General features: G+C 49.0%; 1 protein-coding gene and 2 non-coding genes across 3 annotated transcripts; 2 read left to right on the forward strand and 1 right to left on the reverse strand.

Annotated features, from left to right (window-relative positions):
- Positions 1-26,654: 26,654 nt before the first annotated feature.
- LOC142559403 (uncharacterized) lies at positions 26,655-42,856 on the reverse strand. Its single transcript, XM_075671003.1, has 3 exons — positions 42,481-42,856; positions 42,117-42,366; positions 26,655-26,688 (listed from the first exon to the last, which is right to left on the reverse strand). Exons 1-3 carry the CDS (start codon positions 42,854-42,856, stop codon positions 26,655-26,657), a joined length of 660 nt encoding a protein of 219 aa, XP_075527118.1.
- Positions 42,857-53,073: 10,217 nt separating this feature from the next.
- TRNAS-GGA (transfer RNA serine (anticodon GGA)) lies at positions 53,074-53,148 on the forward strand. The gene has a single exon. It is a non-coding gene; the product is annotated as a tRNA-Ser (tRNA).
- Positions 53,149-53,916: 768 nt separating this feature from the next.
- On the forward strand, positions 53,917-53,991 carry TRNAS-GGA (transfer RNA serine (anticodon GGA)). The gene has a single exon. It is a non-coding gene; the product is annotated as a tRNA-Ser (tRNA).
- Positions 53,992-72,089: the final 18,098 nt, after the last annotated feature.

The following is a 72,089-nucleotide window of genomic DNA, read 5'->3' on the forward strand; positions in this document are numbered from 1 at the left end:
TAGACACGGGAGCAGCAATATCAGTCATTTCGGGCCAGCTTCGTCTTACCCTTAGAAAAGTCGCGACGACTTATTCAGCCATTTCATTACGTACAGCAAGCGCAGCGCCGACTGAACCCTTAGGGAAGTGTACCGTGCGTGTTGTTATAAGCGGCGCTTTATACCATATTGAGTTCGTTGTTCTGCCTCGCTGCTCCCATGCCAAGATTTTAGGATGGGACTTTCTGTCGTCTCATCATGCCGTTATAGATTGTGCCCGTGCTGAACTCGCGCTGTCGCCATTCGGCACCAACGTTCTTGAAGATACTCATGACACTTCCGGTCGTGTCTTCGTCACCGCCGACACCGAAATTCCTCCATACTCTGCGGCACTTGTACCCGTTTCCTGCTTTCCGACTCCACATTTCTTATCACGCCGTCTAAGCTTGTTGCTCGCCGCCATCCTTTCTTGCTTCATTTTGTCATTCTTGCCATTCTACAAGGTTCGAGCGCACTTTATGTATCAAACCTGTTTCCTTGCCCTGCTAGGCTGCTCCACAATGAGTGCCTTGGTTATGCCGACGAAATCGAACCAAGCTTCCTTTACCATGTGCCTGACGACCCGGCTTCTCCTCCGGTTGACGCTCTGGCCCTTCAAGTTTCTCCTCCCACGCCGCCGTGTGACCCGACATTTTACCAGAGTATTGATCCCAACCTCACTCCAGCGCACCACGCCCAGATCGTCCATCTTCTAGACCGCTTTCGCACGTCATTCGACCTACACCAATCTCGCTTAGGCCTTACTTCAACTGTTGTCCATCACATCGACACCGGCAACCATGCGCCTTTACGCCACAGGTCGTATCGTGTATCCGCCACGGAGCGTAGCGTTATCGCTGAGCAAGTTGCAGACATGCTCCAACGCGGTGTCATACAACCTTCGCACAGTGCCTGGGCTTCTCCTGTAGTGCTGGTAAAAAAGAAAGATGGCACAATTCGCTTTTGCGTGGACTACCGGCGACTTAATAAGATCACACGCAAGGACGTTTATCCACTACCCCGTATTGACGACTCGCTAGACTGCCTCCAAGGCGCTGAATTCTATTCATCCTTAGACTTACGATACGGGTACTGGCAAGTGCCAGTGGCTGAGTCAGACCGTCCGAAAACAGCCTTCATTACACCTGACGGTTTACTTGAATTCACCGTGATGCCATTTCGCCTGTGTAATGCACCTGCCACATTTGAAAGAATGATGGACAACATCTTGCGCGGCCTTAAATGGCAGATATGCCTGTGTTATCTGGACGACATCGTTATCTTTTCACCGGACTTTCCTTCCCACTTACTTCGACTTGAACGCGTCCTAAGTGCATCGCCGATGCTCGCCTCCAGCTTAACTTGAAGACGTGTCACTTCGCTGCCGGGCAGCTGGTGATCCTCGGCCATGTCGTGTCGAAAGAAGGTGTACTCCCTGATCCGGCGAAACTACAAGCTGTTGCCCAGTTTCCCCGACCAACGACTTTGAAAGAACTGCGCAGCTTCATTGGATTAGCGTCATACTTTCGCCGTTTCATCCGCAATTTTGCCACTATAATAGCACCTTTAACGCAGCTTCTTCATCGTGGCCACAACCTTTCAACCTGGTCACCGGATTGCGATGCCGCCTTCACAAAGCTGCGTCGTTCTTGACGTCACCACCAATCCTGCGCCATTTCGACCCCAGTGCTCCAACTGAAATAAACACGGATGCCAGTGGCGTTGGCCTTGGAGCCGTTCTTGCTCACAGAAAGGTTGGCTTCGATGAGTACGTCGTTGCTTTCGCCAGTCGTGCACTCACTAAACCTGAATCGAACTATTCTGTCACAGAAAAAGAATGCCTGGCTATAATTTGGGCCATAACCAAATTCCGTCCGTATCTTTATGGCCGCCCGTTTGACGTCATAACTGATCACCATTCACTGTGCTGGCTGTCGTCCTTAAAGGAACCGTCCGGTCGTCTTGCTCTATGGGCCCTTAAACTGCAGGAGTACGACATTCGCGTGCTGTATCGTTCTGGCCGAAAACATTCGGATGCGGATGCCTTGTCTCGTTTGCCACTAACAGACGAGGCTAGCTTCCCAAATGCCTCATTGTCCGAGTCTTCCCTTGCTGTCACGGACATTCTTCTGGAGCAGAAGAAAGACCCATGGATTGTGTCCATGCTGCGTTTTTTGTCCAGCCCATTGACACCCACTAACAATCGCGAATTACGTCGCCAAGCACATCACTTCTCCATTCGCGACGGGCTCCTGTACCGTCGCAACTACCTCCCGCACGGCCGCAAATGGTTGCTTGTCATCCCGCGACACCTGCGTTCAGATATTTGCGCAGCGTTCCATGACGATCCCCAGTGCGCACATGCAGGGGTACTGAAGACATACGCGCGTCTGCGCCTTCGTTACTACTGGCGGGGGATGTATCGATTCATCCATCATTATGTCCACTCCTGTCTGGTTTGCCAACGCCGTAAAGATCCCCCTCGTCGTTCAACCGCCCCATTGCAGCCTTTGCCATGCCCAGCACCTGCTTTTGACCGAGTAGGCATCGACATTTATGGACCTCTCCCAACCACATCAGATGGCAATCGCTGGGTGATCGTGGCCATCGACCATCTTACGCGCTATGCGGAAACTTCCCGTTTGTCCAGCGCTTCTGCACGTGACATCGCCTGGTTTCTCCTGCGCCACATCATCCTTCGCCACGGAGCTCCCAGGGAATTACTTAGTGACAGAGGCCGCGTTTTCCTCTCCGACGTCATCGAGGCTCTCCTCAAAGAATGCCGCATCATTCATCGCACCACTACTGCGTATCATCCGCAGACTAATGGCATGACCGAGCGCTTTAATCGCGCTCTTGGTGACATGCTGGCCATGTACGTTGCATCCGACCAAACCAAATGGGACCATGTTCTACCTTTTCGGACCTACGCTTACAACACCGCCACGCAGACTACCGCGGGATTTTCGCCCTTCTTTCTCCTGTACGGACGCGAACCTTTTTCCACAATGGATACTATCCTTCCGTACCGCCCTGTCTCCACGGAAACAACTACCCTATCCGAAGCTGCTGCACACGCAGAAGGGCCTCGCAAGCTTTCCCGTATATTTACGTCAGAAGACCAGCAACGCCAGAAGCACCATTGAGAAAGTTCCAATGCTGCTGTATCCTATGCTCATGGCTCGCTAGTGTGGCTTTGGGTTCCAGCCTCTACCACTGGACTGTGACCGAAACTCGCGTCGAAGTACGAAGGCCCGTACCGCGTGATCAAAGAAACGTCTCCAGTCAACTATATTGTGGAAACCCTCGAGCTACCTTTGGATCATCGCCGTCGTGGACGCGAAATTGTGCATGCCCAGCGTCTCAAGCCCTACTACGATCCGCCTGTGGTGTTCTACCCGTAGGTCGCCGGGACGGCTTCGTTTTCCGCGGGGGAGGTAACTGTACTGTAAAATAGGGAGCAGTGGGGCTGTGGCTAGGAGAGAGACAACGACGACGAGAAAGAACAGCCTTGTTTCGGTGCTCGGTCGGCTACACTAGCTCTCGCTGCTCCAACGTTCGTTCTAGACGCGAACGCTTACTGCCCAAAGTGCTTCGCGCGACAATATATATATATATATATATATATATATATATATATATATATATATATATATATATATATGGCTTTCATGCGCCATTCATGCTATATATACATGAATGGCGAGACCTAATACCCTTTTGGGAGTCGGTGAAGAACTTATTGCTTTCGAGGGCTTTCATCGCGGAACTTTAAATGATGTGCTCCATTAATTTACAACAAATACAGGTAAGGGACACAGGCCACTAATTAACGACACTATTCTTTGAGCCAGCTTTGTAAACAGGGGCTATATTAGCCACTTTCCACTCGTCAGGAAGAGAGCTTGTGTTAAGCGATTTTTGAACACAATCACTAGGTAGTGAGCAATCGCATAAGAGCAGGCTCGCAGGACATACGATAGACGACGGTCCGGCCTACCTGCAGAAGCAGGTTTAATAACTTGGAGTAGTTTTGCGACACCATTTTGCGCAATAACCAGTTCAGGAGTATCACTGATTAGGGCCTCAGACACTGGAGGGAGATTTCCAGAATAACGCTGCGTGTAAACAGATTGGAAGTAAGAGGTAAATAAACAGGCCTTGTTATAATCGCCATCCACAACTGTACCCTTACAATCTACGAAATTTGAGATTCCAACAGGTTCTTTTCCATTCGATTTAAAGAGCTTCCAAATTTCATTAGACTTAGTTGCAACTTTGCGCCCAAAGCATAAAAATAATTATGCCTGTATACCTTGCTCTTAATTTTTATTTCATTGCCGAGACGTTTTAAGGAGTCATAGACAGTGCGACCATTGCTTCTTCTGTAGCTGCATAGGAGGCGTTCTCTTTTTTTGGTAGGCAGACGAGTCTCACGAGTCACCCAATGTTTATTAGCTTGCTTATTTACTAGTTATATACTGTTCAATTATTGTTTCAAGTATATGTTGAAACATTAGCCTTAGCCCATTACAACCTGATGTTTCGCTGGCAGCAGTGAATTCGGGTAAGAAAGAGCTAAGCTGAGTGCAGAGAGAACTATAAGCACCCTTTTCATAGAAATAAACCTTCCTGGTTCTCGCATGTGCTATTCTAGAGCTAACAGGCATGAAGTGTGTAACAAAACAGTCACTTATTCCCGGAGTGCCCATAACTTCACTAATGATGGATGATCTGTTAGTAAAAACCAAATCAAGCATAGAAGCATTATTCCTTCCTTGTCTTGTTCGTTTCGCAACGAATTGACACAGGTCATTAGCTAACATAAACTCAGAATAGCCTACCAAAAAGGCACTTGAGACTGTCACATTGCATTTATTATTTTCCCACTGAACATCGGGCATAATAAAATTGCCACCTATACAAAATCTTGATTGAGCGAAGATGTAAAATTTGACAGAATTTAAAAAAATCTCACTGTCCTTCCACTCTGTGAAGAAGGATGACCAGCGAAGCTGTCTGTGTGGGCCCCTTAATGGCGAACTGCACCTCCGCCGCGGGTCGGCTCGGCATTGCACTATTACACTAGTCAGGAGCCAACAGATAAATGACATCCTTTATCTAACTGCACATTACACCAAACTGATTCGCCGCACTCCAGAGGTGAGGACAAGACAGCAGATCGCAGGCCAGCATCGATAAGCAGGAACAAACGCTCTCCCTGGGAATTCCTGTCACGAGGATACATTTCTAAGCGAACTGGGAAAACTTCACTATCCAGAAATCAATAATGAAGTCAAGATAATGTGCCTATAACAATGTTTTTCTGAACGGCAGAGACTAGAGCTGCAAAGTGACCTACTTTAGTTTTCTTGCTTCGGCAGTTTAGAGAAGCCCGCCAGGGGGCCGAGGAGCACAGTCGTACCTCACATGGATTCCTGCTTTCCTCACTATTTTGTATGGAACATTGCTAGGAAACTCAGTGAATTTGGTAGCCTCGGATTCGTGAATTTGGAAGGCATCGTTTGACACCAGCCACGTCGCAGTGACTGGATCTTTACTCGAATAATTGAACCCTGAACAGTCTGGGACCGTGCGCTCCAAGATAACCCCAATGCTGGGCACCCGTGGTACGTGCGGGAGACGAGCGGCTCACGCCTGCAGGCCCGTGCTGCACGTGCACGGCGCTCTCGCAGTAGAAGTGAATCACGCAGTACCAGAATCTGAGGGGAAGCGTGCACGCTTTTCTGGAAACACGGATCGCGAACGCTTTACAAGAAGAGCCGAAAACGGCGGGAATGGAGGTGACCAGGGCTAACTCTGATGCCATACCACAGTGGACATACGACGTGAATAGCGGCAAAATGATGGGTAAAGTCCACATCGAGTGGCCACAATGTGGTCGTAAAGGCAGATCAGCAAAATAAGACCATAAATTTACCGCGGAACAAGCCATAAAAGTCCTGAAACCAGACCCCAAGCCTCAAGCACAACCACTGCCACAGCGTCAGCGTGAGCGCATTCTGAGGATGCGACCCTTGCCTACTGACGACTTCAAGATCGCCTTCCGCCCTCAAGCAGCACTTGACCTCTCGAAGCACACACTCATCGCAGTGACACATGACATTGGAAGATCCAGTCGTTTGGTCCAGCAAGACTTTCACGATAATGTCCGAGTACAAGTGCAGAAACTAGATAATTTCAGCATCGCGAGCACGGCAAGAATGAAACGAGCTTCCTAACTGCAGCATATCAACACCAACTCGGCGGAACCATCTATCAAGTAAATCCCCGCATTCGACACCCAGACGAAGTGTGCTACGGAGTAACATACGGCCTCAAACCGGGTATAAGTCCCGCGCAGAGTGCTGCCGGCCTTCGCGTGGACTCAATATACACGGTTCTCGGCGAGCGCATGCTAGGGCCTTCAACAGCCGCGGTTACCACAACGGACAGCTCGCAGGGGTCCTCGCCTCGACAGAAACCTGGCCGGAGACGCTCTTCCTCTATTCTAAGATCGCGCTCTACATCCCGCTCTCGGTGACGGTCTCGCTCCGTTAGGCGAATCGCTTACGTCGCCGCGGTGAACGAAAGTAGTGCCTCGAATCCCTCAAGCAACCCGGAGCAGTTCGGGCGAGACAGTGACAATACAGACTCTTGAACAAAAAGTACAGGATCTACAGAGTACGATACAACAACCGGTAGCTGAGTGCAACGCGCCAGAACTCGAGGAAATAGTGGTGACGAGAGTAGAAGAAACCATACTAAACCAGGTAGAAGCAAGAATATGGAAGCGTGCAGACGAACGGCTGCAACCACATGAAGCGAAGGTTTTCGACCTTGTTAAACGACGCCCTCAAGTTTTCGAGGAAACCCTCCCTACAAAGCTTCCTGCATCAGCAGACAAAACCACACACAGTGATAATTGAAATCGTGGAAAAGGTAGAGCCACTAACCCCTACGGTCACCACATTCGACACCAAACTGGTGGCTCCATGGCACAACACAACTCCATGACCTATGCTTAAGAGAAGTTCGTGACTAAGGAACATTTGGCAAAGCAGTTAGGAACCAAACGCAAAGGACGAAAGACAGTACGAGTGGAATCCGCGGAGGATTCTAGCTCGACAACACCAAACCACCGACTCCAGGGGGAGGACAACCACCAACATGGCTTCTCCCGAACGTTGACAAACCGAGCCGCCTCCCACACTCCGTATTTGTCACTGGAATTGCAGATCCTATAGACCCCGCTCGGCCAACCTGCAAGCATATCTCAAAGCAAACAATCCTTATATAATCGCGTTACAGGAAACCGACACCAAGAAAACAAAGCTCCCCTGCTGCAAGACTATGGCACACACTGCTCGCACCGCAATTCTTGTCAAGAAGACACTAACCGCACAGCCTCACTAAATTCAAGAAACTTTAATCTAACACACAATAGTGGAGGTGTTACCAACTCGCAAGAATCAACAGAGCCTATACCTGGCCAATCTTTGCAGCCCGCCGCGTGAGCAGCTACTCTACTACGACCACTTCGTCCGGGACCTTCGCAGGAACGTTAACGGCAACCGGCTTGTTGTATAAGGGGACTTTAACGCCGCACACGTGGCCTGGGGCTACCCAAATATCACCAAGAAAGGGGCACGGGTTCGCGACGCCGCACAGCAGCACTATCTTACGTTATGGAATGACCTGCTCCAAAGCACCCGAGTGGGCAACAGCGTGTCGAGCGACACCAATCCTGATCTCGCGTTGACTCGAGACGCGCGAAAGGCCACGTGGACCCAACTCCCGGACACGCTAGGGAGCGATCACCACATGATTTAAATCGAGGTTGAACAATCTCAACGCGCGGCCAAGACAGGAAAGGCGCGACTCACTGACTGGAACGCGTATAGGAATGAGCTTGACAACGTTTGGGACATCAAACACATTGCAGCTTGGCTAAACGGTATTGTAGGTGCGGCTGACGGCCACATCAGGACGATTCAACAAGACGAGGACAATCCGGTGTTCGATAATGACCTACTGCACTTATGTGAGGCTCGGCAATCGCTCCTCAAACGATGGCGACGCGAAAAGCTCAAGCACAAGCTTCAGCGGCGAATTGCCCTATTAAGCATGCAGGCACAGGAGTACGCTGAACAGCTAGCGTGTCAAAACTGGCGATCATTCTGCGACCAACTTCAAGCAACCCTCAGCACAAAGAACACTTGGCATATACTTCGAGCCCTGGTCGACGATACCCAGACCAAAACTCAACAAAGACATACAATTTACCGACTAAGCCACAACTATGTCGGCACAGAGGATCAGATACTCGAAGAACTTTAGACGATGCTACACGACTCAGCTATCCCGCAAACCACTCGCAAACCCGCAAGCATTTCCACCTCCAGGGAGCAATAAGGAGCGCCGAACGGAGAGCTAGATCGGCCTTTCACACAGGCAGAGTTACAGGCGACCCTCTCTGGGCTAACAAGCAATACGAGCCCGGGCAAAGACAGAGTCACAAAGAAGCACCTTCGAGAGCTACCCCCTCGGGCGTTGACGGCTTTCCTTCGGTATTATAATGACTGCTAGATTAAGGGCGAGCGGCCAACAGCCTGGAAACACTCGGAGGTAACCACAGTACCCAAGCCAAACAAACCCATCTCTATCGCAAATCTCCGCCTCATCACCCTTACGTCTTGCGCCGGGAAACTGTTTGAACACATGGTCAACGAGCAGCTCACCACACATCTCGAGGAAAATGATCGTTATCCGCACATCATGTTCGGCTTCCTCCAGATGCTCTCCATGCCCAACGTCCTCTTCCAGCGAAAGGAAGATATTCTTGACCGTTTCAGCAAACACAGCAAGTCTTCCATTCTAGCTCTAGACGCCTTTTTTAACGTGAGCCATGAAGCCATTCTCAGTAACCTTGAAGATATCGGCTGTGGTGCCAAAACATACGCCTACATGCGCGCTTTCCTCACCAACCGTACGGCCACGGTGGGGATAGCCAACCTCCGGAGCAAGGCATTTCGCCTACATATCAGGGCTACACCACTAGGTTTGGCAGCCTCGCCACTCCTTTTGAACGTGCCCCTCCTCAAACTTCAGCGCCTCCTAGACACCGTCCCAGGGATATTCCAGGCTCTGTATGCAGATGATATCACACTGTGGACGAGAGGCGCGAGCACGGGCGAACAGGAGGCCCGTCTTCAAGAAGCGGTGAACATCGGCCTCCACTGTGCCCTGGGCAGGTGTTAGCACTCGGGGCACGCACCCGGGGCCGGCACCCAAGCCACGACGCTCCGGAGCCACAAGTCCTTTTTCAGGGATTCCCGATACCGAAGGTCGACTTACTTCGTATCCTCGGAGTCCATATACACAAGGCCGAGTCCAGATCCGCCACACTCCACAAGCTACGCAACACCTTGGCACAGCTTACTCATCTGATACGACGGTTGGCCAATCGCAGCAATGCCCTCAAAAGCACGATGCCTTGCGAATGGTACGAGCCCTCCTTTACAGCCGCATTACATACGGAACTCCTTCCCTCAATCTGAAGACAGCCGAGAAACAAAAGCTAAACCTCCTAATACGAAAGGCCACGAAGCTCGCCTTAGGACTACCGACAAGAGCCTCCTCTGACCGATTGTCTTGCATGGGAGTTCACAACTACTGGTAAGAACTCGCGGAAGCGCACCTAATCAACCAGATCGAGAGACTCAAGCTCACAACTACAGGCCGAGCAGTCCTCCAACGCACAGGATACGTAACCAACCTAGAACTCGATGATGAACGTAAGGAAAAAGCTCAAGTCGACGCTCCGAGAATGTCTAAAAGTTTATCAGATCCCTCGGAACATGCATCCCGAACACAATCGAGACAGACGGCTCGCCAGGGTAAACGCCATCAGACACAAGCACCGTAACGACCCGCATGTGCGCTACGTGGACGCAGCCAAGTATCCGGGCCGAAACGCCTTCGCCAGCAGCGTCACAGACTATAGGGGGACGACACTGGCGTTCGCGTCTATTCTCCCCAAACACTCGGACACAGCTGAGGAGGCCACTATAGCACTCGCCACCCATACAAGCGAGGATGCCATAGTGGTCTTCACAGACTCTCGAACAGCGGAACGCAAGTACATGAAGGACAGGATCTCCATCAAAGCGATCAACATACTTAAACGTGGCGACATTCCTCCCCCTTGCACAAGCATCATATGGATTCCGGGACACGAGGGACTCAAAGGGAATCAAGCGGCACGCACCGCGGCCCGCGCAAGCGTCAACCAGGCCTCCTCGCACGAGATTCTAGACATGTTCCACCCACCCAAATCAGCGGAGGAAACGGAAACAATACCGCTAACTTAACAAGCACTACTGCAGCACTGTCGGCTTGGACGCAGGGTATACCCTCCACAGCATCGAAAACTAACGAGAAACGAAGGCATCGACTACAGGCGACTGCAGAGCAATACCTTTACCCACGGAAGCTTTCTGCATCATTTCCACCCGATGCTATACAGCTACACCTGTCCATACTGGAACGTGCCAGACCCTGGCGCACCTCCTACTACAATGCAAGAACACCCGAGCAAGCATCACAGCGACACTACTAGTAGCAGCAGACGCAGACCCAAACCTCCTCACTGAAACGTGAGAGGCTGCGATCTCTAAGCCGCACCGGGTCGACCAGCGCGAACTCGCCTGGGCCCGGAGGGCGATCCAAGCCCGAGGGTTCCTGGAATAACGAACCCTCCCACCTCCACTGACCTCGACTGACTAGTCACTGTTTAAAATGAAGGTTTCATTCATTCATTCATTCATTCATTCATTCATTCATTCATTCATTCATTCATTCATTCATTCATTCATTCATTCATTCATTCATTCATTCAGCAGTTTACAACGAGAATGGTCAATGACTGCAGTATAGATATAGAACTGCCATGCCGGTGTCTAGGAGAAAGGCTTCGGCTAGTTCTGTATCTTGTTTCTCGCTATCTTTTAGTGTCAAAAACTTCGTTGTACTTGTGGTTATAACAGAAACATTTGACAGCTACTATCAGTTCGTCACACCTAGATTAAAACGCTTTTGCAAGACATGGGCATACATCGAAAGCTTTGAGTGTGCATGTCTTACTATAAAAGTGAAGTCCCCGCGAATAGCGAGAAGTGTTCCCTTTAGCCTTGGGCTGGACGAAAGTACTCGCTCCTTATCTTTGTAGGCATAAAATTCAACCACAATTCCGTGGTTCCTATCACTTTTGTACTCTCCTAACCGGCGTGCGAACTCAATGCTGTCGAAGCAAACAAGCTACCCAATGCTTGACTCGAAAAAAGACCGCGCCGTTTCCTTCAATTCAACCCAGCTCTCATCAGGTGAGTCAGGTAACTCAAACAGTACCACAGTAATCCTGCGTGATTGTTTAGCGGCATCATGTAATGATGACCTCAGCTGTAGAACCTCGCGGGTAAGACAATGAATTGTACTAGATTCGAAAAGGTGAATAGGGTCATTTTGAATCACTCAGTGTTCAAGAACAGCAACTCTGCCAGCCAGCTCATTCATTGAAGCCGTCAACACACTATGCTGTTCCCGCATATCCTTTACTTCGCGTAAGAATTGTGCCTGCACGTTTTCTAACCGTGTCACAATTTCGTAAGAACCATCGATTCTTGTATGGGGTGCAGCCCAGCTATCCGGACCGGCGTTTTGCTTAATATCGCCGCAAAGCAACAGTCACAACTGGGAAGCACATTTGCTAGAAAAGCGAGTTGAATGGCTTAAACGCTGCTTAACGGATAGAATACACTCAAGCACAGCGTCAGGGCATGACACCAAAATAAGTAACGAATTACAAGTGCGATATGCTTCAGCGAAGAACGTCGAAATAACGCTTCTTCGAAATAATGCTTTCATTAAGAAATAATCATATTCGACGTAAAAGTTATTAAAATATATCAATATATTTCTGCAGGGTCTGATTAGTTTCAAGAATCATCGAGGGTGCGTCCGCAGAATGACTGGAAGGAGGTTCGAGGAGGAAATGATCGCAAAAGCGGGAATGTTGCTACAATGAAATCTTGGTTTGCGCTAAGCCACATGCGCGCATTCAGGAAGGAAAAAAATTCTGGCGGGGAGCATGACGTCACTCAGCTAACCTCGGCAAGCCAACCTCCTCCTACGTGCCGCTCCTTCTCTCCGGGGCTAATTTGTGTGGTGGCTTGCATAAAATGTTTGGACCACCATGGTTGCCGGGCCATTAAAGTGCTTGTTTGGTTTGTGGTAACTTTGAGTAACGCCTGGCATCGCAGCGGCAGGCATGGAGGAAGGAACGTGAACTTTTCTGCCGCCGTGCGTCTCGAACTGCGCTTCAAGTGGGCTGCCTTGAAGCATCGTGGAGGGTGGCTGCATGGCGCACGACCACAGATTTTCGAAAGCGTCATTCGTGCATTCCGCCATGCTTAGTGCAGTCATCGTTGCTCTCGCCTCCAAGCGCGTGCAGAACACCCGAGCCTAGTCGAACTTTCCCACACACTTCTTGAGGTTCACCATATCAGCCGGCGCGGATTATTAACCATTTACGCTATAAGATATACACATATATCTTGGCCTAAAATGCTGTAATGTTTTATTTCTTCATAGTGCACAAAAACATAAGAAATTAAAATCTTCCTCTAAGAGCTAAGCGAGATGCAGCAGGTCTACAATATCGTCACTTGCAGTGACGGTGAAGAAGCAGACAGTATTGAAAACTTTCAGCATTGAAACCTAACCACTTACTGGGCGAATCTGTGCCCGAAAAGACAAGTAGTACTCAACGCACGACAATATGGGCGAGCACTGTCAGCCATCGTCGCAAATGTGATCAGCGGGTCAAGCGCGTCGGCTTTTCCACGTGACTCGTCGAAGGTTCCAGCGTAATCACTGGTGCCTGAGTGCCTTCCGTAAAGTGCGACACAATTTGTGTCAAGCATAGAATTAGGTGGCACAAGGTTCGGTAACAACTTACAACGGATAGAACCATCGATACATGCGACAAACTCCCGGTGTCTGGTGTCTTGTATATTTTCAAGTTTTGTTGACGGTGAAGAAAATACTGGCAAAACTGAATCACGAAACTAACATTTTATTTCGCCAACCTCTGCCCACGAAATCAAGTGACACTTGAAACACAACAAAAGCGGTGAGCACAGTCGGCGATAATCAAAATCTGTCCAGCGGATCAAGCGCGTCCGCTTTTATACATGACTTGCCGAATGTTTACGCGCAACCTGTGGTGCCTGTGTGCCTTCCAGAAAGTAGTATGCAATTCGCGTCGCGCATATATTCAGGTTACACAAGGTTAGGTAAAAACAAACAACTGACAGAAGCAGCGATAACAGTCGGCAAACTCCCGACACATGGAGGAAAGTCCTGCGCCAAGCAATAACATTTCTTAGCTGGTGAAAAGCGGCCAGCGAGAAAAATAAGTCCGTGTCAAAGCAGCAATCTCAAAAAGCATCGTCCAGACTCTGCAAGGACAAAACTGAAAAACAAAAGCACCCGTAGTAAAGAAACAAAATAACAATAAATCAGCAAAGGCACAAAGTTACGATGTTCGTCAGCTGGCGTAGAAAGGTTTAAGACGCACCAGGTGGACGACTTCAGGTCGTGAGTGGTGCCAGTGTGATTGTGAAATTCCCTCTGGCATGGCCGCCTAGCCCAGTGCCCCACTAGGTCGGATGATTTTATAGGGTCCAAAATAGCGTCTCGAAAGCTTCTCAATAAGGCCTCGTCGGCGTATCTAAGTCCAAATCCATCCACTGTCAGCGGAGTGGTGTTCCACCTAGCGTGGTTGAAGATTGTAGAGTCGGCTGTCCATCCTTAGCTCCTTCTTGATGCGCAGGGGGGTGAGCTGCTGGGCTTCTTCGGAGCCTTGCACATAAGCGACGACATCGAGATTCTCTCCCTCGGTTACGTGCGGCAGCATGGCGTCGGCTTTCTTTCTTAAAACAACTTGAATGGTGTGACCGGCGTTGTATCCTGCACCGCCGTGTTGTAAGTGAAGGTTACGCCGGGAAGAATCGCACCCCATGTCTTTCTTTGAATTCTACGTATATGGATAACATGTCAGCGAGGGCAACAACGTGTCCCAGAATGGGAGGCTCATCGTAAGCGAAGCGACATTTTACTTGCTTCAGGGCGAGCCCTGATGACTGGACTGGCTCTGGTTCTGTCCCAAACCACCTAAGGTGATCCTGAAAATTCGCAGAGAAGACAACGACGCCATCCAGACAGACATGATAGCTATGCCACTTCAACCGCGCTTACACTGTGTCCATCACGTGCTGGAACATTGCATGGGCTGAGCACAGTCCCCATGGCTTTACCTTGAACTCATAGAGGCCGTCCTGCGTACTGAACTCGGTCTTCTAACGATCCCTCTTATCGTGTTCTATTATCCAGTAGCCAGTCTTGATATTCATCGATGATAAATACTTAGCGTTGCTGAGCCGGTCGAATGCGTCGTCTATCCACGAAAGGGGGTATACGCCCTTTTTCGTCACCTTGTTCAGCCGACGACAATCCACGCATGAACGACACGTCTGTTGTCTTCACGCGGACTACAAGGGGCGCCCACAGTCTCTTCGAAGGCTGGATGATTTGTTCGCGCAGCATTTCATCGACTTCTGGCTTTATGGGTTCTAGTTGACGCGTCAAAACTCGGTACGTGTTCTGATGAAGAGTCTGAACGTCGTCTTCGCGTATTATGCGATGCTTAGCAATTGGTGTTTGTCGAATACTCGACGACATCGAAAATATTTCTTTTTGTCGTCGGAGAAGACTTCTCAGCTGTTACCACTTACTCATGACGACAATCAGGTTGACGTCGAAGGCTGGTTCGGTAACTATGGTCGTCGACGAAGATGCAGCAGAATGGCACAGGACCAACGAGCATTGATGATTTCCAGAGTTCCCTCAATGTATGCGATCATAGTGCTCTTGCTGAGATGTTCTTACTATTCGCTGCATTCTGTGAGTATTACTTTCGCTTTTCCTCCATTCAGTTGAGCGATTCCTCCTGCTACACAATTTTCGCTGTCTAGGAGTGCATGTTGGTTGCTTTTATACGTCTCGAAATGGCGATGAACATTCCTTGAATGTTTCCCATGCGACAGCCCGCTCATTAGTACCCGTGCAGACGACGACGAGGCCTGACATAAATTGTGACGCTCAAACAAAGGAGATCACTTCCAGGCGACAACCACGGCCCTCCATAGAAGCGGTTACTTCCGCGAAGACCGCTCTACGGTTCCCTGACCCTAACAGGCTGACCGCCACGGTGAGCCCACTAATTGTTGAAAGGGGCCAGCGCCGAGGACTACCGTCGGACCTGCGTCGACTTCGGTTTCGCTGATTGCAACGCGATAACGACGTATGCAGGGGCGATGGGGCAGCATAGGAGACGAAGTCCGGCGGGACTGTGCGACGCCACGGGTGGGATTTTGCGAGCTATCCTACGATTGTCTGGCCGAAACACAGTCATCAGGCTCCCTAGTTCAGTCACCTAGGTAAATCAATTGAATTACTGATCAACTGGTGCGTCCTGATGTGTTCCCATCTATGTAGTTAGCTCAGATATTTAAAGCTTTCCTACATGGAGTGGGCTTGTTATGTAGGGCCAGTATAAATAATGTAAAATAAACCTTTTTCTTTTGTTCCTACTCCCGTACGCACTTATCCTTGTGCCTGGAGGATTCCTGACCTAAACGCTAACCCGAGCAGCAACACTCTCGATTACGCCTTCTACGTCTGGCGGCGTATTCGTGCCGACGGAAGTGATGATATTAGAGCGAGGCGGGACACTGACTTGATCTTCAAGCACACGCAAGGCACGGTTAATTCAGAGAGCGCTCCGGCGATATCACATAGTTTTCTGATAGGGTTATTGACTTGATTTCCGTTGGATGATTGCACTGTGTTGGCTATGACAGTTCATACTGAGCATTACGTCTCGCGAGCACTGTTGGAGGACAACGCACGTCGTAGGTTAGGTCCGGTCACGAATTGAAATTCTTGCCGTGCGGGTTCCACTCGGCGTTATCAGTTGTTCTTTAGCTGTCCGAGGTCGAGGGCAGTCCCATGCAGTCTTGACTTTGTTAAAGTGGGTGGATTATGATGAATTATGACTCCACGGTTGCGTCGGCATGTCGCGGTGATATGAGGTCGCGTCGTCCAGCTTTCCTGAAGCGGCGCCTGCTTGGCTTCTAGGCGTGGTCTAGATGGCGGCGTTTCGTTGCGGCAAATCCGAGGTGGTTCTTGCAACGTCTCCGTCGGTGGCAGAGGATCTGCAGCATTTCGACGGACAGCAACCGCAGCTCCATCAGTTACTACGTTTAGTTTTCCGGATATGAGCTAACAGACCGGCCCCGTGTTGGGACAGTGTATGGTTGACGCTGCGACGAGAGGTAGCGGCCAGGCAACGGCGAACGGAAAGGCCATCGGGGTCTTCACTGCCTTGTGGCGAGGTTGTCGGCGACATCTCAAGGCGGTTCACCTTCCTAGGGGTGTGGCGCGTTGACGGCGAACCCTCGTATTCCTATGCCGCGGTATGGGCATCGGGCGTAGACGTGGCCCGCTCCTCCGCAGTGATAGCAGAGTGGGCGATGGTCAGTAGCGCTCCACTGGTCTTTCTCGCGGCATAGCATGGGCTGACAGTCAGACGTACTGGCGGGGGCGGGGATGACTGGCGACGGAACGGCGGCGTTACCGGGCCTTGGTGCGGGCGTGGAGGAAATACTTGACGGCGAGCGACGGCTGCGTAGCTCCTTGTTTCAGGCTGAGGCAGCCACGAGTCTGGGGCTCCTAGCGATTGCTAACTTTTTTCGCGAAGAACATGACAAATAGATGCAACTTGAGGCTGCGACACTGGAACCAGTCTTCGTAGTTCTATTATTCTCCCGCAGGTTGTTGAAGCAGAGTGCGTGAAGTTCGGTGCAGTCCGACATCGAGTAGCGATGGTAATGTGTGGCTCGCATTTCTAGCGTCTTCTTAATTGTCGTGGCCCCCGTTAGAACTACTGCTACGGTGTTCGGCCTGTTGCGCTTAAGTCCAGCGAAGCGCTCTTGTTTTGCACCACGCAAAAGCAAACTTTCGTTTCTTCGTGCATGTCGGCGTCGGTGTGCCGGAACATGCAAATCATCTCCTCAGTAAAGATCCCTATGTTCTCACTGGACACCTGCATGCGACTCTGTAACAGAGCTTGGGCTCGCTCTTTGCGCAGGACGCTAGCGAAGATCCGTAGAAAGCCGCTGCGGAGCAGATTTCACGTTGTTAAGGTGCGTCCTCAATTTTCGGACCACATCCTTTTGGCGTCTTCTAATGAGAAAAAGACATGGCACAGTTTGTCGTCGCTGTTCCAGTTGTGAAACGTTGCGGTCCTCTCCTTTCATACGCCTCCAGACAACCTTCCGGGTCCGCAGATGTTGATCCGCGGAATGGCGGTGGTTCCCTTGGTTGCTGCAACCCGTTAGGCGTTGGCGGCACTGGGGAGGACATTGTTACTATTGTCGTAGCCATGCACTTCCTTGTCTTCGCGGGAAGAAGTCCGTTCTCCGGGGGTGAGTTTCGTGGTTTGAGGCAAGCTTGATGATCTTGGATGACTATGGTGCTGTTTTCGCGGTTTCGGCTTGCTTCGCGGTTTTGCGGAGGCATCCGGTACAGGAATGCAAAGCACCTCCACCAGATCTGACGTTGTAGTGACAGTGAAAAACACAGAAGAAAAACCGTGATTCCCGAAACCAATCTTTTAACGGGCGAACCTGTGCCAACAAAAGCAAGTGACACTCGAACCATAGCGATAGCGGCGATCACAGGCGGCAATAATCGAACTCTGATCAGCTGCTCAAGCCTGTCAGCTCTCAGACATGACTCGTCGAAGGTTCCTATGTAATCGCTTGTGCCCGCGCGTTCACACAGTACCACACAATTGGCGTTGCGCATGTAGTCATATTACACATTTGCTACACAACATTACACAACCGATCGCGGGTAAACATCGAAAACATTCGCGACAGTTCCGACAGATGAAGGCGATAACGACAGATGAAGGCGACATATATATATATATATATATATATATATATATATATATATATATATATATATATATATATATATATATATATATATATATACATACACGGCAGTTGGTCCTCGCGCACCTAAAGAAATCGGCCTTCAACCGGCCTTTGAATATTGCGCCATTTGAATTCTAGCCTAGCTTGGACTTTACATGGTGAACAAAACACCTGATAATTATCAAGCCCCGATAGCGCTTAAATTATGACGCCGTTTCGTTTGCTTTCGCTCTGAATCATATTTTTGTATCCAATCATTTATCTCTCTAGTAAATGCTGCTATGTATTTATATTCTTCATCCATGGATATGAGGCAGGTGTATGGCATGCCCAAAGCACCCAACAAGGAAGCGGAACGCAAGCGTGAGGCATCCAGTGACTGGTTTGTATTTGACTCGTGGTCTCCAAACGCTCCGTTGGAAGCAACACTCCTCCATCTCACTTTACGCTGGGGAAATAATCGAAGCAAAATATTTACGTTTATTGTGGCGCAACTATTGTACACGGACAGCGACGAACAGGGCTGTGCATTTGTCCTGATTTTGCTTGAACACATTCCTGATGACACAGCAAGAACCCCCAAATACAACTTGGTCAAAAGATTGACTGGACTAAGCAGCGATTATTACAAGGTTTTTGCGCATATGACATGACTCATCACATAGCCGCCGGAATTATGGCGTGCAGCAAATTTCTGTCGGCATAAGGAAACTTTATCTCCAAGAAACTACTGAGAGTTCGGTGTTTTGGTAACATAAAGAGCAATCAAAGCGCTGCCATTTCTAGCAGTGGACTCACATCCATGTTCGCACGGGAACAAAATGTACGGCATGCGGGGCTAGAGCGATTACTCAAATGAGCTCCACGTGTTTCTCAATTTACCGCGCCAACAAAGCGGCATAAACGCGAAAAGGTTTCGCGTTTGCGTGCCCAGTGAAATAAGATGGCACAATGAAAGACCAACAGGAAAATTAGAAAGCGGACGCAGAAAGCTCAGGGAATAGGAAACTGAGGACGCTAAACCTCTCCAGCGTGGTGCGGTACTTTTCCTCGCACCTCAAATATTTCCTCTTCGACCATTTCTGCAGCCGCTAAACTGAAATCCCGAGGCATTTCCTTGCCACGCGATTGCACTCCACTCGGGAAAATCGTTCCATCGAAGCGATTTTCTCCTTTACTGTCGCGCCACGTTTTCATAAATGTTCAGGATCTGCTGTTTCTTTTCCTAACAAATGTGTCTTTATTTGCCCTTCGGTCTTCCTAGAGTAATTTTTCATTGCTGTTTCGCTGGCTGATGCAATTCACTGACAATGCCATTCATTTGCGAGATGAACATGATGGTTAAGCGGAATGGAATAAAGCGGCGAACTTAGACACTAAAGCGAAACACTATTCAGTGCATACCGAGGATGTATTCTTTGAAAACTATATCTTTTGTTAGTTTCAACATAATAAGTTAATCAGTTCAAGAGAAAATGAGGACGAGAGTTCATGAACACTTTGTTTGCTGAACCAGAGTTTGATTGCTTGAATTTTGTACCGTAACCTTACCGCTGGTATGTCTGGGTAACGTCACAGGTTTCAAAGTATTTTTCACATTTACATGCCCTCCTGGCACAGCTCGCGAAGGCGTTGTGCTGCTGGCCTTGAGGAACAGGTGGACATGGTTTGAACTTCGCTCAGAACGGGAGAAGTTTTAAAGGTTTTTCTTTCAAAGCGAAGCTTACTTCCGCATTTCTTTGTAGGTATATACATGCCTGTATGTACCATACATCCGCCGATGTAGGAACTCACTCATAGCTGGCACTCGCCGCAGTAGCCATGCCGTCAAACTCAGGAAGTACAGGCAAAGAAGGCTTCGCGTTAAATGCATAAGCTAAAAAGCAGCAGTGCTACTAGCTCGTCATTGACAGGCATGATGTTGTACGTACACCGACGTCCCAGAAAACGTTACCGCAAGGAAAAGCACAAAGACACTAAAGACACCCATACAAAGCAATGTGTCTTACGTCGATGCTAAGCATTTTGCTTTACGGTAATAGACTCTCATGGGGAGGCTTTTCATGTGAGCGCACGCTAACGCAACCCAGAATGTGAATCAATCTGCTTTAGATTCTTGAACCGACAAAACCCAGAAGATGTTCTTCTGACAACGAACAAAACTGTGGCTATCCTTTTTTCCCGTTCTTAGGATGCCAGACAATTGATTGCAGGCTTTTGCGCAGGAACGACTCGCCCAGCAAAGGGACGGGAAATCGCCACCATCAAAAAGGCTACTGGCTGGATAAAACCTGTCGCAAAAGCAATTTTCGAGCCGCATGCCTGTTTTTCAGGTCCCGAAATTATTTATATTACGTCCATCACACACGTGCCAAAAGCAACTCTCCCAAAGAATGCTTCCACGTTGCTGTGAAGCTTTTCTGGGCAAAGAAGTGAGTTTTCTACAAAAAAAATGCAAGCAAGGTATAAATGAGAGTGAGACCACAGCGCCAAGCATGCGCTGAGTTCTACAAACAAGCCACGTTGTCCAAGAACAGCGCTACAAAAATTTAACAGAGGCCAAACGTGCACCACAAGTTATCTCTCGGGAGGCAAAGTTTGCCTAGTGCAAATCGCGCCCCCTCGTGCCAGAAAGCAGAGCCGTGCGCTTCGCTCCCTTTCTGTTTTTCCCTGCGTGGCAGCCTTTCATTCAAGAGCGGGAGAGGCTGATAGGCGTGTGTGGGTGAAGCACATGAAAAGGATTTCGCTTCGCCGCCGACGAAAGCTTTTCCAAGTAGTCGAAGATGTAGGCACACACGGGTGGCGGCGAGGAGCGAAAGCACGTTGTTGCGGGGCCAGGTAAAGATATTTTTTAGGTGTTACCACAAGGAATGAAAAGTTTATGAAGAAAGGTTGAAAAGCGGCAGCGCCAAGGAGACCTGTGAGCGATGTCGGTCTCAGCGGTGTAATACCCTGGTGGCGCAAACCGCCAGAGCGAGACGACGAAAACGGGCCCCGAAGATGGAAAGAGAAGTGCTAAGCTTGAGGACGGGCGCGTGTTTATGAAAGCCCGCGTTGCTTCGACCAGAGACTATATCGACCCGTGCGCATTCACACGGGTGTTTTTTTATTTCTTCCTCCCACCTGAAGCATTCGTGTTCACTTCCTTTCTTGAAATTTTACACAGACGTCTTTGCTACCAAAGCTTCGAAACCATGGCGCTATGAAAGAAACGATATAGGAGCTGCGAGCTAAGCTAAGGCGAAATATGCAAGTTTAAAGAATAGTTGGATGGAACGTCTTTATTTTGCTCACATCTGCAGTAAAAGTGAGCGACATAGTCACGTGTAGTTTGCGCCACGCAGGTAGTCAGGTGAAGGAAAGCAAATTTCGGTAGTGAAAGCTCTTTAGTAAGGTGTAATTTTTTTCCTTCAAAAGTCAGCTAGTCAGCGGCTTCACGTCGAGTCTTTCTAGCCTCCGTCAACGTTAGTTGTGCTGTTTTATTCCTATTCTGAGTTCAATATCCCAGCATCACACCCTTTGGAAATTGAAATTGCAATTTATTTCGCAACAAAGAAATGTTGCGAGGAGGACTGGTAAAGAGCTGTAAAAACAGCTTGAGGATTCCTCACCTCCCGACATTCGGAGCAACACAGTGGCGTGCGGCGAAGGCGATACACATTTATACAGAAGTTGGCTCATCTTCCATCAAACAGCTAGACAGCCAAAGTAAGAGAAAAAAAAAGAGTACATTATTATACAAACATGGCACGCAATCGATTGATGAAATTGTGGATATGTCGTTATTTGTTTCCATAAGAACGTGATTTAAAACCGTCAACAATGAATATTTCAACAGTTGTTTACCGTAGTTCATTCTGCATTTGGCAATTTGGTAATAGAAGGCTGACTCACGCAGGCTTTCAATTACTTGACATAAGGAAAAAAGTAAGTGCCTTAACAGTTATCTCTCACGTAGACCGGCATATGTACCCGACTGACACGTGGTGATACCGTTCCTGAGCTTGCGCAGATGAGTTTTGTGTCTTCCTTCTTTTTTCGCCTCAGTGCTCCCTCCAGTTGATAGTCGGCGTTCGTGTTGCCCACTTCTCTACTCTTGTGTCCTGTCTGCACGCGTCACCTCTTTTTTTTCATAATGAATCCTTACCAACTAGCTCAGCTTTCTGCTGTTCTACGCTGTGATTAAGTCTGGTGCTATCCCCTTAATGCCATAGTGTTCAAGTTTCTGAATGAGAATTCTTTGATTTATAAAAGTAAATGCTTCTCAAAAGTCTAAGAAGAATCCAACCACCATATTTTTGTGTTCAATATTCACCAGAATAAATTATTTTTGAGTCAAAAGTGCCAACTCTGTCGACTTGTTCTTTCGAAACCCATATTGGGCTGGGAATATAAGGTCTGGCGGTCAGTAAACGAGAATAGATGCTTTAAAATTATTTTCTCCAGACCATTGCAAATAACTGGCAGAACCGACATAGGACGATAATTTGACATATCGTTCTTATCACGTTTTTAAATATCATTGTGACCTTTGCTATTCGAATTGTACGTGGGAAAATTTCAGTCGACAAGCATATATGAAAATGTAGGTAAAGCAAGGAGCTGTTACATCAAATACATATTTTATATGCTCTGCTTGAGTGTCCAGGACATCAGTTGCTTTGCTGCTATTAATCGCCAGAAATGTAGTTACAACGTCACTTTCCGAGACTTGTTCTAAAAATATTGTATGTTCATTTGGGTTATTCATAAGAGTTCAATAAGGAGTGTTTTTGCTAATGTCACCAAATGACAGGGAAATCTATTAAAGCCATTGGCTAGTTCAGCACCGTGTAATTCTATTCCATGTTTTGTTATTTCACTTAGTGTTTCTGTTGCAGTTATAAGTGCGACGTTGAGTGCTTTCCGGACATTCCGTGTGCGCCCGTGTGTCGAGTTCAACAGGTGAATGTAACATTATCTTTTTTCAGCACGAAGGTGTTTAGGGAAAAATTTCTGTATGTCTTGAATGCTTTCAGAGCTTCCGGAGATTTAATACGTTTGAATGTTGTATATATTCCATCTCGTTTCTTGATAAGGTTTAGCGATTTTTTAGTTACCCCGGGTTTCCGACTTTTTTTACCTCTTCTACGCGTCAACACAGGAAAACAACATGGTATATTTTAAAAAAACTTGCGTAAAATTGGGTCATACGCTTCATTCCGGTCACTTGCGGCGAACACATCGTTCCAGCTGACTGCCGTTAAGCGGTCTCTAAATATGCAGAACGTTGCAGTATTATTATGCCGGTAAGAGAACACGGAACGTGGTCGCTTTACTGTATTAAAAGTCCGATTTAGTGACATAACTATAGGCAAGTTGTCGCTACCACCATAAAGAAGTACAAGCTATAACTAGGGACGCATCAAAGTTGGTTAAAACAGGTCTAAAACTGTCGTTGATTGTATAGTGATTCGTGGAGATGTTATAATATTTTTACAGTAATCACTCTTTAACAGTGATACGAGTTCTAATTTTGCATTGTTATCAACGATCATAATTATGTTCAAGTCACCAAAAATATTTATTTGATATTTTCTGGATTCCCCAATTCTAAACATGAGTCAAGAAAAAAATACAAGTCGACGTTGGTCGAAGGAAGATGGCTTAATAAAACTTTCTCCGGGCTTCTCATGATATGGCTTCTCATGATATGACTAATAAAAATCGGGCCCCTCGGTTAACTCCCTTTCTTCTCGTTTCTCCGGGAGAGTCATTCTGCTATCTCTCAAAGGGGGTCGTGTGCTCCGGAAAAGGGAGTGAAATACGGGACAGTTACACACTCCCTCAAAGACAGTTCCCGGACATCATTTTTTAGTGTACATAACAATAAAGCGAAATGATGCAATTATGTGTAGATATAAAGTGTGCTTGTGGCTAGTTTCTTTTTCGGCATATCTTTATTTGGTCACTTCATTTGTTGCTGCAATGGGCGGCGCATTCGCACTTGTCGCTTTAGCTGCCATTCTCTTTCGCTACTGCTGCCACTTTCTATGCACGTGCCCCTTTTTCTTATGCCCTGCGGTTTAAAACTTGCTGCGCCGGCAGAAAATGCCCACGCTGAAACTAACATTATTTTCACTACGTCATGATCTGGAATCATAATTTTTGCACGACGTAATTAACATGCTCAATCATACTTCAAACACAGCTGCGTATCTTTCACCAAACCTTCTTGCACGCGCAACTTCCACGAGCTTAATCTTGACCCTTCGTATACCCGTACAAATACTTTCAAGTACAGCTTCTTTGTTCGCACTATAGATCTATGGAATTTCTGACCTCGCTGCCTCCGTTCACTCCCGATAAGCAAATTCGAAACTGATGTCTATGAAAACCAGTATGCGTAACTAGATAAATAATGTTTAGTTTATAATTTATTCAATGGGCACTGGTTTGTGGGACCTTGGTCACTGAAGCTAAAACAAGGTTACACCAAGTCGGTTTTATGCACGGAACTTTTTTAAAAAATCGACCTCGGTGGTTGTATGGTTTGTAGCTAGCTGTGTCACATTGCTCGATTTGGTTCTATATAACCGCTGTAAATAGTCATATCTTTTTTTTCTGTTCCAAAAGTAAGCGTTCTTCCACATTGCACCCCTCCAAATTTGCTTTTTGGTGGTGCAAAATGGAGTTATCTTTCCTCCGCAACCTACTCCAAACTTGAATTTTGCTGATCCAGAAATTGCTACAACTTCTAGTTCAGCTGTTGCACTCCTGTCAATTGGTAAATATAGACTACGTTGTTTTGTATTGTTGGTGTTCTATGGGGCTTTAGGTGCCAGAACCATGATATAATTATTAGGCACGCCATAGCGGGGGTCTCCAGAATAATTTGGACCACCTGGTGTTTTTTAACGTACACCTAAGTCTAAGAACACGGGTGTTTTCACAATTCGCCCCCATCGAAATGTAGCTGCCGTGGACGGGAACCTCATGTTTTGCAGCCCAGCATCATAGCCCCTAAGCAACCCTGGCATGTAAAGGCACTAGACTGAACTCGGCAAGTTTCAATAACTCTTAGAGCCACTGTGCCCCAAATATAAAAAAGCACTTTAAGATCACTGACATAGTACTGAAGTACCAGTGCTGAAGCCTTGGCATAAGGTTTAGCATGTCGAACTTTGAGTTCGTATAAAACAGAGGATGGCTAGACCGGCTGGTGCATGTCTATCTAGCAGGAACTAGGCGCAAGATTGAGATGGGAGAAGTGAGCATCTGTCTAGTTTTGTCTCTTTTCACATCTTATTTTCATGCTTGGTTTTTAGGTATAGATCTCCGACTTTAATTTTTTCTCCTAGTAATCAACACATTGTGGCATATTACCCAGAAAATAAAATGAAAATAGAGTTGTGAAAGAATACTTTAACAATTTGAACTGAGTCACTGTTTCTCTCTAGTGTCCATTTAAGAAACTAGCATGGCACCAACTTTTGACATTGTTGTCAATGTGAATCAGGGCGCACACAACATGGCAAACCGAGTCTTCTATGCGGTGTCCCTGGAATTCAAAGACGTTGCCTTGGAAACTAGCGAGGAGGAGCAACCCTTCCCTGACCTGGAGGCGGGCCTGGTGGTGCGCCATGAAAATGTTGCCACCGTGGCACGCTTGGCGTACGTGGTGGAAGGGGTGAGCCGCAGCCGCAACGCGCTTATCAATGGCGATACCTCCAAGTACTACTGGCACTCTGGCTACACCTGCCACCAGCTGGGCAATGGCGCTATTGTGGTGCAACTGGCACAGCCGTACAGCGTTGACTCCATGCGGTGAGCACTTTCGTGGTCTTGTGAGGTGACTTCAACAGCCTAACACCCAGAAAAACACCCAGCACCCCAAAAAATTCTAGTCGCGCTTTGTAGTCTGTTCTGCCAACATCAGCGAGCCCACAGGTCTTTGAGACCCTTGAGAATTAAAGGTATCTTTTCAAGGCCCTTGGAATCCCGGAATTTTCTTGAAACCCTTCAATTTCTTGGGTAATACCCTCTGCGGTTTGTTATGTAACCCACTTTGCATCAGCATGGGCCCGGCTAACATCCCCTTTTAGAAACAGTGGCACAGTTGAACCCACCTGTAAAGATACCAGGTTTTAACAATAAAATTAAACTTTGATGTAACGAACTTCGATATAACGAAATTCTCGATGTAATGAAGTGTTCATCTTGTCTGTAGAACACTGTATTTAGAACCTAAATATATAACGAGGTGTGCTTATACACAATACAGATATAACAAAATTTCACTACCGCTGCAAAGGAATACCAAGACAATAAACGCAAACTTATGTGGTCGTAGATGGTCAAATTGTTGAATTACAAGTGGCACCCCTCAAATCACGCGCCACGTGACCAGAGCGACTACTTAAACAGAGCAACATCATGTTCCATGTAAAGTGCGAGAGACATGAGGTCTTGTCGTGCTTCGTGCGCACTATGTGCTTTAGGTGCGAGTGACAGCATGCAAAGGCGAGATCAGAAGGATGGTGGATTGATGAGTGCTGTCCTCCTGAACGAGCAAGGGGAAAGAGGGGAGGGCAGCAAGCTCGCGGCAAAGCGATCACGCGTGCGTGAGAAGAGAGAGTGGGGGGCAGGTGGGAATGCGTTTCCGTTTCAAGTGCAGCCATGGCTGCTCATAGCTGCTGTCTTTGTGGCTGAGCGCATGCACAGCTGTGTGCCACGTCTTAGAGTTAATCTGCCACGTGTGCAAGGAACGTTTGTGACGAGATGGCGTGTGACCATTCCATTTCATTTAATTACCCTCAAGCGCATGCGCATTACAGAGGAGAGTGATACGCAACATATAGAGAAATAGCGAGCACAATGAAGACTAATGAAACAAAGTGCTCTACAGGGGGTCTACGCTCTTTACAATGGACCCGCGTACAACGGACTTTGGAGATAACGGACAATACTTGAGCCTTAGTTTGTTCTACCTATTAATGCAACGAAGCTTTCTTCTAACAGACTGCGCTACAACGGACTATCGACTATAGCACACAAAATTAGGAGCATTTTTTTTTTCAAAATCGGGCACATAAAATATACTTTCGCCGTGTCGATACGGGCTGACAACTGACTTACGAGGGTCAGCAAACAATCGCGGCTTAATATCGCGCGAAGGAGAAAGGCGGGACGGAAACGCACCATCTTCATCGGGGGTAGGGGAGAGGAGGCGAGAGAGAGGGTGGTTATACTCTGGCAGCTGCTGCTTGCGGCGCAGGCACCATATCTTGCAAGGGATCTGCGACGTGGTCAAAATGCGCCCAGTGCAGATTGCTTCGTATGCTCTATGCTTTCGACGTTTAGAGACACAGCACGAAGGTCAATTCGCTTGCTCCTGCTTCTGGTGTTTGCTTAATTTGCCACCGCACTGGATGCTTTACCTTTAAGGCCAAACTGCTTCTTTTTTGTTTGATTTTTACTTTCGACGTACGTAACTCGCTCTTTGCAATAAAGTTGTTAGACCTCGAGAAGAAGGTTTCGGAAGTGAGGCGTTTGGAATATTACGGACCTCGGATAAAGCGGACGTTTTTTGTCAGATTATCAGGGTCCGTTGTAACGAGAGTCGACTGTACAGAAAGCCAACCGTAAGAGAAAAATAAAGAGCCAAATACTTGTTCAACAGAGCAAATAATAAAGAGAACAAATGGTGATAAGCAACAATGCTACGCAGTAGCTCAAACAACAACAAGCCGAGCTACATACACAAAGAACCCAACACATTGCCAACCTGATAACTGTTTGCAACAACTGAAAAAAACGAAAAGGTCAGTGATCAATGTGAAGATATCGCACTTGAGATGAACGAAATGAGTCGTAACCTGGTATTAATCGTACCTCGAGCGGAAGGCAATTCCACACTGTCGATGTACGAGGTAGAAAAGAATGAAAAAGGTGGGGTTGTGTGAATACAGAAAAATCTCATTATAACAAAGTTGAACATGGTCGTAATTACTCCATTATAAACATTAGTTCGTTATAGCCACTCTCCATTTCTATCCACAATTAGCGAACAACAGCGTATGTACTCACCACCAAATGTTGCAGCAGGCCGCCATGCGAAAAAAAGAAAATGCTGTCACGCGAAAAAGTCTGCTCTGAAGGCACGTTATAGGATGTTATAGGATACGCATGTAATATTAAGGAATACATACTCTGTCAAGTGACAGTTGACCCTGCCCACTCTTGGTATGCTTCACTGCAATAAAGAGCGCATGCTTCACTGCGTAACGTTTCGCTTTTGAGGAGAAGCTCACTTTCGGGAACCGGCATTATGCGACGTCGCGGTTTCCGGGCTTCGAAGCCTTTGGCGAGGATTGTAAAGGTGGTCTTGGTGCCATTGCTAATAGCAGCCAATTGTTTCGGTGAAAAAGAAGGCACCGAACAGCAAGAAGCTTGCTAGCGAACCTCGAAGTTACAAGGCCTAGCGTTGATGTGGTGGTGGCTATACGGCTGCCAGTGGATCGACGTTCGCGATCACCTGTTCGAGGTGCCGAGATAATCAAAAACGCCTCGCTGGTGGCTTCGACCAATGCGGTTACGGACCAGCGGTCATGGCAAAAAGTCAGGAAAATGGATGGCAACGTGTTCCTGAATACGAAATTTCAGATGTTCTAATACATCGACTCCATGTGGTACCATATGGTGGTGCTGCGAAGGCATCCAAATTATCTGGCATGTCCTAAAAATCGGGCGTCCATAAAATGGGACGTTGACTGTATTAGAGAGTGAACACTCGTGTGACCATGAGTTTGCCAATACTTCGTAAAGCACGAATATTACAGCTCCTCTCAAAGAAAATATTGAATAGCGTAATATTCGAAACTACTATTCGAAAGTCAGAATATTCACACCGCACTAGAAAATCATCATCGGCTTTACAAGTGATGCTATTTACTTTGTAAGGGTGGTCAATGTTGGATAAGTGATAAACGGGTTGCGAAGTGAAAGCATGTTTCAATTGCTCAGGATGCAGGCTTGGAGTGACGCCTGTCACCGTCAAAAGATACTGAGAACGAGTGAGGCTATACTAATCCAGGTACAACCAAATTAGGAAGGGCCACAAAGCTTCAACAAGACACTCTCTCACCAGATCAGCAATTGGCCTCCCTGGTGCAGAATTCGCAACCCCCACCCAAATGGCTCACTCAATTACCCAACGGTCCTCAGTCCCCAGCAGCTGCGGAGCACCGGACCAAGGCGGCGGTCAGACCTGTAACGCAGCAGAGGGTGCTAAAATTTCTGGATCCGGACAGGCAACTAATGGAAACTGACGCCTGCAACGTTTCACACCCGAACCTTCTCGAGTGAGCCTAGCTTAGCAGGACTGTTTGAGGAATTATCAGACATTGCTTGGGATATCATCGGCCTTGGCAGATTAGAAGAACGGGTGAGGCATATATACTGCTGAATAACGTGCATCTCCTCTGCTATAGATGCCTCCTAGGTGAGAAGCAATACGGGGTATGATTTCTAATTCATGAGGACGTAGCGGGCAACATTGACGAATTGTAAAGCATTAACGAGAGGATGGCTGTAGTCGTCATCAAACTTAATGAGAGGTATAGATTAAAGGTAGTACAAGCCTACGCTCCAACATACAGTCATGATGATGAGGAAGTACATCAGTTTTATGAAATGAAGATGTTGAATTAGTGATGAGAAAAGTACAAAATCAGCATACTGTAGTAATGGGCGACTTCAATGCAAAATTAGGGAAAAAGCTGGCCGATGAACAAGCAATTGGCAACTCCGGCGTCGATTCTGGGAACGCTAGAAGACGGATGGGGTAGAATTCGCAGAAAGGAATAAGCTTCGAATAATGAACACCTTTTTCAAGAAGCGTAGCAAAAGAAAGTGGACCTCGAAAAGCCCTAATGGTGAAACAAGAAATGAAATTTGCTTCATACTTTTTGCTGATCCCAGTATAGTGCTAGGTAGCAAAAAGTCCGGTGATCATAGTTTATTGAGGCCTAGGATACCACCTCAATTTGAAGAGAGAAAGAGCAAAATTGGTGAAGAAGAAACAGGTAACCTACAGGCAGTAAGGGTAAAATCAGACAAATTCAGGCTGGTACTAGCAAACAAATACGCAGCCTTAGAACAGAGAGAGGATGATGATATGGAGCTAATGAATGTAACCGTAAGAAGGTTGGCTTCAGAGGCAGCAATTGAAGTGGGAGGCAAGGCACCAAGGCAACCAGTAGGCAAGCTCTCCCAAGTAACAAAGGGCCTAATAAAGAAACGCGAAAAAATGAAAACGTCTAACTCAAGAGATAGGATAGAATTCGTGGAACTGTCCAAACTGATCAACAAGGCGAAAATAAGTGATATTCAATACTATAACGGGAGAAAGACTCAAGAAGCCGTAAAGAATGGAAGCAGCCTGACACCAGTGAGAAAGAAACTTGGCATAGGACAAAGCAAGATGTATGCACTGAAAGATAAGCAGGATAATATCATCAGCAATCTCGAAGATATAGTAAAAGCAACGGAAGAATTCTATACTGACCTGTACAGTACCCAGAGGAGTCAGGATACCTTAATTAAAAACAGTAATGAACAGGATACAGGAACTCCTCCTATAACTAGCGATGAGGTGAGAAGGGCCTTGCAAGACATGAAACGAGAAAGTGCGGCAGGTGAAGACGGAATAATAGCCGATTTAATTAAAGATGGAGCAGACATATTGCTTGCAAGTTTGGCGGGTCTTTAAACGAAGTGTCCAACGATGCAATGGTCCTAAAGACTGAAAAAATGCAAATATTACACTAATCCACAAAAAGGAAGACGGTAAAGAATTTAAAAATTATAGGCCCATTAGCTTACTCTCCGTAATATGTAAAATATTTACGAAAATAATCTCCAATAGAATAAGGGCAACACTGGACTTTAGTCAATCAAGGGAACAGTCGGCCTTCAGGAAGGGAGACTCTACAATGGATCCAATAGATGTCATTAATCAGGTTATCGAGTTTTCCGCCGATTATATTAAGCCTCTCTATATGGCTTTCATAGATTACGAAAAGGTATTGGGTTCAGTAAAGATACCAACAGTCATAGCGGCACAACGTAATTAAGGAGTAGAGAACGCTTACGTAAATACCTTGGAAAATATCAAGACAAGTTCTACAGCTACCTTAATTCTACACAAGAAAACCAGGATGATACCTATAATGAAAGGGATCAGGCAGGGAGACACAATCTCTCTAATGCTATTCACTGCGTGCTTAGAAGTATTCAAGCTATTAAACTAGGAGTAAAGATTGACGGCAAATATCTCAGCAACCCTCGGTTTGCAGATGATATTGTTCAATTCAGCAACAATGCAGACGAGTTACGACAAATGACTGAGGGCCTTAACAGAGAGAGTGTAAGACTGGGATCGAAGATGGATATTGACGCGTCTATTCATCTATACACACGACAACGAAGATAGGGACATTAACGGACTTCGTCTAGTGGGTCAGCGGGATTTTCGGCAAGGACGAAGAAGACGGCTCTCTGGCCTGTTTTGTATTTGAACAAGTTGTCCTGCGGCTCTTGAACGTCTCCCTGTCTACTGTCCGCGTTGTATTGCGACACTGGTGGAGCTGCTGGGTACTGACCGCGCCTGATGCTCGGAAGTCCTCCTGGGAGTCGTTCCTCTAACCCGGACGCGTTATCACCAGTTACAACAGCCGTGCATCGGTTTAGTCGTCGAGTGCTAGGCCTTGCCTCGGAGTTCTCCCCTTTCCAACCACCTCCCTCTAGGAGCTCCACACATCTCGCAATGGCCGGAAACAGCCCAAAGCAAGCACCCCAAAGCAGCGGGTTTTCCAGTCCACAGCAAGTAACCGTTCTGCATCCTCTGGTTCGTGATCGCTATCACGGAGCAGTCTTCGAAGACATTGAAGACTGGCTTGACAAATATGAACGCGTCGCACAGATTCATCAGTGGACTGAGCAGCAAAAGCTCTGCCACGTCTATTTCGCCCTTGACGACAGCGGCCGTACTTGGTACGAAAACCGCGAAGCTAGCCTAACGACACTGAATGACTTTCGTCAGAAAATCACACATACGTTTGCGAGTGCCGACCGACACGACCGTGCCCAGCAGATGATGGAGCTACGGGTACAACAACCTAATGAGTCGGTAACAATGCTCGCCGAGGACATGGCCCGCCTCTTTCGTAGAGCCGACCCGACAATGACTTAAGAAAGAAAGTTGCGCTACCTCATGCTAGGTGTAAAAGAGCAGTTGTTCGCGGGACTTGTGCGGAATCCACCAGTCACCGTCGCTGACTTTATCAAAGAGGCTACGCCTATTGAGCGGACCCTTCATCGGAGATGCAGACAGTATGATCGACTGTCCACCAGCACCACAATCAATGCCGCCGCAGTGACTGGCGAGTATCAGAACCCCTTGCGGGAATTGATCAGAGAACTCGTCAGAGAAGAAATTCAAAAGCTTCTGACACCGACAGTGGATAGACCCGTAGCGTCAATCACCGGAGTGGTGCGTGAACAAATCAGGCAGGTGTTACCGGCAGCCGATCTGCAAGATCACCAGCGTCCCATCACCTACGCAGCCGCTGTCCGATGTCCACCACCCGTTACAACCACACCGCCGTACCACCAGCCTCTGACAGTCGCTCCTTGGTCGCCGCCGCAAGAGGAGGCTTCGAGGCGCGCGACCGTCACGCAGCTAGTCATACCACCAGCCGCCGTTCACAGCGCCTTGTTCAACGCTGCAAAACCACACTACGGGACGGCCGCAATTTCGGAGAACCGACGCATGGCGCACCGTCGATAGGCGCCCGTCCTGTTTTCACTGCGGAGGCGTCGGCCACATTTCGCGTCATTGCTGGCATCGCGACACATCATTTCGACCTTTTCGTCCGTGGTCCTATGGTCGACGTGCAAATGACGACTCCATGCTACGCCGCGACGAAACTGCTTTTCAGGGACCTCCAATAGCGCACCCGAATGACGAATCTGTGCCGCATGTTCAGTCCGATTTCTGCCGTCGGTCGCGCTCTCCAACCCCTCCATGTCAGATGCCTTCCCCTAATGGACGTACTTTTGCTCACCTCCGAGGAAGAAGGTCGCCCAGCCCACGCCGGGGAAACTGAAGGCGGTGACCTCTGGGGGTAAGGTTGCAGGCCCACCGCAAGACAACAAAAAGCCCCCGACACTCTCACCGCAGAATGACGTGAAGCCGATAAACCCCGACACCGAAGAAATTGGGAGCGCCGTCATTGATGTTTTGGTGGATGGAAAGCTGGTGACAGCGTTAGTCGACACTGGTGCCGACTTCTCTATAATGAGTCCGGAACTCGTCCTCCGTCTGAAGAAAGTAAAGACGCCATGGACGGGAGCCCACATAAAGACGGCAGGCGGGCCATTACTGCTGCCTATTGGAAGATGTACTGCTAGAATTAGCATCCGGGATTCTTCTTTCGTGGCCACTTTCATCGTTCTTCCTGTGTGCTGTAAGGATGTGAGTATTGGAATGGATTTCATGAAAGAATACGGCGCCGTAATTAACATTCGGGACCGCATGGTGACGTTTTATAAGAGCCCTGGTTTGGCCCATTGCTTATCGCCGCAACGCAACTCCTTTCGTCTAGCAGAAGACGACGTCGTCATCCCACCTCGATCATGCACCCTTGTTACGGTAGCATGTGACGCACCGTTTCAGTGCGAGGGAGTTGCCGATCAAATAACCACGTTGTTGCTTACTCACGGTATCTCGGTCGCACGAGGAATCGTCAATGTCACCGACGGGCGCGCTAACTTGTTACTAACCAATTTAAGCACAGAGAGACGGTACCTTCCAAAGGGCACGGCTGTGGCTTATTTTGATGGTGTTGCGGATGTTCGAGGCTGCTGTTCGCTACTCGAAGAAGCACCTACGCAAGGCCGAGCTTCTGCACTCGACGTCAGCACTGCTTTGTCGCAGCACGAACGAGAGCTGCTTCTCGCGCTATTGTCGAAGTTGAATGACTGCTTTGCGTCGACGTCCAGCGTCGGACGGACGCCTCTAACGAAGCATCGGATAATTACAGAGGATATGCTAAGACCAATTCACCAAAATCCTTATCGTGTGGCTCTCAGAGAACTTGAAGCCATACAACAACAAGTGGCAAAAATGCTGGAAGACGACGTGATTCAACCATCAACGAGTCCCTGGGCATCTCCTGTAGCTATAGTTAAGAAAAAAGACGGCAGCTTGCGTTTCTGCGTGGACTACCAAAAACTAAATCAAGTGACAAAGAAAGACGTGTACCCGCTTCCCCGTATAGATGATTCACTCGACAGGCTTCGTCGCGCGCGTTACTTCTCTTCAATGGACTTTAAAAGCGGATATTGGCAAATCGAGGCACATCCGAGAGACCATGAAAAAACTGATTTTGTGAGGCCAGACGGCCTATACGAATTTAAAGTCTTGCCATTCGGCTTGTGCGCTGCCCCTGCTACATTCCAACGCCTCATAGATACTGTGCTTTCGGGTCTGAAGTGGAAAACATGCTTAGTGTACCTGGACGACGTCATCGTGTTCTCCGCAACTTTTGAAGAACATCTCCAACGGCTTGAAGCGGTTCTGCAGTCCATCCGATCTGCCGGCCTCACCCTGAAGCCGTAGAAGTGCCACTTTGGCTTCGGGGAACCACAGTTTCTCGGTCACATCATCAGCCCCGCAGGTGTTCGCCCAGATCCTGAGAAAATTGCGGCCGTAGCACAGTTTCCAGTACCAACCGATAAAAAGGCTGTCAGGCGCTTTCTGGGCCTCTGTGCCTATTACCAGCGGTTTATAGCGGACTTTGCTCGCATTGCGTCGCCGTTCACTCGCCTTACGAGAGACGACGTTGCTTTTCTACGGGGCGACGAAGAGCAAGGTGCATTCACTGACTTGCGGGCACGTCTCCAGACACCTCCAGTGCTTGCTCACTTTGATGAGACCGCTCCTACATTGCTCCACACTGATGCGAGCAATGTTGGTTTGGGGCGCTGTTCTTGTGCAGTGGCAGGAGGGCACAGAAAGAGTACTTGCCTATGCAAGCAGAACACTCTCCCGCACAGAGGCTAATTACTCCACAACTGAGAAGGAAGGCATCGCCGTAGTATGGGCTGTTATGAAATTTCGCCCACATTTGTATGGCCGCCACTTCACAGTTATCAGCGACCACCATTCACTGTGTTGGTTGACAAACCTTAAAGACCCTTCGGGACGACTGGCGTGTTGGAGCCTACAGCTGCAAGAGTTTGACATGACTGTCAAGTACAAGTCGGGGAAACGACATACGGGTGCTGACTGCCTGTCTCGATCGCCGATAGAGTCATATGCGCCACCCGAAGAAGACTCGGCATTTCTTTGTGTTCTGGACACATCCACCATCGCCCAACAACAACAGAACGACCCTGAGTTGCTTGAGCTCATCAATTACTTAGAGGGTAGATCTGCGAAACCGCCTAGAGTTTTCGCAAGAGGCCTGTTGTCGTTTTGTTTGCGAGCCAAAGTCCTCTACAGAAGAAACTTTTCCTCGACCGGGTCCCCCTATCAGCTCGTCATTCCTGCAGCTCTTCGTACGGAAGTACTTCAAGCCTGTCACAACGAGGTGACTTGTGGTCACTTAGGCTACACGAGAACGTTGGCCAGAGTGAAACAGAGGTACTACTGGCCGAGACTTAACACCACCGTGAAACATCACGTCCGCACTTACCTCGACTGCCAGAGGCGCAAGTCGCCTCCGTCGAAACCAGCCGGCCTCCTGCAACCCGTTCAGGTTCCTCGAAGACCATTTGACCAAATCGGAATGGATATATTGGGTCCGCTTCCTACTTCTACTGCCGCGAATCGCTTTGTTATCGTAGCGACCGACTACCTCACACGTTACGCTGAAACAAAGGCAATCCAGAGAAGCACAGCGGAAGAAGTGGCGCGCTTTTTCATTGAGCACATTGTGTTGCGACACGGCGCACAAACCGTCGTAATAAGAAACCGAGGAACCGCATTCACGGCTGCGCTTTTAGATCACGTCTTGTTGCTAAGTGGAACGGCGCATCGGAAATCAACCGCCTACCATCCACAAACCAACGGATTAACAGAACGCCTAAACAAAACAATTGAAGACATGCTCTCCATGTACGTGGATGTTGAGCATAAAAATTGGGATGACATCCTACCGTATATCACTTTTGCATATAACACGGCGAAACAAGAGACGATGCGCATGACTCCGTTCACCCTTGTTCATGGGTGGGATGTACAACCGTTGTTGGATGCTATGCTTCCACATGACTTTGACGACACTGATACGGACGCCGCTGTGTTTACGCAACACGCAGAAGAGGCTCGGCAACTCGCGCGCTTGCGGATCTGCCAGCAGCAAGAATACTACGCAGGGCGCTATGGCATTCATCGTCGAATAGTAATCTATGACGTCGGCGACAGAGTGTGGGTTTGGACACCCATACGCAAACGAGGCCTCTCCGAGAAGCTGTTAAGGCGATACTTCGGACCATATCGAGTATTGCGCTGACTCAGTGACGTCACGTACGAGGTCGTCCCCGATAGTCCCAATCGTACGCGGCGCCGCACGCACCGTCCTGAACTTGTGCACGTTGTCCGCATGAAGCCGTATGTGAGCGAATAACTATGCGAGAGACCCTTTATTCCGCAAGTGACACTTCTGGTATAGCATCGGGGCGATGCTCTCTTAGGGAGGGACAAATGACGCGTCTATTCTTCTATGCAGACGACAACGAAGATAGGGACACTAACGGACTTCGTCTAGTGGGTCAGTTGGATTTTCGGCAAGTACGAAGAAGACGTGTCTCTGGCCTGTTTTGTATTTGAAGAAGTTGTCCTGCGGCTCTTGAACGTCTCCGTGTCTACTGTCCCTGTTGTATTGCGACAATATGAAGAAGACAAAGACTATAATAAATAGCCGGGCAAAGGAACAAGTGTTCAGGATCGCCAGTTGGCCTCTAGAGTCTGTGAAGAAGTACGTTTGCCTTGGTCAATTAATCACAGGGAACACTCATCATGAGAAGGAAATTCACAGATGAATAAAAATTGGTTGAATCGCATACGGCAGACATTGCCAACTCCTGACTGGAAGCTTACCATTATCATTGAAGAGGAAGGTGTACAATCAGTACATTTTACCAGTGCTGAAATACAGGCCAGAGACTTGGAGACTGACAAAGAAGCTTGAGAACAAGTTAAGGACCGCGCAAAGAGCGTTGGAACAAAGATTGCTAGGCCTAACGTTAATAGACAGAAAGAGAGCGGTTTGGATCAGAGACGATATTGTAATTGTCATCAAGAGGAAAAAATGGAGCTGGGCAGATCATGCAATGCGCCGGTTAAATAACCGTTGGACCATTAGCGTTACAGAACGGGTACCAAGAGAAGGAAAACGCAATCGAGGACGACAGAAGACTAGGTGGAGCGATGAAATTAGGTAATCCGCGGGTGCTAGTCGGAATCGGTTGGCGCAGGACAGGGGTAATTGGAGATCGCTGGAAGAGGCCTTCGTCCTGCAGTGAACATAAAACAGCGGATGATGATGATGATGATGATAATGATGATGAGGATGTTTTATGCGTACGCATTTCACTGTTTCGCTGCTTTTAAGAATCTATGAAAGCGATTTTTCAGTTATTTGACTGTCATACAAATTTTGTAAGAGTCACTGTTGATTTCTATTTATTTTTGTTGACTGCTGTTTTGATTGACACCTGCAGTAGCCTTCCTATGGGGCTGTAGTATGTACAAATAAATAAATAAATAAATAAACACTGAATGAATGATAAAAAGCTTCCTCCGCGACTGTTTGAAGTGGCAACTCGGGGAGCAACACGAAGGCCAAATTTGTCCGTTTCCCAGCGGACGAGAGGTAGGCATACTTTTTCTGCAGTCGTTATGAACAAACCAGCGCTCTACTTATGAAAAGCTGTAGAACTAAACGAAAAGTTTTCCGCGCTTATTTTCAAGTGAATATCTTTTTTGGTTTGGCGCGGTGTATTTTTCTGCGGTGTTGTAAAAAACTGAAGCTACTTAGCCGATTGATGCTATCTCACGCGCAGACGGAAATTATCGGTGACAATCAGTGAATTCAGGTTCGTAAAAAGTCGCGCCACGATTAGTGCTACAGCATACGATATGCCAATGACAGTTCTTGCCACGCTCTGCCGGGTTATCCCTAAGTGATATGCCACTTTATAGGAGAAATTCTTCCGGAGCAGAAATTACAATGTTAAGTTGCTTAGCACCTTTAAACTATTAAAAGTTTGTTTTACCCTCATGAGTACATTGCTGAAAAATCAAGCAAAATATATACAACGCTCCACTGGCTAATGCTTAACAAGATGAATCAAAAAAGTTGCATCGATCAAGAAAACTGCTGCCAAAACCTGATGCATAGTATTCTCAGCCAGCTATTGAGAAACCAGCAATGCCTAACATGTTGCATGATTATATAGCAGGACTAAAGCTTGGAACCTTGCTTATTAAATTTGGGCGCGTATTCCTACTTCACATCATGCAACCACATATAATAAGAATGAATCCGCATGGATAAAACTACGATTTGAGAAGTCAGTTTCATTTTTTGTCACGTGCACTAGAAATTTAATAATGAACGGACTTTTCATGTGTTTTCTTAAAAGTGAGGTGATGTAATATGACGCGCATGTGTTGAGAATGGAATTGTCTTTACAGTCGAACATGACATTCAAGCTGAGACATTGCGCAGCGCTTGTCCTGTGTGCCTGTGTGCAGTGTTCTTTGACACAACGTGCAACGTCGGCGAGAATTAGCCAACTAGCCTGAGAAGATGTTCTGATGATGTATCTGACTTTACAGGTTCTGCACTACCGCAGCGAGGCCACAAGCGGAAAATATACTCACCAAAACGACAGGCGTCATCAACCGACTGAGAGACGGTACTCAAAGTATCGCAAGTTAGCGAAGTTAAAGGACTATTTGGGCGTAAACAAACAGGGACGAAGAAAAGAAGCAACACAAGGACGAGCGCTTTTGACCACTGGTTTTATTTTCGAAGAACCACCTGCTTAAAGACCCACAGATCTGTGCGATCTACGCAAGAGAGCACGCCTATAGCGCGAATAACAACACTTGTGATAAAATGCCGCAGAACAACGCCACCCGGTCGAAATGAAAACAGCAAGGCACATAAAACAGTCACTTACGATGAAAATATGACAGATAATTGATGACAGAAGTGAATTCCGTTTAACCAAAAATGAAACAGAAGGATGGCTCATGCATATTTCCTTTTGTCTTGCAATACAGTGAGCTTCAACAATTGCTCGGGTGGTTTGATTGCTATGCCTAAACAAAATGTCGGTGCTTGTAAAGCAAGCTAAGCAATCGTCTTCCTTACAATGCATTGTAAAACGCGTACTAGGGTGACCTTTCAGATAAGACAAGTGTTCCCTTAGTCTCATGTGAATGCATCTCGCAGTCTGCCCTACGTACACATGACCACACGCCATAGGAATCTTACACACCAATTTCTTCGTGCAATCAAAAAAATGGTTCTTACGCGGATGTTTAACACTGCATTATTTCTTTGCATCATCTATTTCTTTGCACACTACCTATTTCGGTTTTTGCCGAAAACACTGCTTTTACTTCGTAACTCGCAGCCACCTGTAAGGGCCTGTGCGAATGGCCATACACATACGGAATCACTGAAACCTTGGAAGCTAAATCTTTCGGCCTTTAATTCCTTTTTTTGCATGGTTCTTCATCCTGTTTAAGTTGTTTCATTATTCTAGCGCATGACGCCAGCATCACAGCTAGCGGGTACCCAGCCTGTCACAACCAATCAACTTGCTCAAGAAATGCAATATTTACAGCGTGGTGACAAGACTTCAACAACGCTGACCAGAAAAATGAAATGACTACACCATTCTTCACAAGCCTGGAATGGTTTGAGGCATAGCTCATTATCGGTTCCCCAGTTCGAGGCGAGAGTGTCCAACACGCATGCTCCTCTATAAATTCTAACTTGACATAAAGAAACTGTAGGTTATTATCTACCGGATAGAATAGGATAGGAATAAACTTTATTTGTCCAACGGTTATTGATGTTGGTGCCCGGGGCTAGGCTGCCAGGGGTCCATCGCCCGAGGAAAATCTTTCGAGATCTTCGGCAACGGCCCTAGCCCGCTGGACAGCCCACTCCTGGTCTTCGGGTGCCTCGCTGAGGAGGGCGGTTTGCCATCTCGCAGCGAGGCGCCCCGCTTCAGAGGGTTCTGGTGTTGTATTCCCCCTTCCTCTTTGTCCTTGTTCCACGTGGCGTTGGCAGTCCCAAAGCACATGGGCCATAGGGCCCGTTCGTGCTCGCACCACGGGTAGCCCGGCGACGGGTGCAGCGCGGGCCACAGGCGGCGCAGGTGGTAGGGGTTGGTGAAAGTGCCCGTCTGCAACCGTCTCAGGTCGACCGCCTGGGACCTGTCTAGGCGCCCGTGGGGTTGTGGATATTTTTTTCGTTCTTTCCTATAGTGACCAAGCACTTCTCTGTACGTTGCCGGAAACTCCTTGACATCGCAGTCGGCGTCCGCGTGATCCCCAGCTCCGTCCGCCGCGATTTGTGTTGTATTGGTAACGACAGCGTCCGCGCCAGACGGGGTGGCAGCCGCCGTCGCCGTCACTCCTCCAATGGGGTCCCGCACAACAACGGCAGCGGCTGCCCTCTGGGTGACCGCGTCGCGGCGGGTAAGCTGCCTCGCGACGAGGTGGGCGCGCTCGTTGTGGTTGGGTGGAGTGTCGTTGCGTCTTCGGCCGTTAGCATTGTTGGTGTCATTATTGTCGTGGCTGTTGTTGTTGTTACTGCCAAGCTCCCCGACGTGCGTGGGGAACCACTTGAGGGACTTGTTTGTAATCGCGCCGGATCCGAAATCCCCGGCCCGGGCGTTGAGCATGCGCGCCACATCCGTGGACACCCAACCTTTGGTGTAATTCCGAATCACTGATTTGGAGTCGCTGATGATCAGGTTATCATCCGCACCTCCGTGGAGTACCGCGAGGGCTATGGCCATCTCTTCCGCTTCTTCGGCCGACGGCAGCCTCGCTGATGCCGTGACGCGGATCGTTCCCTTTGTATCTACGACTGCCATGGAGAAGGCGGGCGCCGCCGCCGTCGGCCAGCCGTGTCGATGTTGCCGTTGTTGCTGCTGCCTTTTTTGTCGTAGTAGCAGTAGTGGTGGTAGTGCTGGTAACTGCGGTTCGTCTCGCACATTCCCTTGTAGCGGCGGCGGTGGTCGACGTTCCTCGTCGCCATCAGAGTCAATGACTGGCCGTGTGTACCTGGCTGCATCGACGAAGAGGACGCCTTCTTGTCTTCCATGCTTCTCGAGGATTGCTACCGCCCTGCGTATACGTCTTTGCACGTCATGCACCGCGTGCATGTTCTTCGGCATGTTTTCCGTCTGTATGGCGTCCCTGACTTGCGGTAGCAGTGATTCCTTCAGTCCACGCGCCTTGTGATATTGAATCCCGAGCAAGTCTAGGATTCGTCTTCCCGTTACGGTGCTCGACAGCCGCTCCAGCTGCGCGATTCTCTGCGCCTCGGCGATCTCCTCGAGCGTGTTGTGTACGCCCAACTCGAGGAGCCTGTGGGTTGGCATGTACTGGGGTACTGAGGTGGCGATCCCAGGGCGTTCTTGAACGCCCTGCGGATCGCCACGTTCAGCTTGTTGGTTTCGCTCCTGTTCCAGTGGGCGTATGCGGCGACGTACGCCATGTGGCTCAGCGCGTACGCCTGTATCAGCCTCGTAACGTTGTGTTCCTTCATTCCTTTCCTCTTGTTCGCGACCCGCCGCACGAGGTGTGTGGCGACGGCCACTTTCTTCTGCAGTCGGGCAACCAGCTCGCGGTTGGCACCGTTCTCTTCCAGCCAAAGGCCGAGCACTCGCAACTTGGACACCGTCGGTATTCGGGTCCCCTCCCTCGTCTTGACGCGGACGCCCAAACGACGGGCGTCTAGCACGGCCTGCGGAAGTGGTCCTTTCTTGCGCGGCCTGTGGAGCAGGATCTCCAATTTGTCGGGTGAGCAGACGAGTCCCATGTCTTCGAGGTGCCGCTCGACCTCCAGGACGGCCCGCTGCAGCCGGTCTTGCATTTCGCCGACGCTTGTGTTCTCCATGGTCCACACCGTCACGTCATCTGCGTATATCGTATGATTGATGCCCTCTATCGCGTCAAGACGCTCCGGCAGGCCGATCATGACGAGGCTGAAAAGCATGGGGGAGAGTACGGAGCCCTGCGGCGTTCCCGCACCACCCATTCGGACTGTTCGTTGTGGGGCCCCGTAGATCTTGACTGTCGCCTCGCGCCCATTCAGGAAGCTGCTGACATATCGGTGGAACCTCGCCCCGAGATCGAGTCGGCTGATCTTGTCCAGTATAGCCTTGTGCTTCACAGTGTCGAAGGCGCTCTTGAGGTCTAGCCCGAGGAGGGCGCGCTCGTGCATGCTCGGAGCGTTCACGACCTGTTCCTGGATCTGCAGCATGGCATCCTGCGTTGAAAGTCCCTTCCGGAAGCCGATGATGTGGATGCCGAAGGCGTCCTGCTTCTCAAGCAGCGTCGTCACCCTTTTAAAGCAGGCATGCTCCATCACTTTCCCGACGCAGAACGTGAGGGAGATCAGCCTCATGTTTCGGACCTCCAGCGGTTTGCCCACCTTTGGTATCAGTATAACGTCCGCGGTCTTCCACTCTTGCGGAATTCGGCCCTCCTTCCAGCACGCGTTGATGTACTCGCAGAGCTTCTCGATGGCGTCGTCGTTCAGGTTCCTCGGGATTTTGTTGGTGATCCTGTCAGGACCAGGCGCCGAGTTGGTTTTCAGTAGTGGAGAACCGTTCTAATTTCCTGCACGGAAAAGTCCGCGTCCAGCTCCTCGGTGGGAGCCCCGCAGTACTCTGGGTGACTCTGCCCTTCCGGGCGTGCGAGGTGCGTCTGCACGATCTCTTCCGCGAAGGCCTCTGGGTCGTCCTTGTACTTGTGTCGCAGCTTGGCCATCTCTGTACGGGTCGCCTTTCTGGTGCTTGCCGGGTCGAGCAGGTGCCTGAGAATTCTCCAGGTGCGTCCAGCACTCATGTTCCCGTTCATCGTGCCGCGCAGCTCCTGCCATTCTTGCTCCCACAGGCGGGTGCAATGCGTCTCGATCTCCCGGTTGATTTCGGCGATCTTCTTGCGTATTTTCCTGTTGAGTTTTTGCCTACTCGCTCTCCGTTGCATGGATTTCTTGGCCGCAATAAGATGTGCCAGCCGGCTGTCCACTCTGGACGGTTGGGGAGCGCCGTCGTCTACGGCTCCGCGGGATCTGTCTGGCTCTTCTTTGGGTGGTTCTTGTCGCCAGTCCGTCCATTCGATCTCATCGGTGGCTTTCCCTACGTCCGCCAGTAGTACTCTGCACCATTCGCCGATGTCTTCGATGGGGCCCTCCTTCTTGTCTTGCTCTCTATTTTTCTGGAATCTGTCCCAGTCTACGATTCTCGCCTTTCGGCAGACGCCCTCCTCGCTTTCATCCTCTCCCACGGTCAGGCACAGAATCCTGTGGTCACTGCCCAGGTCCTCGAAGGAGTTCGACCAAGTAACCACGCCCGCGCCTGACCAGATGGAGAGGTCGGAGGATGTGTCGCGGCACACTCCCTGTCCGATCCTCGTGTGCGAAGCCGGTTCGTTGAGTACAGTCAGGCCGAGCTCATCCATCAGTCCGGCTAGCCTCTTCCCTTTCGGCGAGTCGGCTCCGTATCCCCATTGCGTGTGCGGCGCATTGAAGTCTCCGAATATCAGCAAGGGACTGGAGGCGGCCTTGGCCATCGCTTCGCGAAAGAAGGCGTCGAAAGTGTGAGTGCGGTATCTTTGCGAGGGGGAGCTATATACGTTGAGCACGAAAAGGCCAGTTTTCCTACTTCCTATGCTCGGCAGGACTTCGATCAGTACATGGTCTATGTCCGACTCTTCGTGGAGCACGAGTTTGTGTTCGATGAAGGACGTCCCGCGCTTAACCAGGGTGCACACCCTGACGTCCTTCCCCATGGATTCGTAGGGGGGACCGCACCTCACCTAACCTGGGAGCTGGGCCCGGTCGAAAGGCTCTTGCAAGGCAATCACAACAGGAAGTTTGTAATTGGCAAGCGTTTTCATGTATTGCAGCATCGTTGCTTTCTTGTTTTTGAAGCCTCTGCAATTCCACTGCCAGACTATGCGTCTGTTGTCGGACTTGCGGGACACAGCCATGATTGTTATGCAGAGGTGTTGGGGGGACACAACTGTCCGTGCGTCCCTCCTGCCCCGGTGCGGGTGGTGTTGACGTTGTTGTCGCTGGCGAGGATGGCCGGTGCGTTTACCGCTTATGACGATGGCACCCCGGCCCTTCCGGACTGGTGGTAGTGATGTTGCTGTTGCTTCAGCTACATCGTCCCGTGTTCCAAATCTTCGATTCGCTTATTCTTTGCCGCGAGTTGGGTGCTAACCGCTGCGTACTGCGCGTTCCGTCCCGCGTCTGATTCGTTCAGCCTTGTCAGGAGTATGTCAAACATTCGCTCCTTTTTGTCTGTCAGTTTGTTCACCATCTCTTCGATCGCGTCTATCTTTCTGGCTCCTGAGCTGGGTCTCTTCAGTGCTTGTGCGTGCTCCATAGCATCTTCCGTAGGTAGCGTATCGTTTGTGCCCTTGCGGTTGGAGCCCGCTGCCGCCGGCGCTTCTTCGCCGCAACACAAGTCCATCTGGCCTACTTCGCCTCCTGTGCGGTCGCATCGCCTCGCTCGGCGGCCTCACGGGAGGTGAAGGAGGAGATCCTCTCATGAGGGGATTCTCTCATGCCCTTCAAGATTTCGTTGAGCGTCTGTTGTAGCTCGTCGATTTTCCTCGCTGATTGTTCGTTCTGCTTTCGGGCCCTGCCCAGCTCCTCTCGAAGTTCGTTATTCTCTCGCTCCATTTTCTCCATCCTCGCCGCCAGGAGGGAGTCGGGGGCATGCCTCGTGCTGCCAGAAAGTGGGTGCTCTCTACAGAGTATCCATTTCTTTCAGCGACTATGTCGGACCAGGTGACCTTGCGCGGCCCTGTCTGTATCTCGCCATGTGTGGCCCGCACGCCGTCTGGCATGGGGCGGTTTCGGTTTCGGTTGCGACTTCCACTCCGACTCCGGCTTCGACTTCTGTTCTTAGGTCTGTTACGACTTCTGCTACGTCTTCTTATCGGCGAGAGAGATCCGGATCTCGAGTGACTTTGGCCTTTTCCCTGCGCCATACTGTACCCCGACGGTGATAGGATCCGCTGAGGGGTCTTTCCTTCTTCCAATGTGTGTTCCCTTTCTTCTCTGCTTCTCGCCCGCCACCTTCTCTCCTTCACTATGTGTGGCAACTTAAATTTTGCCCTGCACATTCGGTCGGCGGTGGGGTGCGCCTCGCCGCCGATCCGGCACTTGGGCGTGCACTCGTGTTCGATGCTCGGGTTCTTCGATCCGCAGGCCGGGCATAGTTTGATCTCTGGTCTTGGGCATACGTCGGGTCGGTGGCCGACCCTGCCGCACTCTTTGCAAAAGTCAATCTGTTTCCGATACAATGATACTCTTATCATGATGCTATTGAAGTAAGCACATGTGGGGCTCTGTTTCCCTCATACAGCAATATCACGGTGGTCGTACTGCCGAGACGCTTGGCGTATGTTAAAGAGGGGTTTCTCGAGTTCACCAGAGCATGCATGAGCTGGTCTTGCGTATACTTCAGGGGAATGTTGCGGATAATCCCTTTTGCCATTTGCTCGGGTGCCGAAACGTACGCGTTGGTCTCGTGCCTCTTTCCGTTGATCGTCAAAACCTTGATCTAAGCGATTTTCGTCGCAGTTGTCTCGTCCGGTGTGCTTATCACCAGGACGTTTTGCATGGGATTGGGACAGATCGTGATCATCTCGCCGTCGCCCACTACTGTTTCTTTGCGTATCGCCTCGTCGAGACTCGTTCCGCACGTGTTCCTTATATTCAGCCCGTCTTTCGGTCGAACAATTATCTTGATATCATCCCTGGGTAGTCTGGGCATCCTACTTGCTCGTAGAACTTTGTTCACTATGCTTCGGCCGCCTCGGGGCATCGGGCTTCGCGAGCGGGTGTCGTCCTTTCCAGCCATCTGGGTAGCGTTCGTGCGGTGCCTTCTTCTGTGTGTAACTTCGATCCAACCGTCCGCAACGCCTTCGGCGTCTTCTCCCACGGAAACGCGTTTTGCGTCGTTGGGTCCGTTGTCCGGGGTCTCCCCAGTTCCTGCCTCGTCGATCTCCATCTCGGTGATATTTCATTCAATCCCCGAGTCCAACGAAGGATGCGCCAGGCCCAGCCGTCGTTAGGCCTGGCCGCGCTCACACGGGACGGGTGCGATTTTCGTGCCGTACAAACTCGCAAACTTCACGCTCACCAAAAAGTTGGTATCCCTGGCTTTGCGATGACTTGATCTTTCAGATGATATGCCGCTTTTGGGTGTAGGACTAAAAAAAACTGCGGAAACCATTGTCAACATGAGAGCCCAAATTCACGTAGTCATCTACGTATCCGTATACCCTATATACTACACCGTCTAAATCTCTTGCCAGTTCTCTGTCTATGCTGCCCCACAAAAATGCTACTAAGGCTGTGTAACATAGCCGCGGCCGTCAGGCCGCGGCAGGAACGGAAAGTACGTACACGCCTGGGAACGAGACAGGTAAAAACCAGCGTTTGTTGTCAACAGCAGGGTGGTTATATAGTAATCCAGGAAAGAGAGGGAATGGAAAAGGGACATAGCGAGTTAGAACGAAAACTTCATGCTTGCGCAGTGTGTAGCCCGCACTATGGCACAGCGGCCGATACAACACTTCTTCCTACAAAAATCGGTCAACTGGTCTCCTCGTCCAGGTCGACCGTCGTAGGACTTGAGCGCGTTCGCTTGGCACTACTGCTCCGGATGACGGAACTGTCGGGAAGGCGCCGTCAGCTTGATGATCCCCAACTGCAGGCGGCAAAGCAGATGCTTCCAGTCTCGCATCGAGCTGTGACGCGGATTCCTCTGGCCTGAACGTAGCCCCATCCGGGCGCGCTTCTTCCGCAGTGTCGGGGGACAGTGTTTCTGCACGCCGATGACGTGCCTGGTCCCCGTGCCGCCAGGCAATTGCTCCAGGTGTTTCTACTGTAACCATTCGGGTCCCAGATGTAGATGTCACATGTCCTGGTATTGATTTGTCTCCTGCCCCATAGTAGCGAACGTGCACATGGCACTCTATTTGGGGCAGCCATTCCTGGTTATCAAACGGTGCGTCTCCACTACCCTTCGAGGAACGCGTATCCAGGCGCGACCTAATGTGGTATCCAAGAAGCATCTCTGATGGCGACTTCCCGCTCTTCTGGGGCGTCCTTCTGTAATTTAGCAGTAGCCGCATTCGTTTGTGCTCCAATTTTCCTTCTCTCAAATTCCGCAGACCATCTTTCACTGTTCGGACAGCTCTTTCGACAGCCCCATTAGATTGCGGGTGGAAGAAGGGGGCGGTCCTAACGTGCGATGTGTTGTTCTCGAATAGTGTTGGAATTTCACGACTAGTGAATTGTGTTCCGTTATGGGAAACTATCGTTCTGGGCACGCCAAATCTGCTGAATATGTCCCGCAAACAGTGGATTGTAGCTGTCGGGGTAGCTTGTTTCAGAGGAAGCGCTTCTAACCACTTGGTGTGCGAATCGATTAGCAGAAGCACCATCTTGCCTTCTATCGGTCCGGCAAAATCCACATAGCTGCGCGACCACTTCTCAAACGTTTGTGGCCAGCTGACTGGTGGAGCGACTGCCGGCATGGGCAAATTGTCGATGCAATCCTTGCACTGAGCTGACATTTCCTCAATCTCTTGGTCTAGGCCTGGCCACCAAAAGAACGATCACGCAATCGATTTCATCGGCGAAGACCCTTTGTGTGTTTTATGCAGCAGCTGCAGCAATCGTTTTCGCGCAGCGGCAGGTATAACCACTCGATGGTCCCAATAAATTAACCCATGTGCCAGGTACAACTCAAGTCGACTGTCAAAAAAATGCCGCCAGGCACGGCCCAAGGCCTTTCGATCTTCTAGGCCAACCATGTAGCACGTAATGTTTGACGCGATCTAGTGTCGAGTCCACGGCTGTAAGGTCCTTCGGCGCTCTTGCCGTGACTGTACCTTCCTCCAGGATCTCAAAAAAAACGCACTCTTGCGGCTCTTGGGCCTCCATACTGGGACCGGGTGAATGCAGCGGAAGCTTGCTGAGGGCGTCCGAGCTCAGCAGTTGCCTTCCGGGAGTTTATTGAAGTTTGTGACGATATCCTCCGAGATAGAGGGCCCAACGCTGAATGCGGGCTGCAGTCGTAGATGGTGTTGGGCGGTCGGGCCTTAGCAATCCGAGGAGAGGCTGGTGGTCTGTAACCAAGGTGAATTCACGGCTCAACAGATAGTCTCGGAATCTCGTATCCACAAAGACGAGTGCCAGCGCCTCACGCTCCAGCTGTGAGTAATTCCGTTCGGCTTTCGTGAGAGTCCTCGAACGGAGTCCGATCGGTCTGTTGACGCTGCCTACTGTGTGAAACAGTACTACGCCAATGTCGTGTGGGGAAGCGTCGCACTCAAGTTTTAGCTTCTTTAACGGGTCAAAATGGGTAAGCACTTCGGCATCCTTGAGACGCTGTTTGGCCTTGGCGAACGTACTTTCCTGGAGCTGGTTCCGCTGCCATTGCGCATTATTTTCTAGTAACTGATACAACGGGGACAACACGCTTGACATGCTCGGCGAAAACCTTGAATAAAATGTTAGCATTCCGACAAAGGAACGCAGCTCGCTGACGTTAGGAGGGCTCGGTGATTTCATGATAGCTTCCACGTTCTTTTCCGTCGGGTGAAGACCGATACGGTGTCCCTGATACTGATAGCTGCCTGAAATTGCATTTGCTGTATCGCAACTTCACACCGTGCTCTCGAAACCGCTGCAACACTGTTTTCAGCCGAGCTCCGTTGTCTGCCGCCTTTTCAGACACAAGCACATCATCTAAGTATGCCTGAACTCCAGGCAGACCCGTTAGAATGGTATCCATCTTCCTTTGAAATATAGCAGGAGCAGAACAAATGCCGAACGGCAGCCTGTTGCAACAGGATAGGCCTTGGTGCGTATTAATGACGCACAGCTTGCTTGAAGCTTCGTCTAGTGCCACCTGGTTGTTGGCATCTTTCAAGTCGAGTGTACTAAAAACTTCACCGCTTAAACCGCTTAAAGACGCGAACATGTCTTCAATCATGGGAATCGGATACTGCTCAAGTGCACAAGCATGATTCAAGGTGGCCTTAAAATCCCCGCAAACCCGGACTGTGCCATCTTTTTTAAGCACTGGTACTATGGGCGTCGCGCAGTCCAAATATTTTATGGACGATATGATGCCTAGCGACACTAGCCGATCCAACACTTGTACCACCTTGTCGCGGAGCGCATACGGAAGCTGTCTCGCCTTGCAAAATTTGGTTACCGCACCGTCCTTGAGCACGAAGCTGGCTGGGGGTCCCTTCATTACGCCCTATTCCTCTCAGAAGACATCTTCGTAGTTACTGCATAAGGCGTTGGCTGATGGCTTTTCCCGTCAGCAGCACTTCTCTTTTACTGACTTGCAGTACCGGAACTGCAGCCCTATCCAGCAGGGTTAACAGGTCTCGACCGCACAGGCTTGGTCCGGTGCAGTCTAGTACTACGAGCGTGCATGGTGCGCAACAGCTATCTGAAGCTCGGCTAACGCAGGCAGCCTTCCAGCGCAACATGAAAGTTTCAGATGTGAAGGCTTCAAATTTGGCTAGTGTATGCAATGCTTATCGAAAACCTGTCACGCTATGACGCATACTGGTGATCCTGTGTCTGCTTCCATTGACAGTTCTACGCCGCCCCAATTGAATTTGCGACAAATTGGCGGCTCCAGACACTTCGTTCGCCCCGACAGCAAAATCCAGATATGAGCATTTTCATTGAAATCTTCCGATGTGGTTTCTTGCAATGTTAATGTTTGGCCATAAGGCACAGGTGCATCAGCCGCGTGTTGCTTGTCGCGGCGATTGGTACACATTTTTGCGAGGTGTCCACGTTGACCACATTGATAACAGCGCGCTTTGGCCCAGCTGCAGCTGTTAGCGTCATGTTTCAAGCTTCCACATCTACCGCATTGCCAACGCGCTGCATTTTCTGCGCTTTCTCTCGGTGTTGGCCGGTGTCGCACTTGCACTTTCAATAGTGGTGTTACTTCTGACGATATTTTTATCGCATCATTTTCCGCGGCATCAGCAGCTATTGCTGTCACTTAGCGCGAGCTCTTTCTTTGCCAAGAGTTGTTTCCGTACTGCATTTGAGCGTACACCGCAGACAATCCTGTCTCGGATCATCCTGTCAAGGCAACTGGAAGTTGCAGTTGTCTCCGATGTGGTGGATCTCGACGAGGAAAGCCTGACTAGATTCTCATTCCAGTTGGCAACGACTGAAGAATTTGTAGCTCTCCGAAATTTCGTTCCGTTTAGGGTGATAGTATTCATTCAAGGCATTGATGACTTCGTCATAACTCCAAGAGGTTGGCGCGCGGGGACCCACCCTTCCGGCAAGGATTTGAATAGTCTGCGTGCTCAGTGCAGCCACAAGAAGTGCTCTCTTCTTACTTGACTCAGCGATGCCATTTGCTTCTAAATACGCCTCCACTTTGATCAAGTACGGCTTCCACTTATCTGTGCTTTCGTCGAAGCTCGAGAGCATGTGGAAAGCCATGGAAATCGCTGTCGCGGCTGTCTTCAGGGGCGGAGCGTCTGGGTCTGCCTTGACGGCGTGGGTGTCGTTTTGACTCGTCGCCACTGTAACACAGCCGCGGCCATTAGTCCACGGCAGGAACGGAACGTACGTACACGCGTGGGAACGAGACAGGTAAAAACCAGCGTTGATTGACAACAGTAGGGTGGTTATATAGTATTCAGGGAAAGAGAGGGAATGGAAAGGGTACATGGCGAGTTAGACAGAAAACTTCACGATTGCGCAGTGTGTAGCCCGCACTATGTCATAGCGGCCGATACAACAGGTTGGGAGGTACTTTTGACCCTATGCACACCCTTTGCCTGTATATACGTTTCATCACAGAATCCCACATATGTATTCGCTAAATGAAAATGCAGAAGTTCAAGAAAAGATTCAACATTCATCCCGCACGTGTTGCGGAATGACACCGTGTCATTCACTTTGGAAAGGCAATATTTAAAATTAAAATTAAATAATGGTGTTTTACGTGCCAAAACCAATTTTTGATTATGAGACACGCTGTAGTGGAGGACTCCGGAAATGTCGACCACATGGGGTTTTTAACGTAAGCAATATTTAACACTGCACACTAGAGGCCCATGCTTTAAGGAATAGTAGACATCTTGAACACCTATGCTGATTCACCAGCTGCAACTTATACTATGTGATGCCAGAAAATTCACAAGGGCTTCAGAGTTTTTCAATAAGTACGGATCCTGTACTTCTAAGGAATTCATCATTTTCTGTATTAACCCCGCGACCAGAACCTGCCAACACCCTCGCTCGGATACAACTGGCCTAAACGGAATTCCTTGCTTGTGTGTCTTTGCAGTAAAAAAATATCCCCAGTTTTATTACTTTTGAGCTCTTTCCATGTGATGGTTAGGTTTTTTCAATAGGTCTACCGCCTTCTTTTTTATGTTTACTACGTTCACATCCCATTTCCTAAAGCACTTGTTCACCGCTAGGAAAGCCTTTTCTAAATAAAAATTATTTCGTACAACAACCAGAAAGCCTTCCTTGTCTGCTTGAACCACATGCAGATTGTTCTCAACCAAATACTTCGCACTCCTATCAACATTAGGTCTGGATCTATCGCTTACCGAAGCTTTGGCCACCACGTCCGCACATTCCACCACACGTCGTTCTTTTTCCTTTCTGTGGTACACTCGAAGCCATGTCCCTTGTAAGTGCTAACGTGTCGACGATGCGGATCCTTGGCTCCACGCTGAACGTTGGCGTCAACTTCAGTACCTCTTGGTGCCGTTCTTCCACCGTTGCGCCCCCTAGTATGAGAAGCCATCCCTATGGCACTCTCTTTTCTTGTTCTTCCGCAATTTTCGACGCACATCTTTTCATATTGTCTCAGTCACAATATTTGCCTGTCGGCACCAGTCCCGAAAAGCGATCACATTGAAAAGACCATCGGAAGGAGACGAACAGGCCACCTTTAAACATTCTTTGAAATGTCTAACCTGTATAAAGAAGGCACTGGAGCAATTGAAAAATCTAACCAAGAAAATGTTGGGTCACATAACAAAAGGAAACCCCCGTAACAAAAGGAAAAATGCATTAGCCATCTTTCTGTTTCATGCTTGCATTAAGAGAATTCGCTTCTGTCATCATATATTTAACGCATTTTCATCGTAAGTGCTTGTTTTATGCGCCTTGCTGTTTTAATGTTGACCGGGTGGCGTTGTTCCGCGGCATTTTATCGGAAGCGTTGTTATATGCGCTACAGGCGTGCTCTGTTGACTCTACAGGCGTGCTCTGTTGACGCCCTACCATCTGCCAGCCGCCTGGTTAGCTCAGATGGTAGAGCGGCGGCCCCGGAAAGGCGGTGGTCCCGGGTTCGAGTCCCGGACCAGGACGAATTTTTCTTCAACTAAGAGGCTTTTCTTTCGAGGAACCCGTATGGGTTTCCTTTGTAGCAATTGCTACGAACGGGTGGATGTCTTATTTTCCCTTTATTCATTACTTATCTCCGCCGTGCGGGTGTCCGCAGAACTACTACGTCAAACTCTTGCCTTTGCTTCGTGTTGTCGACAAATTCGACTTCGCCCTACCATCTGCCAGCCGCCTGGTTAGCTCAGATGGTAGAGCTGCTGCCCCGGAAAGGCGGTGGTCCCGGGTTCGAATCCCGGACCAGGACGAATTTTTCTTCAACTAAGAGGCTTTTCTTTCGAGGAACCCGTATGGGTTTCCTTTGTAGCAATTGCTACGAACGGGTGGATGTCTGATTTTCCCTTTATTCATTACTTCTCTCCACCTTGCGGGTTTCCGCAGAACTCCTACGTCAAACTCTTGCCTTTGCTTCGTGTTGTCGACAAATTCGACTTCGCCCTACCATCTGCCAGCCGCTTGGTTAGCTCAGATGGTAGAGTGGCTGCCCCGGAAAGGCGGTGGTCCCGGGTTCGAGTCCCGGACCAGGACGAATTTTTCTTCAACTAAGAGGCTTTTCTTTCGAGGAACCCGTATGGGTTTCCTTTGTAGCAATTGCTACGAACGGGTGGATGTCTGATTTTCCCTTTATTCATTACTTCTCTCCACCTTGCGGGTTTCCGCAGAACTCCTACGTCAAACTCTTGCCTTTGCTTCGTGTTGTCGACAAATTCTTCTTCGCCCTACCATCTGCCAGCCGCCTGGTTAGCTCGGATGGTAGAGCGGCTGCCCCGGAAAGGCGGTGGTCCCGGGTTCGAGTCCCGGACCAGGACGAATTTTTCTTCAACTAAGAGGCTTTTCTTTCGAGGAAGCCGTATGGGTTTCCTTTGTAGCAATTGCTACGAACGGGTGGATGTCTGATTTTCCCTTTATTCATTACTTCTCTCCACCTTGCGGGTTTCCGCAGAACTACTACGTCAAACTCTTGCCTTTGCTTCGTGTTGTCGACAAATTCGACTTCGCCCTACCATCTGCCAGCCGCCTGGTTAGCTCAGATGGTAGAGCTGCTGCCCCGGAAAGGCGGTGGTCCCGGGTTCGAATCCCGGACCAGGACGAATTTTTCTTCAACTAAGAGGCTTTTCTTTCGAGGAACCCGTATGGGTTTCCTTTGTAGCAATTGCTACGAACGGGTGGATGTCTGATTTTCCCTTTATTCATCACTTACTGTATCTTCCGAGTTTCAGACGTTCCAGAAACTTAATTTTTTTTCAGCCGTCCGCTAGAAACACTCCTTAATAACCCGGTCTAAATCGAGTGCAGAAGTTCTCTCCTGGTGCTCCTGTAGCAGAAGAATATCGGTGAGCCTAGATTGCGACATTTTGAATCGCAGGTATGTTTTTAGGTGCCGAAGACCGCTAAAAGAGCTCTCCGATGTGGCTGCAGATGTTGGTACCGTTAGAATTAGGACGATGTCTCTTACAATCTGATTCATTAGGTACCGCACAATTGAGGATTCCTCACCAATCTTTCGACCTATAGATGGCGCGCTGCACCGCTGTAGGTCTACTGCAATAGCTGCCAGCATCACAAGCTGCGTGAAGCTGCTCCAGGTTAAAATATGAACCCTGCACCGCTAGTAGCTGCTTCAATTTCCTGAAGGATAGTCGACATTCTGACGCTCAGCTACTAAGTATTCATCTAACCTGACAAGTCTGCCAAAATCGCTTAGTTTAAACCTCTGCCGCACTTCATTCATCAGCCGGTCTACAAATACGTAAAAACCTTTTCTAAGCTTTTCGTTAGGGTTAAGCTTCAACAGATCTGTCGGAATATCAGTTTGCTCAAGCCTGTGAGGCGGTTTCCTAATTCTCTTTGATGTGGCCAAAATTTCAATGAGCATTCCTTCGTTGCGGCTTTCTGCCTTCTTCAAAATTCTATGGAATAAATCCTGTGTCCGGAGATCTGAGAGGGTCTTCTCCCACATTTTCGCGGGCTTCTTGGTGCCGAGTGCCTTGCACTGTAGGGTTTGTAATGCCTTCGCCAGCTCTTCACATGGTTTGAACACTTTGGTCGCACCAGTTACAAAGAACACTGTGTGGAAACTTTTGATGCGCTTTAGCAGGGAAGAAGTTTGGGCGTGTTAATAGTTCAATCGTAAAGTGGGACACAGCGCAAAAACAGACAGAAGGACGAGGCGCTCGTCCCGTATTTCTGCTTCGTCCTTGTCTCGGTTTTTGTGCTATGCATCCCAGTTTACTCTTCATGCGCTTGGAGAGATCAATGAAAGCTGCCCTTCTGCTGTCCGCGACAGCACCTGGTGTTGCTAGAATTTCTTCTAAGGTGCGGTGCACTCGCTCGTAGTTGGCATATCACCGGGACTGTACGATTACTATTTATTTTTAATATTATCTATTTCAAGACACCGCCCATCGCTGGTGGGATTCTAACAGGGTTGGGTACAATACCATGTAGGGTGCTGATTTTGGATCAAATAAACCAAGATACAGGGTGGCACAATCGACTGCTCAACATAATTACAGTGCAAGTCCAACGATAGTTACGCAGAAATAGGTAAGTTGTAGAATTCTGTATGGATCCGATGAAAAATTCTACTCTCATGATATATATGAATTTCTTGGTTGCTTTCTTCCAATCACGAAACCATGTGGTCAAAAAAGCAACTTCCTGACTCTGGAGGGACTGACGTTTTGCGATGTGCAATGCACTTATACAGTGAAAGCATAGTACGCAGTCGCGTTCTTGGTGGCAGTGTCGCCAGTTGAAAGTGGTGGACCATTCGCAACGGCAACTTCGCCCATTGGTCTACGGGAACTTAGTTGTCTTCAGCGGTCGAAGCTGCTCGATGACTTGAGTAACTGGGCATCCTTTGAAATTTGATGCCTAGCCGAAGCAGTGCGTGCGTGAATATTTGCTTCGCCTGGATAGACAGTCAAATGAATATTTAACTTATGCATTTTTTTGTAGCTTAAGTAAAGTATTATACTGTCGGCGCACGTCACTATGAACTATTTGAGGGCCCTTTGACACTGAGCGTCAAGAGCGAGCACAAATGTTTTGCTGCGTGCGTCGCTTAAATCACCGCAAGAGCACAGATGTGGCCCGGAACCGTTTTTATCGCTGTAGACGTGCACTCGCCAACTCGCGAAATTCGTCGAGTTTAGCGCCTTTGAATTGTGCGAATCAAAGGCCAAAAGAACCCAAGCTAAAATTAACCACTGCAGTGGCCCACGTCACAGTGCAATTTTCGACGAGCCCTTCTCAAATGTCGGCGATTCCGCTGGCTCGATGCCAACGGTTATTTTCTAGCATCACATTTGGAAATACGCCGACTAAATGTTAAAATAGATTGCGAAAGCCTACATGTTACGATGCCTTTGACTAATAATATGGCCATATAGTATGCGTGTTCTGCAAGTAAAAGAACGTTTTAAATTTTCTTATTTGTTTTTAGTGCCCAACAGCGTTGATTCAGTCAGTGAAGCTGTAGAAGCCCTTGCCTCGGTTTCGCAGTTTTGCAGAAACCGGTTCCACTAACGTCGCTGTGCCACTGCGGTTAGAAGTATAATAATAAATATACAATACATATTATACTGCATGTGTACAGGGTCGCTGCTTGTATAACTAATAATTACCTGTTAAAATCGCAGTGATTAGGCGCTGTAAAGGTTCGTAGTTTCACAATATCTTACAAATTTACAGGTTTCCGCACAGGAGCAAAAATTATACTACGCCGAATTGAACAGATGAAACCATATAATAATATATGATTCCAGTAAGCTATTCCGCTGCAATTTTCTTCTGCGTACTATCAGAACGCTGAAATTTATGCATCGATTCTCACCCAAGGTTTTTCAACAGCCAAGCCGAGCCAATTTTCCTGATTCCTACAAGGCTTGGTCTACTGACAAGTGTTAGTCTATACTATGTAGTATAACATGCGAATGTACATAATTATACCGTGTGTCCCAGCTAACGTTAGCAAAGCTCTTCAATAAAAACAAATCGCGGTGGAAGATACGCTCGAGCACCGTAGGGTCTTACACTCATGTCTTCTACCATGTTTTTACATAATTATTCTTATCTAACAGCTTGGATAACACCAGCTGGGATACCATACATATCTAAACCACGGTATACGTACCTGCCTCGGAGGCAGGCATTGCAGCGAGAGGCGCTGGTGCACAAGCAACCGCGTCGCACCTGCTACGAGTTGCAGATAACCGCGGTTTCTTCATCACAAATTTATGCTTTGTGAGAATGTTCTTCAACCTGCAAAGAAAAAAGCAGAGCCGACTTTCGCCACCTTGCACGATCGTGTCTAAATATACAGCGGAGATAATATTTTTCTTTCTTAAAGTTCATATCACGAATGTTTGGTGTCTGTAAATGAACACGTCTTAAAATTGTACACTTATGACTCGCACTTGCAAAAACCTTGAGCATATGACACTTTCGAACACTTGTTCAACAGACTTTTTACAAAAGCAGGAAGTTTAACTTCCTGTGACAGCATTCTAGCCATTTTTAAAGAACTTGGTAAAGGGCTTTTTTTTTCTCATGAACCTCCACTCGACAATTCGCTTTGTTTTTTAGACCTACGCATTTCCTTTGCTAAAGACCATGCGTGCTGGCAGTATTTCCTTCGGGCATAGAAGGATTTGGTACCACATGACTCCTCCCATTCAAAGATTGTTAAACGAGGAGTAGCGATGCTCTGCTTAGAATGAGCTCTCCGCAAGTTGTGCGTGCACAAGATGGAGCTTGCCTTTGACAATGAAATTTCCCGTCTTAAGACAGCAGAGTGCCCTGACTCGATGGTAACGCCAGTGGTGGAAACCCTCCTGCAGAAGGTACAAAGATCTAGGAGCAAAGCCAGAGTGAGGACGACTACTATGGCCGTAAGAGCTGAAGTGTTACCGTATATGCACAGAGTCACTCACAACCTAAGGAAGGTGGCGGGCAGGATTGGAGTCTCCCTTGTCTTTTCAGCCCCTTTAAAGCTGGCGCTGCTCTGCCCTCGCACCTCCCGTGATCCGAAAGGAAGGCAAGGCTGTGGCAAGAACCATACCAAGCTGTCTGCGAAATGCAATGTAGTTGTGGGCGAAATGCCCCTGGCGTGTAGCAAGTCCTACATAGGGCCGTCAGGACGGTGGCTGAATGGTCGAGCCAGGGAACATGAGTAAAAGTTAACGAAAGATGAATTGGCACACTTGCCTACGCACTGCAATGCCTGCCCCTGTGCACCAGTTCTAAGGAGATAAAGGTTCCGGGGAGACGCCATGACCAGACTGCACGCGAACTGATGGAGGCATATCACATAAGAAAGAAAGGCCAAGACTTTGTTAGTGACACTTCCATTAGGTTGTTTCCATCGGAAATAGATTTTTTCGATAATTCGTTGCCCCGCTAGGCTGATGAGTGTTCTTTTTTTGCTGCGTTCTGCGCATCACCTATTTGTGTATATATGACCACTGGTTGCCGTGAATAAACCAGTTGAAAGTTACCACTCGTGTTGCTTTTGTGTTCTCTTCCGCTGCCCTGTCTTTATTTGCGGTCACTATAATATGCAGTAAACTCCAACTAGGCCAAGCGGAAGTTCTTCTGGAGTCATTGCTCCCACACTTCCAACCTGCTCTTTATAGCTTCGTGCATAACTATCATACATGGATTTTGGGATGCTAGAACCTTCTAGAGCTTACCTTACTAAACGTGTGCAAGTACTAATGTTGTTGCTACTAGCAAAAGTCACGGATAACTAATAGCAAAAGTCACGGATAACTTTAATGAGCAAAGAAAGCATGCTATGCCAGAAACGCGTGCTCTAGAAAAGTCGAAATGCTTTCGCTTGCTTGCTGTGTCGACACCTGAAGTTCTCATGACGGATGCAGCACCAGCCAATGATGAAACTCGCAACATAACTCTAACACCAGTCCTATGCTTCAAATAAGTCACACGAAACTGAACCTACGTTTGTCCCCCGTGTCTGTCGTTTCGCTCTTTCTCGTCTACGTCTTTATCGCGCACGAAGTGCGGACGTGCTTCGTGTCGGCTTCGCCACTTTCTTATGCTTTGGCGAATTATCAAACTTCTTCTTAGCAGCGATCGTTGGAACCTACAAGAAACATGAGGACACCGAATTTCTCGCGGTAGGCCCATTTTTTTTATTTATACGGACATTTGAAGTTCGAGCTCGGCCAGCTGAGCGCCAGGCCTAACCGAGCTCCACACGTGAAGCGGCCGAGCCGAGGCCTAGGTGAAGTCCTGCGGCACTCGGAAGCTAACATGAGTTTGGGAGTCGAAACCGTGGACGATGCCGCTCCCACGGACGAGCTGCGAAGCGGGGGAACGTGGTTTATTCGGAGAAAAGACCATTTCAGGCCCGAGCACGGTGACGCCTCCGCCGTGCGCGAGCCGATGGGGAGCGGTAGGAGGCCTAACCCCCGGCTGGGGAAGAAGATGGCTGCAAGATCGGTCGGAAAACAGCACGCTGAGGTTCCGGAAGGTGCTCAGAAAATTATTATTCGCCCGAATGGAGGTATTAATCGCATCCTGGAGGAGGTTGGAAGACTGCGTATGCACGTCTAGCTGGCCCAGGCAGCCGGGGTCGGCCCGGAGGCTGCAGACGAAGACGTAGCATCACCAAACCTGACCCAGCAGTTGATCATGATAGCGACGCTTGACGCGGCACGAGCAAGCAAGTACGCTGCGATCACGGCACTTCTGGTCGATGGGTCGATGGTCAAGTCAAAGGTGTATATTGCCATCCTAGAAAATGAAGGGAAAGGAGTGATCCATGACGTCCTGCTGGATGCAACGCACGAGGAAATCCTCGATGCACTTCGAAGAAAGACGAAAAATCCATAGATCAGTGGAGCCAGAAGATTTGGGGCGTAATCCAAATCTGTATTAATCCTATTTGGAGACTGGAAAGTGCCGATGGAAGTTTAGCTCCCATGCTTCCCCACACGCGGCTACATATACAAGAAAAAATATGAACAGTGCCTCACCTGCTGAAAACTTGGACATCGGGCGGACGTTTGTCCGAACCCCGACGACGTCAGATGTCGGGGACGTGGAGCCGAAAACCCGGAACCAGATCACAGCTGCCCGCGTCAATGCTTGCTATGCTAGAAAGCCCACCTCCTAGGCAAGAACAAGTGCCGGGTGATATATCGCATGCCGTATATCATAAAGCAAAATTATGGGAGAAGAAGATGGAACAAGAGAAGGTCCAGGCGTAAGCCCTGACTCAAGGCAAGCCCCAGGCCACCAGCTCGGTACCTAGAAAGGAGCACCGAGGCAGAGCAAGGGATGCTACCAGAGACCAGGCTGGGCAGCAGTCGCGAGCGATATCTAGTTCGAGATCCGGAAGGAGGTACGCGGGGGGGGGGGGGCACCAGCAGACTTCATCCAAGGGGCCTGATGACCAGGGCCGGGTACCCAGCCTGCCGCCCAGGGACCCCAAGGACCCTTGAGGAAAAAAGAAGAAAGAAGGAAAAAGAAATTACCTACTTGGTAAGCTTTGGTAGCAAGGGCTCCCAGGCTGAGAAGCTCACTTAAGAAAGAAATAGAGGAGCAGAAGAAAGCAAACATGAGGTTAGAAGGATTGCTCAGGGAAACGCAAAATCAGCTGATCGCACTAAAGGCAAAGAAGGACTCCGCAGAGGCTCCCAAAAATGTAACACCTAAATCACTCCTCCTGCTCCTGTGCCAGCTACCTCTGTTCAGGAGGAAGATATCAATGTTTATTTTACGAGGCAACCCCCTTTGAAATGCAAGGCGGGGGTGACCGACCCGCTGGCGAGCTGGCAAAAGAAAATTTAAACATGGATGATGAAAATGGAGAAGAAGAACGAAACCATGAAAGCAGGAAAGCTACCAAATGGGGGAGCAATTGCGCTATGACAGGCCGAAGTGGACCAATAGTCTTGCAAGATAGATGCCCTAAGCGCATCGATGGATACCTTAAGCACGGAAATAGCTAGGCTGTGCGAGAAAATCAGGTCAATAGATGCTATTCCTAATAGAAATGAATAAACGTTCGGGAAGAAAAATGCCTTCACATTCTGGCAGTGAAATTGTAGGGGGTACCAGAGGAAAAGAGCGTTGCAGCAACGATGCCTAGAGATACAACAGAAAGCACCCGTAGCCATAGACATGCCGGGAACGGGTACGGCCCCTGTTAGATTATCGGGTTACCAAAGCTATGACAGCAGCAAGGGGGATAAATGCCCAAATTACAATCTTCGTAAAGCGAAACATTGCGACCAGTGTCTATGATCTCTCCTCAAGAGAGGCCGAGGCTCTTCTCGTTGACATTATCACAGGACGAAAACATAGAGATTGCATATTCCCGCTGAATGTGTACAGCACAGCCTGACAAAAGAACATTAAATTCATTACTTTATTCCGCCAAACACTCAAAGTCGCAGAGGGGAGAGCTCTGATCATTACGGGAGACTTCAACGTTGCTCACGAGGAATTGGGATATACATACAGAAACCGCAAAGGTAGACGAATTCGGGGGGATATAATAATGCTAGGGCTTACTCTACATACTGACCCATGCGGCCCTGCGCGCACCGGACACACTAACCAGGGACACTGCACCCGACCTCACGATAAGCCATATGGCGGAAACAGTAGCGTGGAAAAGCACAGGACGAACTCAACGCAGCGACCACTTTATTATTTCACTCACGCTTGGAAAAGGTGTCAAGACTCGCCTCATCAAACAGCCGATATTAACGGAGTGGGATAAATTCAGAAATACAAGAAAGGAGGCCTCACTGCCGCACGATATCTATAATATCGATGAGAGGACACACCATCTTAAAACGCACATAGGGCAAGCCACTACAACTGCAGAGGATGAGGATGTACCCCCAGCGCTAAACAGCAAACTGCTGAACATGTGGACTAGAAAGAGTAACCCGGACAAAAGATTCAAGGCATAAAGATGGAACAGGCTATCAGGCACGAAGTGACCAGACTATACAAAGAAATCGAGACATATGCGATTAAGCTCAACGAGCAGAATTGTTAAAGCAGGTGTGATGACATAGAAGCCTGTATGAGTCTCTCGAAACACTGGAGCCTTCTCACATATATCATCGACCCTAGTAAATCAAAATGCAAGCTAGTACAAACCAGGTGAGAGTGAGCCATGGCTTCGTAGGCACAGATGACGAGCTCATTAGCGAGCTCCAAGAGACATATCTTGGAAGAGCAGAGAGCGAGGGGTTTAACGACTACGAGGGAGCTCCCAACCCGATGCCCCCATCACCACGACAGAGGTTCAAGCCGAGCTTAATAACCTTAGTAACCTTGATAGTCCCCGGTCAGGACGGGATAACGAACACAGCTCTCAGGAATCTGGACGATGAGTCCATCATCCCACTTACCAAATACATGAACCAGTTGTGGGAGAAAGGAGAACTCCTAAATACATGGAAACAGGCGGACGTAGTCTTTATTCCAAAACCAGGCGAAGTACCCGGCTTGAACGACATGCATCCAATCTCCCTCAACTCATATGTAAGGAAATTGATGGAGGATGTTGTTCAAACGAGAATGACCAGGTACATGGAGGAGAACGATCGCTGGCTGCATGAAATGGTTGGATTTAGAAGAGGGCTCAGTACACAAGATGTCATGCTCAGACTTAAGCATGATATTCTAGAGCGATACGAATCAACTGACTCCAGGGCGATCCTTAGCCTCAACCTCACCAAGGAATTTTACAAATTTAGCCACAAGGCTATCTTGGCAGGCCTCGAAGAGGTAGCTGTGGGGCATAGGGCATATTCATACGACAAAGACTTTGTCACACAGGCAGACGAATATAAAATTTATGGATGTAAGGTCCCCTCCCATCACACTTAGGAGCAAGGGGAGCACGCAAGGGTCCGTGCTATCACCCTTCCTCTTCAACATAGCGATGAGGGGTCTCCCGGCCGAACTCAGTAAGATTAAATCGATAAAATTTAGCATGTACGCGGATGATATCAACGTCTGGGTTAACAGTAGGAGTGACGCAGCCATTGAAGTTAAGCTACAGATAGCGGCGAATATGACGGAAGAGTATGCAGCCAACAGAGGCTTGGCGTGCTCACCACAGAAATCGGAGCTATTAATCATTGAGCCAAAACATCAAATGGGACAGGCTGAAAGTAGCAGACCCATCAATGTTTCTTTAAACGGCAATGAGGTTTCCAATTCTGGGCACGTATATCCAGAGAAATCGATATGACCTCACGACAATGAAGAAGTTAGAAGGATAAGCGGCGCAGGTGAAGGGAATTTTTAGATGAGTTGCACTCAAAGGCAAGGGCCTCAAAGAGAACAGCTTTCTCAGGCTCATGCGTGTCTTTATTACCTGTCAAATAACGTATGCCACACCGTATCTTGTATTTAAACAAGAAGAAAAAAGAGAAAATAGATGCGATCATTAGGAAGAGTTAAGAGAGCCCTAGGCCTCACAGGCTCGACCTCGACAGACCTCCTTCTCAATATGGGGGTTAACAAGACACTAGTTGAACTCACCAAAGCAGTACGAGTGTGTCAGTTGGAAAGATTAGGCCAGTCCAATACAGGGAGAAAAATAATGGAATGGGTAGGGATCCAATGCGACAGGGGTGCCCCGACTGGCAAGAAGGACATACCATTGGACGTGCGTAAACACTTCCGAATGGCCCCCCTACCTAAAAAATGCATCATATCTACAACAAAGAGAGGAGAGCTCCCAGGGCTAATGCTCTAGTAAATAAACTTAAAAACACACCGGAGTATAAAGCAGCGTACGCGGACGCCGTTTCCAGCAGAGACGGGACTCAAGTGTTGACTGTAGTTGATGGCGACGGCTGCGTTAAGATAGCGTGCACCACGTGCACGATGGACGCCTGTACAGCCGAGGAGGTTGCAGTAGTGCTCGCTTCTGCGGGTACAAAAGGGGGAGTTATATTAGGCGACAGCAAATTAGCTGTCTGAAATTTTAGCAAAGGGAATGGAATCGAATGCAATGGAAAACTTTATTGACTGTTTTAAGGTTTTAGCGGGTCGAGGCCGAAGTCTTCATTCTTGGAGCTTGGGTGCTCTTCAGCCATGGATGTGCCCCTAGTCCAGAGCTCCACAGAGCCGGGCCGCCTCGCACGCGTGCGCTATTAGAGCTCTTTGAGCCTCTAGCTCGCGGCTGGTGGGCCAGCTCTCCCATTGCTCCGCACTTGGTGTTTTGTGTGTCTGGAATGCCTGGTTTCTTGTACACTCCCATGTAATGTGGTAAAATGTTGGTTTAGCTCCACATCACGGACAGGTAGCGCTATACTGCGTGGGGAACATCCTACTTAGTATGTGTAAGTTTGGGAAGGAGCCCGTTTGCAGTCTCCGCCATCCTGCGGCCTCCTCCGTTGTTAATGCTTTATGTGGTGGGGGATATTGATATCTTAGCCCCTTAAAAAGGTTTAATAGCTCTGAATAGCTGTTCCCGCAGTTGATCTGTGGCCCCTCTGGGGCAGTTGACGTTCCTGCTCGGCTGGTCATCCCTCGAGCTAGGCTGTCTGCTCCTTCGTTGCCCCTGATCCCTGCGTGGCTTGTTATCCAGATAATGTTATGTGTGGGTTGTCCCTCAGCGATTGGAACTCTGCTGAGGATCTTGAGCGCCGTGTTACTAATTCTGCCTCTTATATAGCTCCGGCACGCCTCTTGTGAATCTGTTAGAATATTGAGGGATATTCCTGTTCTAAAACCTTCTTCCGCTACCAGTGCGACAGCAATTTCCTCTGCCTCGGTTATGTTAGGCACCTCGGCCGCGAGTCCTGTGATTAATTCTCCTTGATTATTTACTACTACCGCTGCCGCGTTGTTTTTGTGTGCTTGTGAGTATAGGGACGCATCGGTATAGACTGTATTGTCCCGATGTCCCATTGTCTTTTCGTAATACTCTGCCCTAGCCTGTCTCCTACTCGTATGGAGGTCTGGGTCCATGTTGCGAGGGATAGGTTGTATGCGTAGTTTCTTTCTTAGTGGGTCTGGTATTGTGGCCCTGCTACTTTGTAGTTTTTCTACTTCCCGACCTAGCTTTGTCAGGAGCGCCCTTCCCGTTGCTGTATTGCTGAGTCTTCGTACTTGTGCCTTGAGCTGGCATTCCCTTAGTTCTTAAAAAGTGTTGCTGATTCCAAGTTGCATGAGTTTGTCGTTGGATGTGTTCCTTGGGAGGTGGAGAGCTGTTTTATACGCTTTCCGGAGGATGGTCTCCACTTGCTCTTTTTAGGTTTTGATGATTGCATGGTACGGCAGTGAGTATGTGACCCGGCTGACTATCAGGCTATTGGCCAACCTGAGTGTGTCCTCCACTTTCATGCCATATCTCTTGTGTGCCACTCTGCTAATCATTCGGCCCACCTGTCCTGCTGCTTTGTTTAGCAGGCAGATTGTGTGGCTGCATTTCCGGCTTCCTTGCAGCCACATGCCGAGGATTCTAATCATCTTTTGTTCCGGGATGTTCTGTCCTTCTAGCCTTACTTCGAGTGGGGCATCAGTGGGGTGTCTGCCAACCCTGAGGAGTTCATATTTTTCAATGGAGCATCTGAGGCCTCCTTGCTTTGTGTATTCTTCGATGCGGGCGGCAACTTCTTGTAGTGCCTCTTGTTTATCCCCTAGTGAGCCTTGAGTAGTCCAGATCGTTATGTCGTCCGCGTACATTGCGTGACTGATTCCTTGGATCTTACTAAGTTTCTTGGTAAGGTTGACCATTCCTATGTTTACGAATACTGGCGTGATCACTGAGCCCTGCGGAATGCCCTTGCATGGCGTTTGAGAGGCGTCCCTCCATAGGTCTCCAGGGCCTACTGTCGCGGTTCTGTCGGTTAGGAAGCTTCTGATATAGTCATGGACTTTCTTCCTGCAATTAGTGGTGTTAATCCCCTCCATAATGGCGGCGTGGGACACGTTGTCAAAGGCTCCCTTGATGTTGATGGCCATGACCACGTTATCCCCGTTTTTCGGCATTGTCTCGAGTACGTCTTCCTTTAGCTGTAGCAAGATATCTTGGGTAGACATGTTTGCGCTGAAGCCGAACATGGTGTTGGGGTACCATCCTCCGTCTTCAAGATGCGTTTGGATTCTTCGGGTCACTATTCTTTCGTACAGCTTGCCTAGGCATGATGTAAGCGAAATTGGTCTGAGATTTTCAATTTGGAGTTTTTTGCCGGGTTTGGGAATCATCACCACTACGGCGTATTTCCACTCCGCTGGTACTTTGCCTTCCTCCGATAGTTTGTAGAGGTAGAGGGTGAGCTGATCAATTGCTTCGTCGCTGAGGTTTCGAATTAGCGAGTTTCGGATTTTGTCTGCCCCTGCTGCTGTGTTCTTTGTTGTAGCCCTTACAGCCTCGACGACCTCTTCTCTTGTGATGGGTCGGTCTGTCGTTGAATTTTCTTCACACTGGTAGTCGCCTCGGTAGCCTTCTACCGAGATCTTTCCGTAGCATTTTTCCCGTACTGCTTGGAGCAGTTGTTCTTCTGTTCCTTCATACTGGTGGATTAACCTCTGAATGGATTTGCTGCTTCCCGCCATGCTCTTGCTCGGATCCATGAGTGTTCTGAGGGTATGCCATGTTCTGGCTATGCTAAGGGTGCCATTCAGTGAGGTACTAAACTGCTGCCACCCCTGCCTTGCTAGCTTCGTTGCATACTCCACTGTTATTTCGGCAATTTTATTCTTAAGCTTTCTATTTAGCTTCTCACGCTTCCACCGCTTGGTTAGGCCTCGTCTTCCCTCCTATAGCCCGAGGAGTCGTTTGTCTATTTCTAGTGCTTGTTCTGTTCGTTCCACTTCTTTTGTGTAGACATCTCTTATTTGTCTGAGTTGTTGGCTCCAATCCTCTGCCGAGGTTATGTCCCCTTTTAGCTGTTTACAGTGGACTCGAAAGGCTTCCCAGTCCGTTAGACTTGCCTTGCCAATCTTCCTCCTGATGATTTCTGCCTCTGTTCTGACCCTGATGATGTAGCGGTCGCTGCCGAGGGTTTCTTGTAAGTTCCCCCATTCGACTTGCTTAGCGCCCCTGACAAAGGTTAGGTCGGGACACATGTCCACGCTTACGCTATTGCCCTGTCTGGTGGGTTGGCTTTCATCTGTGAGCAGCTCGCAGCCTATGTTTTCTGCAGCTGTGCAGACACTGCGCCCTTTCTTGTCTTCGATTCTACTGCCCCATTGCGGACTCTTCGCATTGAAGTCTCCTGCTATTATTAGGGTGTTTTGCCCTGCAAGCTTCTTCGCTTCCGGAAAACGCTTAATGAAGTTTCCTCTGTTTTTAGGTGGGCTATATAGATTGATTACGAAAGTGCTGTTAGCTTTCTTTTTCCGTTTTGGAATAACTTCGGTCGCTATATGTTCCAGCTGTGTGTCTTCTAGTTCCTTATCTGCTATGGTTGTTATTTTGTTGCTTATGAAAGTGGCTGTTCGTCCATTTTCCTGACACGTATATCCTTTTAAGGTTGGGATGCAATTTGTTTCCTGTAGTAGTATTAAATCTGGTGGATTTCCTCTAGTGTTAATGAACTGTTGCAGGAGCCCTTGCTTGCGCTTGTAGCTCCTGCAGTTCCACTTCCAAATCTCTAGTTGGTTTGGTCCTGCCATGTTGATGTATTGGTGTTGTTATTTGTTCCCTGGGCTTCTCATCCAAACCTGCGCTCGTTGTAGAGGCGGTCTCTGGCGTCGTGTACTGTTCTCGGTGTAGTTTGATTCTTTACGTAGTTGCGGAAGCTCTGGTCTTGCAGGGCTATCTTTTGATTTAGCGGCTGCATTTGCTGCTGCACTTGCTGCATGAAAGCTTTGAGGTCTTCAATTGAGGTTTTCCCCTCGCTAGTTTGCGTGCTCTCTATATGTTGCTGCGGCGGTGATGGCGCCCTAACTGGTGAGAAACCTGCCTTTCTCATCTCTTGTATTTCCTGAATTAGGTCGTCTATTATTTTCCTGAGCTGCCGGGTTTCTTCGCGGCAGAGCTCAAGCTCCTTTTTAAGATTACTGTTTTCGGCACAAAGCCTCTTCTCGTTTTTTCCCTGCATGCTTGTGTTATTGGTTATGTTGTTGTGCGGAGGAAAAAGCGTTTTGGGAGGGCCGGCTCACCAGCTCACAATAACTGCACCGATTTTCTTCTGCTGTTTTGACTTCGCCCAGGTCGGCTGGCCCGCGCCGCCCAGGGCTGGGTAGGGGAGTAGGATCCTCTCCCGGCTTCGGCCCTGGCCTTGACTGTGGCTGCGCCCTCGGCTGCGGCTCCTGGATTCACTCCTGTAGTCGCTCCGTCGCTCTTGATCTTCATTCCGGAACCAGCGCGGTCGCCTTGCTCCGCTTCTGCTCCTGCTGCGTCCCCGCCGCTGCTGGCCCTGGGGTCCCCATCGTAGTTCGTTTGTCGACTTTAGGCATTGTTTGCAGTCCTTCGTGCCCGCCGCGTGGGAGCCCCCACCAAGCAGACACTTGGGTGTACATTGATGATGTTCTTCCGGATCTTTCTGGCCACATTGATTGCAAGCTCTGATCCCGGGGGTCGGGCAGACGTCCGACCGGTGACGTTGCTGGCAGCAAATATAGCAAACTTGCCGAGTTGGTCTGTATGGATAACACCACATCTCTCCCCCGTAGTACAAAACTTGCTTGGGGAGGATGGGGCCATCAAAGGTGATAACAGCTGTGCTAGATCGGCCTAGCATTCTCGCCGCTAAAATCTTCACCCCTTGCGTGCGTGTTCGTAAGTTTGTCTTGAGTTCTTCGGCGGGGGTCCCCACGTCCACCCCATGAATGACCCCGCGCAGCGTTCCCTCCGGCGCCGCCACGTGCGCGCTGACTTCGTAACTGTGCTCACCAACCTTCAGTTGCGTGATGCGCCTGACTTGCTGTGCAGCACTTTTGTTGTCTGTACTAACTATGATGATGTTTGAGCCCGTGGGGAGCTGGATGATGAGGTCTTCAGCCCTGCATCCGTGTCCGGTGGCCGCAACCACCGCTCGCGCCACTTGGTGTGTCTGCAGGTTTTTCACTGCCAGTCCCTTCGGCCGGAGGACTATCTTTAAATCATCTCTGGGGAGCGGAGGCAGTCTCCTCGTCGGCGCTCTCTCTCCCTCTCCTTGCTTGGCCACAGCTGCTGCGCCATCTGTGCTCTTTGTCGAGTCTAGGGAATTTTCATTCCCTAGCTTCTTTCCCGCCATAAGTTCTGCTTGTCCGCTACGTTGTCGTTTTCTTTGCCGCTTGGATATGGCGATCTCCCAATCCGCGTCTGTGTCTTTGCCTTGATTTGCTTGTGACATTGGTGTCGCTAGGGTGCTGCCTTTCAGGGCTTGAGTAGTTACCGCTGCTCCGTGGGCGAGGGTCTCCCCGGCGGCGTCGCTGAAATCTTCATCCATAATTTCGTGGGTTTCCGCCATGAAACATGTCGAAACTTAGGGTGGTAGGTGTGCTAGGTTGGGGCTGATGAGTCAGGACATCGCTCCAGGCTCCTCTACCGCTTGCCGAGGCTGGGAGGGCCATGGAGCCCCGCTACCGTGGTGGCCCTAATAGGCCTAGCTTCTGCCGGCCATGCAGGAAATATTCAAGCTCGAGTAAATCCAAAAATAGTGGGCCCACCGGCTCGAAAATGGTGTCCTCGTGGTCCGTTCCGCTTCCGGCGTAAGTTCCGACCAAAATTTGGATGGTCCAATTGGGTTAGACGGGTCAAAAATCCCGAAAACTACGGAGCGCATGCGAAGCAGCAGCCAGGGTCCCTCGATCTTCTTCTTACTCCTCTAGCAAAGGGAGAATCTCGGAAGAGGCCCTCCAAATTCTACTCAAACATCCTCCCAGAAGGACATAACTTTTATTTGGGTTCCGACCCATGAAGAAGTCCCAGGTAACGAAGCAGCTCACGAGCTCGCCCGAGCACTCTACCACCGGGCAACTCTACAGCAGCCACTTCCACGGATCAAAGATAACATAATCACGTACAGCGAAATTGTAGATCATTACAAGGCCGAAAGAAGAATTTTCCGCCTCCACATCGGTCTCTCTCTGTGTAGGGCGCTAGCATTTGGCGGCGCCCCCAGGGAAACAATTAGAATTATACATCACCATATTGGATCTACTTAACTCAGACGAGGGACTATAACGACACCCTCTGCAAAATTTGTAAGGAGAAAGGTATGCTAGATCATGTAATATGGGAGTGTGCTGGCCCCCCAGGGGCCAAGGAAAACATTGACAGTAGGGAAGCTTGGGAGGCCTTGCTCCAGAGCGAGGCTGAAGACGACCGCTGCAAGCGATCGTCCAACGTGGTGTAGTGCATGATTTCATGTCCAGCGGTTTCATGATTGGTAGTTTCATGATTCGGAAGTCGCGATTTGAGCGCTCCGGACCATTCGGCGAAAACAAAAATACTTTGCAGCACGAGCGCATGCCAATGCGACACAGGCGACTCTTAAATGACGTAAAATGTCGTGATTTGGTTCGTTCATGCTGGTGTACTCTGTTTTCTATAACAAGAAATTAGCGTAGTATGCATTTAGCTTCCAAGAAATGCTTCCAGATTGAAACATAATACTTTGTCCAACGCTGAGTGACACGTACTGAATTCTCTTTCAAACGAAATTTTGACATAAAATGAAGATTCGTTGATAAGGACAGGCCGGTTCACTTTGCAGCCAATACAAGATTGCATTCACAAAGCAACGGCATGCTTTGTCCTTGCCGTTCGAACATGCTACGGTTGGCCATTTCGAGTGCCATCAAGAATGAGCAAGAACCCCGAGCTCTTCGGCAGGCCTCTTTCGGCGGTTTTCTTAGCTATAGTGATGCCTTGGACGAGGTTAGTGGTAAAGGCGTACACTACAACCACCGAGGAGGTTGGGTCGCCTTCCGGTGCGCTGGGTACTGGCGACGGTCGTAGGGTTGCGGGCTCCATAAACAGGGAGGCGTGTACGGCGCTCCTGGCAAGGAGTGACCCGTCGCGTCCAAGAACCGGGAGGACACACTTAACGCTCGAACACCTTAAAGCAGACTTGTTGTGGACTGCGCCATTGTAAAGGACAGAAGCAGGCAAGAGGCCGGTCCTGCGATCGCCTGCTTTACTTTCCTTCCTCTTTTTTCCTAGCACCTCTCTTTTATAGACTAGTAAATTTTTTACGGCTACCGAAACACACTGAGACTTCTACGTCCCTTTAACCAACGCAGCATGTCACATCAGAAACAGAGTGTGGCAAGTAGCCGGAGAGCGGAAGCATGCCTCCCACAGTGGGCACCCTGCCCCTGTCTGGTCAATATTTGAAGCGTCCTCTAAGCGTGTTTTCAAACTTATGTCCCGCCGAGTTACAGATACTACGTGCGCGATAGATCTCTTCAATATTCCGGTACAATTTTGAGTAAATTTATCAGGACAGCACCTGTTCCATCACGCTATGTTAAAAGCTCGGTTTTCCTCAACGGTGCAGAAGAATAATTGGGAAATTTTAACACGAGCATAACGCGGATACGTCAAGTAAGAGTTCAGTAGAATTCACGCTGACGGAAATTCTTTGTAGCGGAGAGCGTGTCAACGTAAAAATGTGACCAACTTCTATAGGAAGCACATATTGTAATTTCTTTATCTGCGGAAACAAAAGTGATCAACTAATGGCTGAACAATTTTTTTTTCAGGTGTTGCGTAAACATGCACTTCCTTTTAAGAAACTGAACAAAAACCATCCACGAAGTTCGTCAAGGTAGACGAAAGAGCTGAACGCTTCTAGCCACCTCCTAGTACCGCATATGCTAGTAATTGATGGCGAAATAAAAGGAAGACGAGTGTCAGTGGCACGTAAATAGTGCAGTGGCATTGTAGCACAATAACAGTGGTGCTAAGAAGAGGTCCAATCATTTTTAGGATTAACTGCATTCTGTTCACAACAGCAATGATGTACTCAAAGAAGCGTGTTCGTTACAGCCTGGTAACACTTGTTTCATTGCGTAATTCCAAAGAAAAAAAGCAGTTATTTAGCGTATCTGTAGTGGTTGAGCCGAAATGAAGAAGCCTGGCCAGTGACGCAAACGCCGGCGTGGAAGGAGGCTGCCATTCTGTTCTCCCCCAGGAGACCTTTCCCGCAACCGCCTCAGGAGCAGAGGCCGGCGGCGTGAGGAGCGGGCTGCTTTTCCCGTGCCTTCACCACAGCCTCGAAACCTTAAGCTTCAGGTTAAG

This window comes from Dermacentor variabilis, chromosome 10 (genome assembly GCF_050947875.1).
Source record: "Dermacentor variabilis isolate Ectoservices chromosome 10, ASM5094787v1, whole genome shotgun sequence".
Lineage (NCBI taxonomy): Eukaryota > Metazoa > Arthropoda > Arachnida > Ixodida > Ixodidae > Dermacentor > Dermacentor variabilis.

What these genes read in the sequence shown, in the direction of transcription:
- LOC142559403 (XM_075671003.1), bottom strand. Translation starts at nt 42,856, where the DNA reads ATGAGGCTGATCTCCCTCACGTTCTGCGTCGGGAAAGTGATGGAGCAT. An exon ending in ACGAACAGTCCGAATGGGTG is followed by an intron (nt 42,367 to 42,480) that starts GTGCGGGAACGC and finishes CGATATACGCAG; the next exon opens with ATGACGTGACGGTGTGGACC. An exon ending in ATACCGACGGTGTCCAAGTT is followed by an intron (nt 26,689 to 42,116) that starts GCGAGTGCTCGG and finishes TTGCTCGTTCAG; the next exon opens with GAGGACAGCACTCATCAATC.